Genomic DNA, 72,089 nt, shown 5'->3' with positions numbered 1-72,089 from the left:
CTACTGGCATTTGCTCACAACCTAAGTTTGAATTCCTTGGGATTCATTCTCTATTTCCACCGCCCAAGTCTTACCAGCCACGCTAAGTAAGGACGAATAGCCTGCATAATTTAAAGGTATATTAATTCATCACGAACCTAAAATGCTGTGTACCTCGCTCACAAAAAATAGAGCTGGAATATATACTGTAGCTCATTTCCATTCCCCTTATGTTCATTTGTGGTACATCTTCAATGATATGATTTCACCAAGCCACGCACTAAGGGCTCGATTACAATGTCGGTCTCCGACCCACACTGTGGAGGTCTCAGAACGGAGCGACCTCTGGTGGATTTAGGTCCAGATCACTGTACTGGAGTGTATGTATGACATTGTTCTGCATTCTGTCCATTAACTGTTCTTTTTTCATTTTCACCCGACTGGAAAGGGTATGCCCAGACATGGGGCCTGTGCTCTCCATGCCTCTGGAGGCAAAGTAGCTTGGCTAAAGAGAAGTGTTTCCCTGAAACCGGACCCAGGATGCTTGTTTCCAGTCCAGGGAGGACCTGGCCTGGAAACTCAGGCTGTACTGTTCACATAGGGCGCAGGGTCAAGATTGATTTGCATATGGTTGGGTTCAAACTGGAATGGCATGCAGAGCAAAAAAACAATGGATTTAGGCCCATATCTCTGTACTGGGGTGAATGTATGACACTGTTAACCATTCTGACGGGTATGACCAGACATGGGTCCCGTGATCTCCATGCCACTGGAGTCAAGCTAGCTTGGCTGTTGAGGGGTATTACACCGAAACTGGTCCCAGGATGCCTGGTAGTTCGGGCTGGACTAATTATATAGGGAGCAGGGTCAAGATTGATTTGTATATGGCTGTGTTCAAACTGGAACGGCATATGGGGGCAAAACAAAATGGATTTAGGCCCAGATCTCTGTACTGGGGTGAATGTATGACATTGTTCTGCATTCTGTGCATTAATTGTTCTTTATGCAAACTCTAAATTATGTTATTTGTACTGTTCTACGAAGGTGCTGCAGCTGACCTGCAACTCAGCTGCGCAGGAGCGCAGGAAGATTCTGACCTATACGGTGTTCATGAGTAGCTGCAACAGCTTTGGCCAGAGCCCAAAGTTCCTTCTCTGAGCATACTCTTCGGATAATTTACAAAATCACTTCGCAAACACTTATCCCCTAAATGTCTCAATCGCGACAGCTTACACTTGTGCCCCAAAGCTACCTTTAGTCTTCAACTACTGCTGTTGTAGTACAGTCGGAAAAGACAGACTTCCTGGAAGTGACAGAGCACGTGCAGTAAGTGGAGATTGGAGAGCGGAGCCACGTGCTGTGTGCTGCAGGGATCCCTGCTTCTAACCAATTGGAAGCCGAAAAGCCGTAGCCACAGCCACTGGTGCTACCACAAGAGCGCAAGAATCACACCCTGCCTTGCATCTATCCTGTATTACCTCTAGTCCAGGAGACAGAGAGACGTGAAGAGGATGGTATCATCAGAGGCCAGAGCTGCGGCACTACTTGTTCTTGCGGAGGTGGCCGGCGTTAGGCCAGTGCGGCTTGCAAGTCGGTGTGGGCCGCCCTCAGCCCACCTGCTTTACCTCTTCCTGCCAGTGCACCTTGCCTCATCCTGACAGTGCCCACGCTGCATCATCGCAGTGTTCACATATGCCAAGAGTTGGTCAAGATATATAGACGATGTCTTTTTTATCTGGGAGGGCCAGCCTGATGTTCTCTCTGAATTTGTTTCTTGGCTCAACCTTTGTGACAATAACATTGTGTTTACAGCAAATATTAGCACGGGTGCCATAGAATTCCTGGATATCATGATTAAGGTCAAAGAAAACAAACTGATAGTTGACCTCTATACCAAACCGACGGCATGCAACACATTGTTGCATTTTAACAGCTATCACCCTAGAGCTCAGAAAACTAGCACACCATTTGGGCAGTTCCTGCGACTTGGAACTGCACTGACCTATTTGACTACAATAAACGAGCTGCAGAGATAAAGGCCAAGTTCATCTCCAGGGGCTACCGAAGAAGAATACTGCGTGACTCGTATAAAAGGGCACGTTACTATGACAGACAACATTTGTTGACACCGAAAGAACTGAAAAAGAATGAATGGTTGGTATTTGTCACCCGCCATTCTACCATGAACGACAAAATTCAGTATATCGTCAATTCGAGCTGGCATAACCTGGATGAGACCAGAGACGGATCAGCAATCATACCCAAACCTCTTTTTGCACATTGTAAAAATAGAAATCCTAAGGATTTAATCACACGGTCGCGGTTGACACCACCACTGAAAGAATCTCTACAAAAGACACTGAGTGGGGCGGCTGCCCCAACAGGCAATTACAGATGCCGGTCATGTGTATCATGTCAGTATGCCATTGAAACTAAAGAATATACAGTAAATGGCCCCAAGATAGAACTCAAATCTCTAACGAATTGCAAGACAACAAATCTAGTATACCTGGTTGCATGTTCGTGCCACTTGACATATGTGGGAGAAACCTCAAGATCTATGGCTATGCGCCTTAAGGAACATAGGTTGGCAATCAGGACCAAGAAAATCCAGGCCCCTCTTGTTCAACACTATATGGATGCCAACCACACAGAAAATGACATCCAGTGGCTCATTTTAAAGAATACACAAAAATGGTTCTGTCGGAACTGCGATCCCCAAACGTAGAGAGGTCTTTTGGATCTTTACTTTGGACACTTACAAAAAGGGATTGAACAATGAAATTTCTTGGGCGCAAGCAATAGTGTACAACAATCATTAATTGATGCACCGTACTTTCGGTCACTTTGATCTGTAAGATCCGATCTAAAGGCCTCGAGTCATCCAACTACATATTTTTTTTTATCGAAAAGGCACGCATACCTATGCGAACCCCGCAATTTTTCCCAAAAAAATGTTGGGGGGTCTTGAGGGTCCTTGTGGGACCCCCTGAGCATGCCTAGGGGGTCAGGGTGTTTCTACCCTGCCCCCTTTGCGTGTTTTCCACCTTTGTTTCCCTGCTTTCTTTTGCCTCAGTCTACCGAGGCACAAGATGGCTGCCAACACTTTCTGGTTTAGAGTGTTGACAGACAGTTGCCAGCCAATTAGCATTCAGCTCGTGCTCAGGAAGGTACAGAGTATAGTATGCTTACAGTAAGCTTACCGTAACACCTCCAATATATATCTAAGATTTTACTTTCGTTTTACTCAGGAACTACTGAACGGATTTACACCATTTAACAAAAAGGCCCATCTGCGAACAGAACTCTACCTTTTTGCCAAGTTTGGTGTAATTCCTTTCAGCCGTTCGGGCTGTAGTCCCGGCTAAAGGTCCTATGGGAAATTGCATGGGGAAACACGTTTTGGGACCCCCTTTTTTCTCGGCCCCCGCTTCACAAATCACCCCCAAACTTTCAGGGAAGAAGCGGAGCAGAGCAGGCCATCTTCTTGGAGAAATTCGCGAAGATTCGTCCACCGTCGTCAAAGTTATTCCAAATAGAATGTTGCGGATTTCCTATGGAAACTAGGTTTTAACTATAACTACCTACTGGCAACCGCCAGGAGGTAATATATATGGTTTCACTGTTTTACACTTCTAAACCTATAAAAATAAAAGGGAAGAAAATAAGTTTTTGTATTACCTAATCAATTATTTGGGCTTGCACTTTTTTTTCTGATGTATTTTTGGTCCACATGTTGAACTGTTTCCTATAGATTAATTTACATGCATTGTGCGGTTGAGGCCAGAGGATTTCTCAAGCTTTGCAAAAAGCTATGCATGTCCAGAGAAGCAAGCTTGGAAGCTATTCTGTGGCAGGAAATATCAACCAGTCAGCAGGGACGAAAACATTGCTGTCACGTAGAAGACACCTTGCTACTTTTGGAAGCAAGAAAAATCTAGTGTACCACTCCATCTCAACAGGTCTTTAAAATGAATATAAAAAGAGTGTTTGTTCTCAGTCTTTTCACTCAGATAGAGTAGAACTGACAAAACATAAACATGCCTGGTCAATCATATCGCGGTTTAAGCCAGAGATTGTGGTGCCACACCTGTCATATACCTAAACAGTTGATTGGAAAAAAAGATTTCCGACCCTCAGGATGGGGGAATGGCCTTTATTGCATCATCCACTTGGTTGGAGCCACATAAATGATAATACCATGTATATGGGGTGCGGGTGCAGTAAGGAATTGATTGAGCATGTGGTGTGTCTCTGCCCTGCACTACTTAATGAATGAAGGACGCTGTTACAAGGCGAATGGAACAAACTTGGTGTTCGCTCCTGCCGAAAAAAACATCCTTGCATCCATGAAGCCAGAGTATCCGATACTCAACACCTGGTTCACTAGGTTTGTCATAAGAGTGGCAAAAAGGCTTACCCAGTGGGAGAGCCTGTAAGTTAATAACTCCAATCCTGCATTGGGGTGCTTTAAATGGGAGACATCCTTTACAACAGAACCGTTACAACGCTGTAACGTTACACCACAGGATTTACAACGAAAGTCATTACAACAACTTTCGCTAGAGGGCGCTCTAGCATAAGGGATAGTTTAATTTACTATCCAACACCTTCCGTACTATCCACGGGGACTGGAGTTGGAATAGTAAATTAAACTATTCACTATCCAGCGCCCCCCAACGCAAGTCGTTGTAACAACTTGCGTTGTTAAACCTACGTCGGAAAGGTACGCGTTGTAACGGTACGCGTTGTACCGTCATATATCCGCTTTAAATCCAATAAGATGTTAATCTGCATGTTTTACTGCGCTAACTGATAGTGACCCTCTCCGGTAAGCTGTCTGCCCTTTCCAAGGCTTCGTGCTTTTTGTGATTTTACCGTTTTTACCATCTCCCTAGGGGTTCATTCTTCTATAAATGCATCCACAAAGCCAGTTGAATTGCTAGTAGGATTTTAATGATTAGAGCTCTGTCCCCTTCTCTTATTATGAAATTAAAACTTAATAATGCATTACTGCTTCTAATTGTGATCTAATGGAAAAGAGGTTTAGCTAAGATTAGAATGAATCCTGTGACTTTTTCTAAATGCAGTCTTAACCCAAAGTAGCATGAAATCAGAAAAACTATGAAATTTTAAGGGTTGCCAATTTGTTTTTATGTAATTATCGATAGTTAAATATTTCAATCTGTTATCATTTGCTCTTTAAATGTGACGTTACTAATGGATTAAAGGCTATATTAGGATTCCCACAGAATGCGAAGAAAACATGCAGTATGGAATGAGAAACTAATCAATTCTGGTTTTTAAATATTACTGTTTGTACGTTTACTATTGTAATGATTTTTAATAATCAAAAAATAAAGGGGCAGATTTATGAGGCCCTTGCGCCACGTTTACGCCGCTGTTGCGTCACGCAAGGCGGCGTAAACGTGGCACATCCCTACAAACGATTTACAACATGACGCATCAAGGCAGATGCGTCACGTTGTAAAGCCCTGCGCCGCTTGTGGGCGTTCCGGCGCAGGGTGGGCGTTCCGGGGCAGGTGCGCCTCGCAAAAGTGGCTGAGTGAAATCTATGAGATTTCACTCAGTCACTTTTAAGCCAATGCTGCGTCAAAAGCCTGCGCCTGCTTGAAGCAGGCGTAGGTCTTGACGCAGCATTGTCAAAATGGGGCACCCCCGAGCCTTGCTGGAGCTGCGTCGAGCTTGAGACGCAACTCCAGCAATGCGACACATTTCCGGCACAGATGCGTCACGCATCTGTGCCGTTTTTGCACCATGGTGCGCGGCATTATAAATGCGGCGCACCATGGCTGGCGGAGCTGTGGCGCACTGTGGCGCATGTTAACTGGCGCATCCCTGGGGATGCGCCAGTTAAGATAAATCTGCCCCAAGGTGTATGCTTGAGATACTGCCTTTGCTCCTCCATCAAATCATGTGCTCACCAATTCATCTAGTTATTAATCCTTACACTTAGATTGCCTTTTGCTTGTAAAGAGTGGACTATCTAGACAAAGTTTCACAGAATTTATGAACGTTTAAGTTTCACAGAATGTATGGACGTTTCGACTTATGGTGGTTGTCTAAGAGGCTGGAAAAGATGGCATAATGTACATGGACCGGTTGCTAGACACCGAAATTCATTTTAAAGCTATCAGCCTCCACACTGGAAGATAGTGAGAATCAATCTCTTTCCTTGAATGAAGTTCTGTCACATCCAAAAACTTCTCTCCGGGGTGAGAAAAAGTGGCGAAGACGCAGGGGCTGGAAATAAGATTCTCAGTAACTAATCTTAAATTTCACTTTAGAATCTTCAAAAGGTTGTGTCTGAGAAGCAGTTTGAAAAACAGTACACGTTTGAGAACATTTTTTGTAAGTGAGAAAAGAAAAGAAATGAGCCAGTGATTTACCTTAATGACATATTTTACTATATTTGTAAAATGCATTTAGATATGGCGAGGAAAATCGGCATAAGTATGTTGTTTAAAACAATCTTAACATTCACCAGTTTAGGAAGGAATGTAAACAACCCACACAAGAGTCAGTGATGGATAAATGTTAACGGAATGCATGCCGATCTTTTATTTAAAATAACTAAGTGAAAATCTCTTTTTTTACCCCGAGTTCAAAAATATCATTGGGTCTTATTACAGATGTTTTCCTGACTTAAATCAGTTTATAAACTGTTTCATGCTAGAATATACAATGTTAAGGCTCTTGTAAACTACCTAGGACAGACTTAAGGCTGTCATAAGACTATTCTAATCCAGTTAAAACCGTTTTTAATCAGGTCCTCCACTCAGAAGATTCTTGTCTCACCTAGATTTCGTCGGTCTAGGTGGGGTGGCCGCTCATTCCCTGTGGCGGCCGCCAAACCCTGGAACATTTTGCCTCTCTCTATCACTACGGCAAACTCACTTGCATCCTTTAAGAAGATCTTAAAGACCTGGCTTTTCACCTTGTAGTCGGCCAATGCTTGCTTCCCCTTCGTCCCGCTTAGCGCCTTGACACTGTTTTGGTTTAGCGCGCTTTATAAATTCCTATCCTATCCTAGGGCCGACTGTCTAAGTTCTTAGTGATTACACATAATTGAGGTGCACATTACATGTATTTATGAACATAAGTGTAATGGTTGGTTTAAGTATTTGAAATACAATGGCATATGTTACACTACATTGTGTACGCACTGCGATAAAAAAAATATGAGCTCTGTACTGTTTCAGTGCTCAGTGCACTCCTTCTGTGTGTGCTCACTCTGCAAACTATTAGGTGAATAGTAAAAACCAGGCAGGTATCTGCTCTGCTCTACTTTCACAACAGAAGTACGTCCTCTATAAGCAGACAATTATACTGGTGCCTGCTTTATGAGTAAGATGATGTATTAGGATATATGCTCAGTGTGTTTTCATTGCCCTCGTACTTTTGGTAGCATGTTTGGGTTCTGAATAATACTGCCTAAAACGCAATATGGTGTTTCAAGGTGTACTATTCCTTCATGGCCCATGCTCCATTTTATGCTGTTCCTCGACTACCCAGTAAAGCCAATGGTGTGTGCTGTCCCGGGATATTTACTTCTTGGAGTGCTTTTGTAGATATAGTGTATGAGGCATCTATGTAGTTTATTTACTGGGGAAATACTCAGTGTTGGAGGATCAGGGCAGTGACAAAGTAGTTAAGGGACTAGTTTTAGAGGCTGAAATTATTACTCCAAAATGAAGTTCTGTATATTACATTGACTTGAGAACATTTCAACAGACGGGTAATACAGAGTTCTATTTTTTTTCATGACCTTTGCAAGATGCAAAGGTTGTAAAGTTCTTCCATATAGACCTTTGCCTGAGAATATGGATTTTTTATCATATTGCATAATGTCATTCTCATAAAAAATAGCTGTCTTGTACCTGGAACAGACTGTACAAAGTTGTAGTAAGGTGACTTTATATACATGCTTGGTTTTTATTTTTATCAAAAAGAGTAATTTGGCATACATTTGCTTTGCAAGACAGAGTCCCTTTTGAGGAACAGCTAGGCAAAGTATGCACTATCCAAGAAATATTTTGCCTAATACTCAAGCTACAAGTGATGAAAATGTTGAAGTAGTATGGCATGAATAAACAGGGTTTGCCATTTTTCCAACAGCTGGTTAGAGTGCCAGTCCCTCTCTGCCTGAGCTCTAGTCCTAAACAGTAGTAGCTTGCACAGGTGAGAGCGGTGAGGCGGGGCAGGGTGGGGGTGATGGAAGTTGACAGACAATGGTATAAGTCATATGAAATAAATAAAACCACTTACCTTGCATTCGCTGCATCGTCGACTCTGAATTTTTGAAGAAATTATCACTGGGCTTCACAAGTATCTATCATAAGCAGAATTCCTAGGAGAATGAAAGCAGAAAATTCAAGGACAATACACACACAAAACACAGACACACACACACTTGTCCAAACCCAAACACACGTAAAAAAGACATAGAATAAATACAGGTTAAAAATATGTTTGCTTGATCTGGGGTATCTAGTCATATAGATGGCAGAAAATGATTGCACAAAACAAATCTCTGCAGTTGGAAATAAAATATAGGAGCATTGCCAGACCCTTACCACATCCAAGGCAATGACACCAGTAGAAAAACCGAAAAATGGAAGACAATTCAAAAGAAAAACAAGCATTAGAAAAGCCAATAAGTCTCACCTGTGAGAGCTATTGGCCTTGGCAATGTTTTTAATCCATGCTGTACAGCAGCGCGGGTGCTTTGCAGTGTGGCTAAAATATATTTTTAAAAGCACTAAGATGCTGCCAGCGCTAATGCGCTTTTTCTTAAAATAGTGCATTAGCGGTGGATACATCTTAGTGCATTATTAATATTATTATGATTATTCTCATTAATATCATTATTATTAACACTAGCCATGCTGCAGAGCAGCCACATTTCTCCTATACAGCATTTCTACAAATCATTACCATCTGCAGCATTGCCCATGTTGTACAGCAAGAACAAAAGGCAATGGCAGAGCCCACAGTTGCAAAGGTGAGATCTATTGGCTTTGTCAATGTTTGTTATATCTTGGCCATAACCCCTGTGATTCTGAGAAAATCAGTTGAATGCATATTTAAGAGCCCCTTGCACAACTGTTGTATCACGTTTTGTAACACAACGGTGGGACAAACTACCAAATCATCTTTATGAGGCCAAGAAAAGCCACTTTCCGTGGATTTAAATGGCCTCATAACTATGACGTAAGGCAAGGAAGAGCAAATCACTGCGTTGCCTTGCTCTGCACTAAGGAAGCGTTCCATGGGCATTGCAGTGGGAGTTCACAAGCATCACACATGGATTTTAATGCATCCCCAGATTTACAAGACCATACAGACCTGGGGTTGCACCAAAACCTAACTTTATTTCTCCTTGCTTTTACCTCTTTCTATGTGTTCTGCATTCTGGTAAACACAAAGATCGAGAAATATGCCTTCCACAATTGTTTTTGTAAGGTGCCACTTCCTGCTCTAAAACAGTCCTGCATGTCACACAATCTCCTGCATTGGTGCGTTGGTGGCATTCCTGCCTGTTCACTTTGACACAGGGCAGCGCAGCAAGGAGATACTGCATTGCACTGCGCTAAATGCCCATAAATATGCCTCGTAGTCTGCTCATGAGAGAAAATGAAAACAAATATGACGTTTGGCAAACAATGCTATCACATAAAGCAAGCAATAGCACCCATTTCCATGTAAGTGAACATGCGTTTGGAAGCAGATAGCGTTTGTTTTCACAATAAAAGCAGATTATGTGTTGTCTCAAAAACATCAATTTCAAAGGAGAAAGGGCTTCTTTGAAGTGTATGTCACAGAGTAAAAGATAGCAACAAATGGCAAGAGGTTTAACATGGAAGACCGGGAAAAAGAAAAGTAGTTTCTGAATCACAGCGGAAGGACAGCATCAGTAGGAAGAAATCAGTACTTGGTCCATGCACTAGCCAAAAGAATAAGAAGTGAAGTCTGCAAGTGCTGGCCAATTAGAGGACAGCGGATTAGAGTGACAATAAAGCCAACAAACGTTAAACAATGGGCAGGCTGCTAGCTCCTTGTTATATATGATACCTTTTGCAAGCGAAAGCGCATGCAAGGCATGCGCTGTTTGAAGTGCCATCTAATGATGACGCACACACACTAAGCTTCAAAATAGGCAAGCAAAATGTCAGCAAACTCATTGAGAAAGGAGTGGTCAACAAAACTGATGCAATAAAATGCCCAAATAATATTTCTCAGCATGCATAATGGAACCACCAACATTTGCCAAAAGCAATATGAGAAAAATTAACCCAGCCTGCTAAAAAATGCATGATACAGTTACATCAGGCTGTAAGGATTGTCCATAAGCGTCCACAAGTGCTGCCTTGGCATAAATTCAAAATAATCCATATGCAGAAAAACATAACTGGTGGTTTCCTTCATGCTTTAACTATCGCTCAACAAATATAAAAAATGAACAAGAGCTCATTTGATTTTCCAAATGATTGCAGGGACTACTGCAGGCAAAGCTCTGTGTATGATGCTTCTCTGTCAGTATCCACACACACAGGCCCGATTCACCGAATGAATTTAAGACTAAATCCTAAACTTACTACCATTTGGTATTCACTGAATGCACTTACTACTTCTGGTATTCACAGAATGAACTTACTACTTTCGGTATTCACAAAATGAACTTACTTCTTTCGGTATACACAGAACAGACTTATGACTACTAACTTTATGTCCGCACCCGGGCCGTAATTTCCACCACCGGGCTGGAATTTACGGCTCTGCGGCGGAATTTATGATTCTGGGCGGTAATTTCTGGCAAAGTGCCGTAATTTACGATTCCGGGCCGGAAGATACAATTCCTGGCCGGAAAATACAATTCCGGGCCAGAAGATACGAATTTTGGCAGCTGGTCATGTTAGCCAAGGGTAAACACCTGTCCAAGGGCCAGATGTAGGTAGCCTAATACCGGTCGGTAACAGCCGAAAATCGGTAATTTTGGCCGTTACCGACCAGTATTTGGAAATTGAGATGTAGGTTGCCCAAAATATACAGAATCGGTAAAAATTCCGAATCGGTAGATTACCGGCTCGGAAATATTACCGAACTGGTAAAATTACCGATTCGGAAATTTTACCGAATCGGAAAATATACCGAGTCGGTAAATATTCCGATTCGGTAAAATTTCCGATTCGGAAAGTATACCGAGACGGAAAATGGACCGAATCCGTAAAATTACCGAATCGGAAATTAAGAAATGGAAAAAACAGCACCATTGAGATGTAGGTCACCCATAAATTACCGAATTTACTGGAAATTCGGTATTTATGAATCGGTCTTTAACATGGTATGAAAGCATGTGGTAACCAGGTGCAGCCTATAAAAAAGGGCCCCAAAATGCAACACTGGAACCACTATGGCTGCTTTCTATGTCATAGCAAGACGTCTACAGCTACAGGCAGCAGGTGAGAGGGAATGGGGAAGGGAGGAGCAGGTGTTCCGGCAGAGGAAAACACTCTTCCAATTAACAGAGCCAGAGATACTGCAAAGATACAGACTGCACCCCCAGACCATCATGGACCTGATCAGGGGCCTGCACCCACTCCAGGACCACCCAAGACCAAGGGCCCACGCCATCCCACCCCATATTCAAGGACTCTGTAGCATACACCTCCTTGCATCTGGAAGCTACCAGAGTGTTGTGGCAGCGGTAGGTGGGGTGTCCCAGAGCTGCCTGTCGCGTTTTTTCCGAAAGTTCCTGGACGCCATGATGCAAAGAATGGAGCATTACATCCACTTTCCAGACACTGATGCGGACTTGCTCAGGACCAAGACTGACTTTTACCTCATGGCAAATTTCCCACACGTGATTGGCTGCATTGATGGGACCCACATCCCCATTTGCCCCCCAGCTGCCACTGAGCACATATACAGGAACAGGAAGTCATCACACACAATTAATGTACAAGCAATCTGTGATGCCAAGTACAAAATCACAGATATAGTGGCCAGGTACCCAGGAAGCACCCACGACTCCTACATATTCCAAAACAGTGGGATCTATACCCGCCTAACAACGGGTGAATTCGGGGAAGGATACCTGCTAGGTAAATTACTGGGTGACACTCCCTTGATAGATGAAGCAGACGTATGTCAAAGTGTGCCTGTGAGTAATGTATTTTTTTCTTTCACATTAGGGGATAGTGCATCGTCCTGACACCCTACCTCAACCCCACAACCTCCAGCCAGAGACGATACAATGTGGCACATAAATCCACCCGGAACATCGTGGAGCACGCCTTTACTCACCTGTAACATGCTGTAAGATCATTGCAACCTGTGCAATGTTGCACAACCTCGCAACTAAGAAGAAAACAGAGGTAGAATTGGAGGACTATGTAGACCATGACGATGAGCAGGCACTACCAGCAGCCAACACATTAGGGGTACCAACACCCACTGACGGAAGACAGAGACGGGCAGAAATCACACTCAACTACTTTTGAGTAAGTATAGAGACAAAGCATGTGTTGTACTGCAATGCACGTAGTTTATTTGGCACTACGTTTGAATGTCAGAAGACACAATTGAAACATACTAGTGTGCCTAGCACTACTGGGTGGGCGGGGGTTACCTCACCCTCACATGTCCAACTGAATATGGCTGTTGCTGATCACTGGATTGCTGGTTGGGAGCTCTCAGCTCTCATTGGGAAATCGGCACAATTCGGGGACTTTGCTCATGAAATTTTTGACTGTCATCATTTGGGGCGTTTATGGCTTGAATAAGAGCCCCAGGATTTTGCCTCTTGAACCGCTGGCATTTCGAGTCGGTTCTTTGCAGTATTTGGTCCGTTTTACCGGCTGGTAAAAGACGAATCCTGTGCTTCTTCCTGCATTTTGTTAGCCACTCCACATCGTTATGTGGAGTTTGGGTCAAAACGCGAGTAGCTTCGTTTTTTTAGCGTTTTCCCTGGATTTCTTATGATTTTGTTATAGTGGCCACTATACAAGAAGAAAGGAGGCTTAAATATATTGAGTATCCGTTTTGAGAGGGGTTTTTCTCTGTTTTTAAAGAGTTTTTCTGTTTCGCCACACTTGCCCCGCAGTGACTCTGACCTGCGCAACGCTACGAGAGAGGAAAATTCTGCCACATCACCGGGTCCCTGTGCTGTTGAGACCTCCCACCGCCCCCCTCCCGCCGTCCTGCTGTCTGCTTCCACCTGACAGCGGGGCCGCCGAGTGGAGCGAGGCGAGGGGCTGCCTACAACTCCCGGCAGCCCTCGAGGTCTCCAGACACACCCCCTTCACGACGCGCCAGGAGGCGCATAAAGGGCGTCCCCGTTACAGGAGGTAGTGTAACGCTGTTTCGCCACACTTGCCCCGCAGTGACTCTGACCTGCGCAACGCTACGAGAGAGGAAGATTCTGCCACATCACCGGGTCCCTGTGCTGTTGAGACCTCCCACCGCCCCCCTCCCGCCGTCCTGCTGTCTGCTTCCACCTGACAGCGGGGCCGCCGAGTGGAGCAAGGCGAGGGGCTGCCTACAACTCCCGGCAGCCCTCGAGGTCTCCAGACACACCCCCTTCACGACGCGCCAGGAGGCGCATAAAGGGCGTCCCCGTTACAGGAGGTAGTGTAACGCTGTTTCGCCACACTTGCCCCGCAGTGACTCTGACCTGCGCAACGCTACGAGAGAGGAAGATTCTGCCACATCACCGGGTCCCTGTGCTGTTGAGACCTCCCACCGCCCCCCTCCCGCCGTCCTGCTGTCTGCTTCCACCTGACAGCGGGCCGCTGAGTGGAGCGAGGCGAGGGGCTGCCTACAACTCCCGGCAGCCCTCGAGGTCTCCAGACACACCCCCTTCACGACGCGCCAGGAGGCGCATAAAGGGTGTCACCGTTCCCTCTCGCGGGACGCGAGCGGGAAGACCGGAGGAGACTGGGCTGGGCCCACCCCCCTAAGATCCTCTATAAAACAAGAACCGGTTCAGTAAGTAAATCTGTGTTCACAAAGTCATCTAAGTGTTGACTAGAAATCAAACTTCACTACTGTAATCTCTGTCCATCAGCATACAAATGTCTACCAGAGGTTCTAGGAGTAAAACCCTGAAAAACATGACATCTACTGTTGGTCCTATTGATCTTTTTATAACTAAAGTGAATAAAACCATCGACCAAACGGTAATGCTGATCGACCGACGAGTATCCTATGAACTAGATCAAGCTAGACGCTCGTCAATGGGAATGCTAGCACAAGCACAAACTCCAAATGTCCCATTGCAAAAATCTATAAATCTGGAAACAAACGCGGACATTCACGTAATCCCAAACATCGTTGATCTTTCCGTATCATTACAATTTTCAGATTCACAACTGAGTCAAGGTCTTGAACAGACCCCTGACATTTTTGCTAGCCCGCAGCGAAAATCTATCGAACCCACACAAAGTGAATCGAGAGGGATTAGGGAAGGAGCAATTTCCAAAGTGCAACATCATAAAGAAAAACACCATAAAAAATCAATAAATAAAGACACTGCAAACTTAAACTCAGATTCACTTACTAAAATGTGTGACTCAAACAACGCTTTAAATTCAAACAATGACAAAACTGCTTTCTCGTCGGAATCCAATAGTTACATCAATTCCGATGTATTACTAGTTGAAGCTCACAACGACAGATCCAATTCCAAGCAAACTCACAAGAAGCCGGCGGCTTGTACCATAACAAAAAATGTGATTAACACCAAAACACAAGCTTCTCTACTAAAAGAAATCTCTGAAATAGTCAAACATCAGCTCCAACCGCTTCAAAAAAGTATACAAATCATAGAAAAGCAATTAGCAATATTGGTTGCTATCTCAAAAACAACTTCTAATCCGAGAAATAAAGAACATCTAAACTTGCCTGGACTTAAGGTCTCATCAAGTATTGTAAAACCCACAGATAAACCAAAACAACCAGTTAGTAGTATGGCTACTACAAATAATACAAATGCAAATCCAGTAGAGATAACAAAAAAAACTACTATTAATCAGATATCTTCACCAAAGAACAAGATTTCTCAAGGAACTTCTAAAACAGTTATAAGCACACAAAACAAATCACCAGGAAAACTCCCTAGTGCAGATGGCACGGACAAAAGAGCTCCCCCAGCAAAAACTCCTTCTACAGTTCCTACATCAAATACCCTTGGTTATGATCAGACACAGAGACAATTTAATAAATCAGAAAGGTCAAATAAAAAACGGTCAAAATTGGTAAACCTTCCACCGGAAGCAGCACCCTTTGTTGTCATCTTAACAGGTGTTCCGGAATTGAGTAACAACACAGAAGAACCAACCTGGTCATTATTAAATAAAACTCGATATTGGTTAAATATAAACAGACCAAACCATCCAAAAAATATTACCAGAATCTCCACTGCAAAAAGGGTTTCATGGATAGGTCACCAACCAAAAACAATATCTGGAGACTGCATAATTGTCAATCTCGAAAATCCCCGTGCTGTGGAATACATATGCTCCTGGGACTCATTAGGTAATACAGGAGGAATAAAGGTCAAACGTCTATCTTTCTTTTACCCCCAACAAAATCGCCCCCCTGATGACTTCAACTGCCCCCCAGAATGGTCCTGGAACCATCATGATCACGAACAGAGAAACTGGTACCAGGGACATTGGGGTCAAGAAAACAATCAGAGAAACTGGAATCAGGGAGATTGGGATCAAGGAAATAATCACTCGAGCTGGCACCAGGGAGATTGGGGTCACGACTACAACGACCGGGGTGATTGGAACAACTATGGTAGGAGGCCACGACAACCACCTCATAGAGATACATGGGCTGGAATACCAACATCAAACAGTTATAGCTGCCTGGATATGGTCGACTGACCATCATCCATCATCAGAGCCCTGTATTATGACGAACTCACATAATAATAGAACATGCTTTGAAAGACCAGCTAAACATCTTGTGACCACGATCTCAAACAATATCCAAGGTACACCAAAAGCAAGACAACTGGAATTAAAAGTAATGACAAAATCCCAACCCATGGTAAAACAGGCTGAAGTACCTCAGAGTATAACTAATGTCAGCAATAGAACAACAACTACGCTACAAATCTCCCCAAGGTCACCTGCTATTTCTAGTAAATACCATGACAGGAACCTGTTATCCTGGAATGTGGCGGGACTAGCAACCAAACACATGGAAGGCAGTTTTTTAGACTTGGTTCACTCAAGCGATATAGTCTGTCTACAAGAGACATGGCTAAATAACCCAATCCATCTTGTGGGATATAGAACAGTGAAGTAGTGTGGCTCACTGGTTAGAGGCGGCAGACCCGAGAGCAGAGGACGGCCCGGGACCAGGGTTCGATTCCCGGCGCGGCAGGTTTCTGGACCAGGGTCAGCGGACCCGATAATTCTCTCGCCTCGGTGCCCACTCTGATCAGCGATCACACTCGGCAACTCTGGGCATTAGCTTGCCTTATCTTCACTAACGGCCCCACCAGACCGCTGGGGATGCCTGGTCTCACCCTGGAGATACCCATTAAGGGACCATCTCTCAGGGAAGCCAGGAAGGGTTTCGCAGCGGTCGAAGCGCCTTGGGACCCTACGGGTAAGTAGTGCGCTATATAAATGCCAATACATTTACATCACATAACATACTTCTCCCAGGCTACAAAATCAACATCAGGGAGAAGTAAAGGAGGTTTAACAACATATATCTCCAATCTTTGGCCATGTCGTGAAGTAACTCCTGTTACACTCCACCAGAATTACCAGATTATTAGCATTAAAGGATCTAATCAAGAGGTTTATATTCTGATAAACTTCTATAACAACATGACTATAATCGAGCAGTCCAAAGCTTTAAAAGAAATTATAGAGGAGATTAATGAATTAAAGATAAAATATGCCAGAACTCCACATACAATAATTTGGGGAGGCGATTTCAATCTTCACTTATGTAAAAATAGTGACGCCCACATTTGTGGGATTACAGACGAATATGAAAACCCGACACCTCACTTCTCTCACACCCCCGAAGGCACCAATATGCAGGCCATAATGGCTGAACTAGACATAGGGTTTGCAAATATGTTAAAAACGCCCATTTCTTGGTTTTCTCCTACCTTTCATGGCAGAGGCTGTGAATCGGTAATTGACTATATTCTGATATCTAGCAGTAAAGCTAATCGCATAAAATCATTTGAAGTGGAGAGTAATGCACTTAGCGACCATTTTCCACTCAGAATAATATTTCAAGAACTAGATTCTCAAAAGAACTCAGGAAAGACTCAGCCCGGCTTGCTACACCAAGAAGTACTAACACTGAACAGAAAAAACGGGTATACCCTCAGATGGGGCAATTTAGATCAAGAACTTACTAAGGTGAAAATAATTAAAACATGTAAGAATGAAATTGACAAATGTCTAGACCCTTCCTCAAACTCAGCAGAGATCATGAGTAGCTACTATGCAATAGCAAACACAATAAGTCAAGAATTAACCAGACCCATCAAAAAAAATAATACTTCGAAAAATGGGTGGTTTAACACAAAATGCACAAAAGCATACTCAAATTTAAAGAAAGCCTTAACAAAACAACCAAGAAACAGAGCAGAGGTAACCGAATTAAGGAAAACTTACGCACAGGCAATTAAACAAAGGAAAAAGGAGTTACAAGTAAACCTCTGGAAACAACTCCTAAAAAGCAGTACCCTAAAAGACAGCACATCCTTCTGGGAAACAGTTAAAACTCCTTTTTTAACTGATAATAATGCTGGCCCCTCTTTGGATGTTGCTATAACTGCAGAAGACTGGGTACAGCACTTCTCAGGGGTTTTTGGGGAGATTGGGCCCGAAGACTTAACTTCTCAAGATCCTCTCCCGTTGGTGCAATACCCGATAGAGATACAATTCACACTCAAAGAAACAACTAATGCTATAAAATCTGCAAAAAATGGCAAAGCACCGGGACCAGACTCTATTCCTATGGACCTCTACAAAATTCTACCTGAACTATGGGCTCCCCTTCTGACTAAAGTGTTAAACGCAGCAAAAGACACTGGCCTTCCTGACTCTTGGTCAACCTCGATCCTGGTCCCCATTTTTAAAAAAGGCAACAGAGACAGTCCAACCTGCTACCGCCCCATATCCCTCTTGGATTCAACTGGAAAGATGCTAGGGCGTATACTTCTAAATCGACTTCAGGAGTGGTCAAAAGAGCAAGGGGTACTCTCAGACCTCCAATACGGCTTCAGAGCCGGGCTAAGCACCGTGGATCAAGTCCTAAATTTAACATTACTTGTAGGAAAATATGTAACAGCGAAGAAATCGTGCCTACACATGGTGTATGTCGATCTTACAGCAGCCTTCGACTGTGTGGGACACTCGAAGCTCTGGACAATAATGCTACAAATGGGGATAGAACCACCTATAGTAGATATCCTCCGTGAGCTATACTCTGGCGCTACGGGAAAGGTCAGATATGGAATAGCAGGACAACTAACTAACAGCTTTCCAATTCAGAAAGGGGTCAGACAAGGGTGCGTGCTGGCCCCTTTCCTATTTACACTTTATACGAATGGTTTAGAGGCTGCACTGCTTAAGGGCGTTAAAGATCTGCCGGAAGCCGGTCGTCGACAGATTCCAGCGTTACTATACGCCGACGACGCGGTAATACTGGCAAGAACACCTGTCCAGCTTCAGAGGGCCCTAAATAATTACTGTACCTTTATGACCAGTCTCGATCTAAAAGTGAACATAAGGAAAACTTATGTAATGCACATCGGCAACAGAGGGAACAAAGAGAAAAAAATCTTTGTGGACAACCTGCCTCTTGAAAGAACTAACATCTATCCTTATCTTGGTATAACTATTGATGAGGCGTTTAATTGGAGAGAGGCAATTAACTCCAGAAAGTTAGCCCTCATAAGAACAGTCGGCGCTTTAAAAGCATTTTCACTTCGTTTGGGAAAAAGACCACCCAACGAAATGATTAAGATATACAATGCAAAATCTATCAGCACAGCCACTTTTGGAGCAGGAGTCTGGGGTACAACTAATGTAGAGCAACTCCAAAAAATCGAAAACTCCTTCCTAAAGTTTTTATTGGCTGTTCCCAAAAGCACCACCACATTTGGTTGTCACCTTGAACTCGGAGTACACTATATATCGGACATCATTAAGATTCAGCCTATCATGCTATGGCGTAGAATTTGGGCCAGAGAAGAATGCCACCTTACAAGAACAATAATAGAGGACTGCATGAAACTAGACCATATGAATAAGATAAAATGGTTGGCATATGTAAAATCTTTTTTCACTGACATCGGCCGTCCGAGCTTCTTTGAAGACCCACCATCTGTAACAGACATTTCAAAAAAAGATCTAAAAACACTTTGTCTGTCACATTTATCTGAACTCCGAATGCTGTGTGAAATAGGTAAACCCTCAGTACAACAATGCTTAATGATACAGCTGGTCCCAACTATCCAACCTTATTTACAGTACCATTTGTCGCAATATGAAAAGTTACTCCTCACTCGTTTCAGGCTTAACATATATCATTTTTTGGTTCTATTTCCCATTCAGAATGTATGGACTCATAACACCGCAGTGTGTCCGTGTGACTCTATGTCCCCACAGTCTACAATACATGTCACATTTTTTTGTAAATTTTATATGGAACTACGCAGGAGGTGGATATTACCACTACTAAAAGTTATGAACATCCGTAGATGTCGCCCTGCCTATTTAGCCCTGCAACTTCTGGAAAATTCTTTGATGACAAAATCTGTGGCACAATATCTAAAATTATGCATTAGGCACCGTACGAACCTGTAATGATGTGTAATAGTTTTAATACTTTTTCTACAATGAATGAATAATGATTTTTAATATTTATTGTGTTTTTATGTACTTTTATGGTTTTCATATATGGAACCCGAATAAAGATATTTTGATTTGATTTGAATATGGCATACTCACTGCTTGCGGCCATGAACAGCACTGCGTGATGCGTGAGATTGGCTTAGTTCCAAGTCTGCTGTGCCAGCGCTGACACTCTGGTGTCTGCTGCTCCTCCTTATTTCAGGGACAGGGGTGCTGCTCCTGCTACTAGTGGTATCTGTGTCCCCTAGACCTTCTGCTGCTGTGGTGGCTGACTGATTTGTCAGCAGCACTTCCATTGCTGTAGTGACTCTCCCCATCCCCCTTGTGAGATCAGTACAGCAGTGCACCAGTCCCTCCTGCATCGCAACTGAACGGCGACACAGCAGTGAAGTCGCAGTTGCAAGACGGTGCGTGCCCCTTGTCTGCTGTTGCATGCGATGGCTCTCCCTGCGCCTTTGTGCACGGTCCTCATGTAGTTCCTCACAGAGTGACATCACACAGTGTGACATGTCCCTGACTCCATCGGCCATGTCCCTCATGCTGTCTGCATTGATGTGATTCCCTTGTTCATGTTATTAAAATTTGTGTTCAAATGGCGCATTTGTCTGTGAACTGCACTAACAGCTTTTCCCTGCAGGCGCTGCACCTTGACCATTGTGGTCTCAAGGCCACGGAAGACACCCTCATCACGGCCACTCACACTTGCCTCCCGGACCCTACGATGTCTTGTTCCTCCGGATCGGCTGACAGGAGTTGTTGTAAGACCTGGTGCATTTCCTGCCATTGAATCTATTGACTCCTCACACTCCCTTTCCTCACCGGAGGATGTTTGTAGGATCCTTTGTGGGGGAACGTCATGCCTCCTGGGCCTGCAGATGTCTGACACTTCTGTGTCTGCTGGTGTGTCAGGTCATTGTGACTCATGTTGTGGTGAGTCAAGGAGCACTGGAGATGCTTCAAGTTGCATGGTGTCATCTGCCTCTGGTGTGGCAGCTACTTGTGTGCAGGGTGCTGTAGGTGTCGCAGTGCTGGGCCCTGCTTCCCTGCCTTCTTGCTCACTCCTATCCCTTTGGTGATGTGTCTTCTCCCTCTCCTGCAGTGACTTGCGTGATGTCTCCCCTGTGGACAGATATGGACAGTGTCTTAGTGGTGCTTTCACTGTGTAATTCACTATGAAATCATATTATAATACCACTATTTCCTGCTCCTCCCATGTATCTGATTGTATTGTGTGGCATGCCTGACATTATTTCATGTTGACAGCTCTGATGGGTATTCTTATGACTACCACTCCCATAATGCATTGCAGGTGAGTACTGACATCTGTACTGGATTTCCTCAACACATTGGGGGAGGGGCACAGGCAGGGGGTGAGGGATGATGGACATGTCCCTTACCTTTCTTAGCTGCAGCTCGGGCTGAGCTGTCTGCATCACCAATCCCCACAACGCACTCTGGCTCCAGTGTGGACTCCACAAGCTCCTCCAGGTCCGTGAGAGCAGGTGCCCTGTTCTTCCCTCCACCTGTAGCATTGGTCTCCTTACTTCTTGCTGCCAATTTCTTCTTAGTAATGATCCTTAGATCATACCATCTCTTCTTGAGATCGTACACTTCCCTGGTGGTCACTCCTATTGCATTTCTTTTGGTCTGGATCCCCAGCCAGGTGTTCCTCTTGACAGCCTCTGGTACCTGCAGGGACTGCTTTCCAAAGGTTTTTGGGTAGTGCTTGAGGATCTCCTCCACCAGCACCTGAAGTTCACCAGTGCTGAACTTCATCTTCCTCTTCCTCTCTGCACCTTCCCTCTGAGAGTCTTGGGGATCCATTTGTTTGTCCTGCAGGGCTCCGCTTCACAACAGCCTGTCTCTGTGTAACTGCTCTCCTGTGTGATCAGGTACTCTGCACCTGCATGGGTGTGGCCACTTCCTGGTCTTGGGGTGGGGTGGATGCACAGGATTGGTGGATTGCTCTGTTGGTTGGCTGAGGGGCGGGGTGGAGGCACGTGATTGGTTGATACTTCAACTGCCTGATATTTTGCATTCCCGACTCGGTATTTACCGATTCGGAAAATACTGAATCGGAAAATACCGAATCAGTAAATTCTATTCGTTCCTATGGGCATCCGGGCCCATAGGATTGCATGTGAATTTCCGATTCGGTATTTGCCGTATCGGTAAATTCCGGTTCGGTAAATACCGGCTCGGGGTTTCCGAATTTTACTGATTCGGTATTTTTGACCTACATCTCATTTCCCTTTTCTAAAATACCGATTCGGTAAAAATCAGTATTTTAGAATCGGTAAAAATTAGTTACCTACATCTGGCCCCAAGTGCCTACTATCCCCCACCATGGATCAGCTGACACACTGCAGCCAATCCCAGCCCTGCAGCATGTATGTATGCAGAGCAGACACAAACAAACCCTTTCAGGATGTCACTGAATGTGTTTGTAGCACTGCCCCATGCCATGTGGCAAAACTACTTGAGGAGGAAGAGGAGAGCAGAGAGGATCTTCAGGCAGAGGATCAACGTATTTGGAATGTCCAGCCAGGATGTAAGGGCCAGGTACCGTTTCCCTCCAGAAGTCATCTTGGATATGGTATGTGAGTGGGAGCAGGAACTTGACTCTGTAACCTGCTGATCACATGCAATACCAGCATATCTCAAGATCCTTTCTGCTCTCCACTTCTTTGCCACTGGGTCTTTCAAAAGGGTCTCCATTGACCATGTGGGCATTTCCCAGGCGAGCCAGTCGCGGTGCCTGCATCAGGTACTGAGATGCATCACTGCTAGAGCCCCCAACTACATACAAATGCCACATACACTGGCCATGAGACAAACGGCAGCAAGAGATTGGTATCTCCTTGCACAATTCCCACGTGTGCTGGGCGCAATTGATTGCACCCATGTGGCCCTTCAGCCACCCCGCCACATTGCACACATCTTCTGCAACAGACACAGATGGTATTCCATCAATGTGCAAGCTGTCTGTGATGCCAGTGGGAGGTTCATCAATGTGCATGCAGTGTTCCCAGGCAGAACCCATGACAGCTTCATATTCCACATGTCACCTCTTGCCCGGCGTATGGCTGCTGGAGAATTTGGTAACATGTGGCTACTGGGTAAGTACCAAGCACTAAAAGTGAGTGATATGTGTCATTGAAATGTCTGAATGCCCCCAATATTAACCATTGTACAATAAGAATCATGGCCCAACAGACACTGCATGTACGAATGTGTAGATCATGTCCTGTGCGAGTCAAAGAGGGAAATGTTAACAACTGCCCTTTCTTCCCTCCTCAGGCGACGCTTGGTATGCATTCTCCCCACATCTCCTCACCCCTTACAGGCGTTCCAACACTGTACCTCAGCGTTGGTACAATAGGGCACACATACGTACTCGAGCCATCATAGTGCACACTTTTGCTCTGTTGAAGCCGCGATTCAGATGTCTTGACCGCACAGGGGGTGTGCTTCTGTACTCCCCAGAAGTCGTGTGCAAGGTCATATTAGCCTGTTGTGTTTTGCACAACATTGCTTTAACGCATGGCTTACAGATGCATCTGGAACCTCGGCTAGCTCTGAATGTGGGAAACCGGGCCATTGCACATGACCGACATCAGGGCATGCAAGTTCTTGATCAGCTCGTTCCCACGTTTTTCATATGAGCAACCTGTAGTGTCACGGACAACATGTGGTTTGCTGTCTGTTGTCAATGAAGAAACTTGGATAGACACGACAGTGTCAATAAATCCCACCCTGAGACGACTTTGCAAGCAACACTAACTGCATGCAATACACAGCTGCTGACAGTAGTCAAAAGGTAGAGTGTGCCTCAGGTAATGTGCTCATGTCAGCGATCAGTGTAGTGGACATCCTTAAAAACAACTATTCACGCTGATAACAAACAATACATGTCCTGAGAGACATACCTGACCTCATAAGGATGGGTCACCAAATCACAAAAGATTGCATACTCAGGTCTGTGACCTCAACAGATTGGACTCCCCCACAATTGATGGGCCCATAATGTGAGTGATGATGTCATGGGACAATCATGCACTATGGGGTAGATTTACAACAATTGGTGCATCCCTGCATATCAGCAGGGATGCCCCAGTTAATCTGCCTCACAGCAGACACCCCTAGCGCCATCATGGATGCACCGCATTTACAAAGCGGCGCGCCATGGGGCAAGTATAGACAGAAGCGTGACGCATTTGCTGCCATAAAGGTGAAGCACTGCTGGAGTTGCTTCGCAAGAGCAATGCAGCTCCAGCAAGGCTAGCGGTGACCCTATGCCTAACATGCTGCGTCAATCCTTACGCCTTCTACAAGCAGGCGCAGGGTTCTGACTCAGTGGCCATTAAAGTGACTAAGTGAAACCTTGTAGATTTCACTCTGCAGCTTTTAGGGGGCGTTCCTGTGCTGGAACCCCCCCCCTGTGCAGGAACGCCCAACTGTGGCGCAGGGCCTTACAACATGACACATTTCCCCGATGCGTCACGTTGAAAATACCCCACAGCATGGCGTTGGCTTTGCGCAGCAGCTGCGTCACAAAAGTGACGCAACTGTGGCGCAAATGTGGCATACAGGGCTTGTAAATCTGCCCCCATGTGTAACACATCACACAACTCTGATACTGAGCACTCAATATGGACTACATGTCCCATAATGCAAAGTATGAGAAAATTAAACTGGGGTTTGATGTTGTGTCATCCCCCCACCCCTGTCCGTGCAGAAATGTCATGAAACGGTCTGTTCTCCTTTTTGTTACATATTCATGATTCACACCTGCACTGTCATTTCACTTTTTCCTACAACAGAACAACAGGATGGCAGTGGATTTGATTACTGATTGTGGATGGACCAGGGTGAATACAAAATGGCTGCCAACTACTTCCTGTGATGTATTTCCTGTCTACCACTGCCTGTATAACATCTCCTGCATGATATAATGTGTTCCGGGTCATTTTCGGAGGTTATGGCCCAAAATCATAAGTTCCGGTTGTAGGAAGGTGGATATCTGACTATGGTTACCCCCAAACTTTTTGCCTGGTGTTTAGCTGGTTTTTGACTTAGTTGGCCTGGGATCCTGCTATTCAGGGCCCCAGGCTGATTGCTCTCTCCTTAAAATGGACTCCATGTACCTTAGGTGCATAACACAATTGGAATTGGTTCACCTTATAGGCCCCTGTAACAGTGTACCATAGGTACCCAGGGCATAGGTGTAGCCAAGGCCTGCCAGGGGCTGCAGCATGTATTGTGCCACCCCTGGCCTGGCCTCCATATTTGACACAACTGGCTGATCACTCAGCTGGGGTAAGTTGGTGTAATCACCTCTTACTTAGGTACAGTATGTCTGTGCCTAACCCTAAACTGGACACATATGTTCCTATCAGCCACTCCTATGGAAGGCCTCATCAATCCTGGAGGCAGAGTGCTTGGAAATATGTGAGATGGTGCTCTAGCATGAGCTGAGCCTGTCTGCAGCTGTCGGGAACCACTCCCTAAGCTGTTCCGGGATATTGCCATACCATATACTCTTAAGTGCATTATAATCCTCGCGGTTAAATGCTATCTTTGGTTTGGCTTTATCAAAACATGTCGAGTAAGGTGTCATACGAATTGGAATACTATCCCCTCGCCAGTTCTGGCGACGGGGATAGCATTCCACCCTTCTAGAGGGACACGACATGTGTGTAGCCTTAACCCTGGTTAAAGTTAAACAGAGCCTCAGCATCACAAAATGGATGCTGCCACCACAGACACATGTCTGACCTCCTGCTGCTGGGAGTCCTTCCAGCGAGGAGGGCCTGGACAAAGGGTTTCCTGCCTGGGGAGGTGCGAGCACCACCCCAGACAGGGTTTTGTGTATTGGGTAGGACAGGGCTGAATAGATTGAGACATGCCTGGGGCACACAAGGTGTCCCTGTGCATAAGCCAGCCCAAACCGGTTCTGGGGCTTTCCAGCCCCAGTCCTGGTGAGGAGCTGGACAAAGGAGAGGGGGTGTAACCACCCCCCTTCCTGGTCCCACCCATAGGGGAGGGACCTAGCAGGAGATCCACCCCTCAGATTGGGAATAAGAGCCGGGGCAGTGCCATTGCACAGCAGATCATCCTGAAATCAACTTTAAACTAAGAAGACGACTGGACTTCGACTTTCTGATGAATAGAAGACTGAAGAGCATCTCCCTTGTGGCTTAGGAAGGGCCACCCTGTGAACACAGGCACCACCCAGCACCTCGACGTCTGCTTTGCCGCCGCCTCCCGCCGGAGCCCGAGCCCAGAGCCTGACAAGACCCAGCTTTTCAGACTTCTCACAGCCCGATCCACAGTCCCTGCAAAGAAGGGACCCGTGGAGGCACCGAGAGACGTGGGAGCGGCCATCTTGAAAGACCCCCGAGACGCTGACTGCGCAGCACCCAAGGCACCCTCGACTCTGTGCTTTGGGGTTTGAGAAGCCCTACAACCGAGCAGCATTTGCATCAAAGATCAGCCCTCCAGCATCTCCACGATCTGCGTGGGGCCCTTTTGCTTTGTGCCACTTGACTCGCCATCCCAGCCGCTTGTCACGTGGTCAGCGGCCATCTTGGCAACGAAACCTACGATTTACACTGTGGGTCTGGTTGCTTCAGACCTGCCCTCGCTCCTGTAGAAAAGAGTACCCGCTTTGACCTTGCTGGTCCGAGTAATGAGCCTTTTTCACTTTCCCCGTGGCTTGCATTAGCCAAGGCTTGTTTGCTTCAATCGAGTTGCCGACACCGCCATCAGCTAGAACCTTTGAGGGACAGCTCGTGATCGACTCCTGGACATCCTTGACCTCTTCGTGTCCACGTGGCTGCAGAGAGAAGCAACACCTCATCACCTGTTTGCACCCGACTTTGCCTGGTTCCAATCTGGTTCCACGGTGGTCACTGGTCAGTGACTTTGAACATTGTCCCCTCTGCTTTAAGGTCCTCACCACTTCAGATCCACCCTTGGATCCACCGGACACTTCTCCTTCACATCGCCTGCAGCATCTTCAGCTTCAAGCGCCAAGAACCTGCGTGTCAAAACCCAACGCCACTTCGACCCTGTGCACCCACTTCCTGTGGGTGAGGTAACATTGCAAAGCCGGTGTCCCTACACTGGTACACACCTCTAGGGTCTGTGTCTTAAGTTTTGTTCCTCTAGGTTCAGCGGAAGTGCCCTTAAACTAACTTTGTACTTTTTACGCACCATAGACTTTGCATTGGAAAGTGCGTGCACTTTGAACACTGCACCCGAGTCCCGTGGGCCTTTCCCGACTTAATCACTGCTAGTCTCGAATAGCTCCAGCGATTCCCAAGGCCCTAGGCCTGTTCCCTTTCCTCTTGGTATCTCTTATACCACTTTCTTAGTATATGGTTTAGGTGGCCCCTAGGGCTCATCCATATTGTGCAACTTTTGTGTATTTTAAACTGTCTTGTGATTTAACGCTTGTGCTTCTGTGCTCATAAAGAGTCCAGGGGATTTTAATAGTTAATAAATCAATATATATTTTCAATATATATCTGTGTGGTGTCCCTTTCATTTGGTATTCAAGGGGGTTGTGTATGGTATAACAGCTGGCTTCACATGCCTTTCAGAGTTTAGCCTAAGACTGCTTTGTCCACGTTACCACTAGGATAACTGGTCTACAAGGTTGAATTACAACCATCATCATAAGGGTTGCTTGGCATGGTACAAAGTGATCACTAGAATTAGTGAGCATTATATACCAGGCCAACTTCTCACATTGGTGAGCAGCGGATTGGGATCTGAGCTTGCTGTTGTTTTACCATTACAATCTTTGAGATTATCATTTGAAAGATCATACAGGTACCTGCTAGGTACATATAAAACAAGACTAGTATACTTAAGTTCTACTGAACTTAGTTGTTGTAGAGCAAAGGGAGTAGCACACCCTAGCTACAACTACTAGATGGTTTAGTAGGTAAACACCAGTGTAGGTAGATTGCAACACATCCACCCACACTAGAGCAATGTCTGGAGCAGAGGGGTCCAGTGGACTTACTCCTGTTGAGAGTGACCCTCCAAGGGCACCATCCAAATTTGCTATTTTTTCCTTTAAGGAATTAAGACAGCTTTGTGTCTTAAGGGGTCTGAAGACAGGGCCTTCCCCTACTACAGACCACCTAAGAGAGCTCTTAGACCAGTCTGAGACTCTAAAGCCCTCTAAGGCAAACCCCACAGGGAATGCTGAAGGAGGCCATCCTTCAGAGGATGACACTGTAGACACCCCTGCCCCTATCATCCTGGTAGATGAGGAAGCCTCCACCACTGGAGCTCCTCAGGTAGATGAGGAGGAAGAGGAAGAGGAAGAAGAGGAGGAGGTGGAAAGCAGTGAGTCAGATGATGACAGAAATAGTCAGGTGCTGGTCAGTAGACTGAACCAGGCTAACTTAAGCCAACTTGGGAATGAATCAGGTAACAACCCATTCAGACCCCCAGGTGGACTTAACCAGGAGCCTAGGAGGAGAAGGACTCACTCAGGTGACTCTGACAACTCCCATGCTTCTAGAGGTTCTCATGGTTACTCCAGAAGGAGGATGACTAGCCCTCAGAGAAGGGAACATGAGACCAAATTGAGAGAATCTCAAATTAGAGAGGCTGAATTGAGAGTCCAGAGACAAGAGTTAGAAATTGCCCTGGCCCAAGAGAAACTTGCTAGAGCAAGACAGCCTAGAGAGAGTGGATTAGGATCCACTGGTGGCAGCAATATCCAGAAGGATAAAGACAGGTCCTTTGATACAAGAAACCTGAGTAAGATTGTGCCCCCCTACAAAGCTGGGGATGATATCCACAAATGGATGACTGCACTTGAGAGAGCCTGCTTGGTACAGCAGATCCCTCAGGAGCAGTGGGCAGCAATCTTGTGGCTCTCCTTTGAAGGTAGAGGCAGAGACAGACTCCTCACAGTTAGTGATGAGGATTCTAGAAACTACATGGTCCTGAAAAGTGCTCTGATTGATGGGTTAGGCTTAACCACTGAACAGTACAGGTTAATGTTCAGAGATACCCAGAAGACACAGACTCAGGACTGGTCTGAATTTGTTGAGTGTGCCACTAAGGCTCTGGAGGGCTGGTTGCTGGGAAGTAAGGTTACTGACTATACAGGATTGTATAATTTAATTATGAGAGAGCAAATCTTAAGTAATTGTCAAAATCAGCTTCTACATCAGCACCTGGTTGACTCTGATCTGACCTCCCCACAAGAATTGGGTAGGAGGGCAGACAAATGGGTCAGAACCAGGATCAGGCCTAAGAACCAGGGTGGTGACCAAAAGAAAGAGACTACCAAGCCTCAAGAGAAGGGTGGGGATAAAAGTAAGGAAAAGACTTCCCCAGGGCCCCAAAACTCCAAGAATGGGGGTGGGTCCCAAGACACTTCTACATCCCAGAAAAAGCCTTATTGTCATACCTGTAAACATGTGGGGCATTACAAAACAGATAGCTGTTGTCCCAAGAATGGCAATAAGGAGAATATACCTCCAGGTAAGGCTCCAACACCTCCTGTCACTGTTAGCAGTGGTCCCCCAGGTGGTGGGAGCACCCCCAAGAATTTGGGTGGGTTTACTTTTGGAGGACAGGTGGACTCTGGCCTATCCAGGTCCCCTAACTCAGATACTCTTGTCTATGAGACTGGCATGGGGTTTGCCAATTTCACAGCTTGTCCAAACACTTTGAGCAAGTATAGACAGGAGCCCCTCATCAATGGCTTGAAAGTTGAGGCCTTCAGAGACACAGGGGCTAGCATCACCATGGTGGCTGAATGTCTAGTCCCCTCAAGGCAACTTTTACCTGATGCCAAATATCAGGTGACAAACATTGATGGCATAGAATCCAATCATCCCATGGCAGTAGTCAATCTTAGCTGGGGAGGTGTCACTGGCCCAAAGAGAGTGGCAGTGTCAGCAAACTTGCCTGTAGATTGCCTACTGGGTAATGATTTGGAAATCTCAGCCTGGGCTGAGGTTGAACAGCAAACCCATTCTAGAATGGTAAATCTCCATGGAAAGGTTAGTGGGGCTGTAATGGCTACAGCCCCAATTCAAGATGTCCTTCCTGAAAAGGTTGGGAGGGCTGAGCAAACCTCAGCCCCATCTTTAGATAACTTCCCTCCTGGAAAGAGTAGCAGGGCTGTACTAGTAACAGCCCATACCCAAACTGAGTCTCCTCCTGAAAAGGTTGGTGGGGCTGTGATGGCCACAGCCCAAACTCAAACTGATACCTGGGTAGTGAAGCCTGAAATGATGGATCACTCCACCCAAACAGAGAGCATTGAGGAGGAAGAGAAATCTCCCTCCCACCAGACTTTAGGAAAGGATCAGCCTCCTCAGGGAACTGATCTCACCCCTGATGAAGGAACTGTCCCAGAGGTTGTTAGGCCTGGCCTGACAGAGCCTCTGATGGCAGTGGACCCTTCTCAGGAGGGACCCAGTCTGGAGCAGGTAACCTGCCCCTCTCTACCTTGCCTTACTCAGCCCAGGGCTGCAGAGGACAAGAAGGACAGTGAGACCCAAAGGGCCCCCTGTCAAATAAAGCACCTCCATCAGCAGATTAGGGGCACCGAAACTAGTAGCCCTAGTGAGGTGCAAGCTTTACAAAACTCCTGAGGGATCCCCCTTAAAAGTAGTTAGGGACCTCCCCCAGATGGATATTGTTGGGCACAGCCAAACCTGGGACCCTAAGGGTCCAAACCTGACCTGTCCCTCCAGTAAGCCAAACAGAGGGACCCAGCCTCCAGCTTTAGGTAGCCAGAGGTTGACCCTGAGAGCACAGTGCAACTCAGTCAGAGAAAGAAAGGCACACATGGTGGAGAGTGATTGGAGGAAGCTGAGCCCTACAGAGGAAACTCACTTCAGTACTCCATCTCAACACCAGCCTTTGACTTTGCAAAGACACACCACAGGTAGAGATTCCCTATGGTGGAGACCCTCAGATACCCTTAGGGTGAGGGATTGCTTAGTGGACCATGAGACAGGGGGTTACCAAGCCAGAGGTGGTACTTGCTTATATGGCCACTTAGGCAATATAGGCTTACCTGGTCAAGGATAGCCTTATCTCCTTTCGTTTGGGGGGGGGGGGTTATGTAGGAAGGTGGATATCTGACTATGGTTACCCCCAAACTTTTTGCCTGGTGTTTAGCTGGTTTTTGACTTAGTTGGCCTGGGATCCTGCTATTCAGGGCCCCAGGCTGATTGCTCTCTCCTTAAAATGGACTCCATGTACCTTAGGTGCATAACACAATTGGAATTGGTTCACCTTATAGGCCCCTGTAACAGTGTACCATAGGTACCCAGGGCATAGGTGTAGCCAAGGCCTGCCAGGGGCTGCAGCATGTATTGTGCCACCCCTGGCCTGGCCTCCATATTTGACACAACTGGCTGATCACTCAGCTGGGGTAAGTTGGTGTAATCACCTCTTACTTAGGTACAGTATGTCTGTGCCTAACCCTAAACTGGACACATATGTTCCTATCAGCCACTCCTATGGAAGGCCTCATCAATCCTGGAGGCAGAGTGCTTGGAAATATGTGAGATGGTGCTCTAGCATGAGCTGAGCCTGTCTGCAGCTGTCGGGAACCACTCCCTAAGCTGTTCCGGGATATTGCCATACCATATACTCTTAAGTGCATTATAATCCTCGCGGTTAAATGCTATCTTTGGTTTGGCTTTATCAAAACATGTCGAGTAAGGTGTCATACGAATTGGAATACTATCCCCTCGCCAGTTCTGGCGACGGGGATAGCATTCCACCCTTGTAGAGGGACACGACATGTGTGTAGCCTTAACCCTGGTTAAAGTTAAACAGAGCCTCAGCATCACAAAATGGATGCTGCCACCACAGACACATGTCCGACCTCCTGCTGCTGGGAGTCCTTCCAGCGAGGAGGGCCTGGACAAAGGGTTTCCTGCCTGGGGAGGTGCGAGCACCACCCCAGACAGGGTTTTGTGTATTGGGTAGGACAGGGCTGAATAGATTGAGACATGCCTGGGGCACACAAGGTGTCCCTGTGCATAAGCCAGCCCAAACCGGTTCTGGGGCTTTCCAGCCCCAGTCCTGGCGAGGAGCTGGACAAAGGAGAGGGGGTGTAACCACCCCCCTTCCTGGTCCCACCCATAGGGGAGGGACCTAGCAGGAGATCCACCCCTCAGATTGGGAATAAGAGCGGGGGCAGTGCCATTGCACAGCAGATCATCCTGAAATCAACTTTAAACTAAGAAGACGACTGGACTTCGACTTTCTGATGAATAGAAGACTGAAGAGCATCTCCCTTGTGGCTTAGGAAGGGCCACCCTGTGAACACAGGCACCACCCAGCACCTCGACGTCTGCTTTGCCGCCGCCTCCCGCCGGAGCCCGAGCCCAGAGCCTGACGAGACCCAGCTTCCCAGACTTTTCACAGCTCGATCCACAGTCCCTGCAAAGAAGGGACCCGTGGAGGCACCGAGAGACGTGGGAGCGGCCATCTTGAAAGACCCCCGAGACGCTGACTGCGCAGCACCCAAAGCACCCTCGACTCTGTGCTTTGAGGTTTGAGAAGCCCTACGACAAAGCAGCATTTGCATCAAAGATCAGCCCTCCAGCATCTCCACGATCTGCGTGGGGCCCTTTTGCTTTGTGCCACTCGACTCGCCATCCTGGCCGCTTGTCACGTGGTCAGCGGCCATCTTGGCGACGAAACCTACAATTTACACTGTGGGTCTGGTTGCTCCAGACCTGCCCTCGCTCCTGTAGAAAGGAGTACCCGCTTTGACCTTGCTGGTCCGAGTAATGAGCCTTTTTTACTTTCCCCGTGGCTTGCATTAGCCAAGGCTTGTTTGCTTCAATCGAGTTGCCAACACCGCCATCAGCTAGAGCCTTCGAGGGACAGCTCGTGATCGACTCCTGGACATCCTTGACCTCTTCGTGTCCACGTGGCTGCAGAGAGAAGCAACACCTCATCACCTGTTTGCACCCGACTTTGCCTGGTTCCAATCTGGTTCCACGGTGGTCACTGGTCAGTGACTTTGAACATTGTCCCCTCTGCTTTCAGGTCCTCACCACTTCAGATCCACCCTTGGATCCACCGGACACTTCTCCTTCACATCGCCTGCAGCATCTTCAGCTTCAAGCGCCAAGAACCTGCGTGTCAAAACCCAACGCCACTTCGACCCTGTGCACCCACTTCCTGTGGGTGAGGTAACATTGCAAAGCCGGTGTCCCTACACTGGTACACACCTCTAGGGTCTGTGTCTTAAGTTTTGTTCCTCTAGGTTCAGCGGAAGTGCCCTTAAACTAACTTTGTACTTTTTACGCACCATAGACTTTGCATTGGAAAGTGCGTGCACTTTGAACACTGCACCCGAGTCCCGTGGACCTTTCCCGACTTAATCACTGCTAGTCTCGAATAGCTCCAGCGATTCCCAAGGCCCTAGGCCTGTTCCCTTTCCTCTTGGTATCTCTTATACCACTTTCTTAGTATATGGTTTAGGTGGCCCCTAGGGCTCATCCATATTGTGCAACTTTTGTGTATTTTAAACTGTCTTGTGATTTAACGCTTGTGCTTCTGTGCTCATAAAGAGTCCAGGGGATTTTAATAGTTAATAAATCAATATATATTTTCAATATATATCTGTGTGGTGTCCCTTTCATTTGGTATTCAAGGGGGTTGTGTATGGTATAACAGCTGGCTTCACATGCCTTTCAGAGTTTAGCCTAAGACTGCTTTGTCCACGTTACCACTAGGATAACTGGTCTACAAGGTTGAATTACAACCATCATCATAAGGGTTGCTTGGCATGGTACAAAGTGATCACTAGAATTAGTGAGCATTATATACCAGGCCAACTTCTCACACCGGTGTCACGGCGTAATGCGCGTGCCCGTCAATGACGCTCCGGATCCGGAAACTACGTTTTCGGGACGCAAATTCCAAAAATAAACTGGAACACATCATTTCATACAGGCAATGTTATACAGGAAGTGGGAAACAGGAAATATATCAGAGGTAGTAGTTGGTAGCCATTTTGTGTTCATTCTGAGTCATCCTCTATCACTGATCAGATCCTCAGGCATCCTGCTGCTCTCATCAAACTTAATTCCCCATAATGGCTGAGAAGTATAAGGAGAGAGCACCCCCTTTCTCAGAAAGGGAATTGGACATCTTGTTGGAGGGGGTGCTGGAGAAATTTCCTCAGCTATATGGGGACCCTGAGCACCAGCTGAGCACTGTAGCCCGGGCCAGGCTGTGGGCCAACATCGCTGAGCGCTGCAGTACAGTGGGAGTGTCCACCAGGAGTGGAAGGGCGTGCCGCAAGCGCTGGGAGGACCTAATGCGCTGGGCCCGTCACAAGGCTACAGAGCAGGCTGGCCTGTCTTCCCAGCACCATGTGCATCGTCCTCGCCTCTCCCCACTGTACAGGAGGGTCCTGCAAGCAGCTTGGCCGACCCTCCACGCTCAGCTGGAGGAGCATGAGCAGCAGGGACCTAGTAAGTGCATCATATGCAATATGTGTCTAGGAGTAAGATGTGAGTGAAACAGTGCTGTACCATTATGTGTCCAATGCCTCCTTTCACCAATTCCGTGTCCAAGCAGCAGTCACCAAGATTAAAAAAGCACACTGTGGCATATGGACTGTACAGGGCAGAGTGCATTTTGGGAGTTGTAGTTTCTTCATGACAACTGCCTAAATGAGCCACACTCATGCATTCATATTGAATTCTGCTCTGCCAGCACCACTACCATTGAGCCAAGTAAATCATAACTGATGTGTGCATTGGATGAGCGATGGTACAGAGGCTGTCCAGTGTGCGCATGGCAGGCCATAGGGTATTGGATGTTTTGACTTGCATTGCACTTGTAGAGTTGGGTTCCAATTGAGAAAGATCATCATGTGCCATGGAGTCAAGACAGACGTTGAGATCCTTGCATCCCTCTTAAGTTTTCCTAAATTTGCAGGACGTCTCACCCTCAGTGGCCTGTATGACATTTTACATGTACAGGTAGCTGTCACAACCACCCACCACTGTTCACCGGTGTACTGCACTACTTTTTAAGTCAATAAAGCCAATATGTGGCACAGGATTGTCCGATGATGTGTGGGGAGGGTAAAAGGCTAGACACAATAATGTAGCTAGAGGAGTAGTCCAGAACCTATGTGGATGTATGACCCACATTCGGCTTGTCCCATACAATGCTACAAAGCAGATGGCACTTGTTCAGACATTAAATAGCTGCAAATCCATATCAATGGCCAAAATCTATTAAATCTGTACTATTCATGTTCTCCTTTGGTGGACTGGTTTTTGAACTGGCACATGTAGCAGTGACAGGAAACACAGATCACAAGAATGCCAAGGTTGAGGTTTGGCCAATACAGTTGCGTAAGCCACAATAATACACATGAGATGTCCATGTCAAACTCAATTCAGTATATGACAGTGAACATACATGTAATGTAAGTTCATAAACAGAATGAGGGTTGGGAGCACACTGCCTTCCGGTCCCAGCACAGTTCGCCCCTTTGCATCCTGGACAATGCAGTACACAGTTCAAACTTACTTCAAAATTATCTGTGAGGCAGTGTTCTCCCAACCCCCATTAAGTTCATAAAGACTGAGGGGCAGATTTACAAGGCACTTGCGCCTCTTTTACACCGCCATTGGGTCACTTTTGTGATGCAGCGGCAGAGCAAACAAAGCACCATGCTGCTGGGTTATTGCAACATGACGCATCCGGTGCAGGAAGGCCTCCTAAAAGTGGCTGAGTGAAAACTACAAGATTTAACTCAGTCACTTTTAGGGCCATGCTGCGTCAAAACTCTGCGCCTACTTGAAGCAGGTGTAAGGATTGACACTGCATGTTAGCGATCGTTCACCCTCAAGCCTTGCAGGAGTTGGGTCGCACTTGCCACGCCACTCTAGCAAAGCGCTGCTATTCCACCAGGGATGCATCACGCATCTGCCACCCATGCGTCACGGTGTGCCGCATTGTAAATGCGGCACATCAGGGGTGGCACACGGGTGGGCAGATGCGTCACAACTCATCTGGCACACCTCTGCTGATTAGCGGAGATGCGCCAGGAGTTGTAAATTGGCCACTGACAACTGTAGAGTGTGATCAGAGGAAAACAAAATCTGACCTTGGCTCATCTATGTATGTGTATCGTCATTCATGAGACAACCACCACATCAGGATTTTGCTTGCACTCCTGCAGGCACAGCTGGTGAGACAGAAGACACGCAGGAACAAGTCCAGAGCAGGAGGACATCAGTTCGCCGTCAGCTACACCCTCTTTCCACCAGTGAGGAAGAAGAGGAGGGGACCTCAAAATCTGAAGGCCAGGGGGTTGTGCCCACCTGGGATGAGGAAGAACACAACTCTGGTACTTTGATCCGGGTGGAGGCTGAAGACATTGTAGGGGGGGACCGGACACCTCGGACCATGATGTGTTGGAGAGCCACTTACCCAAACACTCATCACCAGTGGGTCACGTAGAGGTGTCCCCAGGGCAGGCATACATTCTATCAGGGCCTGCAATCTGCCCCTCCCTACCTCTACAGTCCCCCATGGCATCGGGGGCTCCAGCTCGATCCCCTGAAACCTGTCCCCCTCCTCGTAGCCACCAAGCCGAATACATCAGCTCCGGACCAGAGGCACCACATCCCTTCTGTCCCCCCCGTCCCCTCCCGGTGTTGTTCCTCCTGTGGCTGTTCCAGGGGGCTTGAGTTGGATGGTCGAGGGTCAACCTGACATGTCCGCTTGCATCTTGCTACAAGTGTGTCTCGAGATACGCCTGATGCGAGCGGACTTTGTCCGATCTATGGACAACCTCGGCACCCACATCCAGTCCCTGAGCACAGCCATGTCGTCTTTTGTCTCCTAAATCCTTTCTCATACCACCGTCAATGTGTCCCCCTGTCCGTTGCCCCACACTCTTTCCCCCCGTACTCCTCATATGTCACATACCCATGTGGCGCCTGTTCCTGCACCAGCCAGCTGTGTGGATGTGTCCGACCCTGAGAATCTAAACATTGTGGCCCTGGAGGATGGCCGGAAGGACACTTGACTTTTGGACATTGTTCTGAACGAAGATTTCTTTTTCCCCTTGGTAATAGACTGGTTTCCCTGATGTTCCCTGACGTATTATATTTGTTTCGCGCCACCCCAATCCAAGTTCCCTTCTCCTTCTGCATTAAGATCGTCATTTGTTTTCCTTTCTGCCTTCCAAACGGACGGTTAGTTTTTGTTTCTACATAAATATCTTTGAGGAAATCTACTTAGTTTTACTTGTTTGACTTCATTTTGAATGTCTGTTTCCAAATATGGTCACATATTTTGTGATTCAAATGCTATGCACATAATAACGTATTGCTATGATGTATTACACTTGTGACTGTCTCTCACACACACACATATGCCTACATCGTTAGACAGGACATGAGACACAACAGGATATTACATTTGTAGATCTTTATTTTCACTATACACCTAAGGACCCCAAGACAAATTGGCCATGTGAATGTCACTGGCGATCGTGCTTGTGTCTCCGCAATAGTGGGGGTGATGAACGCGGTGAGGGGTCAGGTTGAACTTGCTGCCTTTGTGTTTGTGGGTGTTGTATAGGGTGATCAAGAGGTGGAGGTGCAGATGGTGTCTGCACATTTGGTGTCTGTGCCTGGACAAGGGCTGGTTGTGCAAGTGGTAGAAGTGACTGTACAGAAGTTGTTGGTGTTTGTGCAGGTGGTGGGGGTGGTTGGAGTGACTGTCCAGAGGTTAGTGGTGTTTGTGCAGGTGGTGGGAGTGGTGGGAGTGACTGTCCAGAGGTTGGTGGTGTTTCTGCAGATGGTGGGGGTAGTGGGAGCGACTGTCCAGAAGTTGGTGGTGTTTGTGCAGGTGGTGGGGGTGGTGGGAGTGACTGTCCAGAGGTTGGTGGTGTTTGTGCAGGTGGTGGGGGTAGTGGTGGTGCCTGCGTGTTTGTGTACCTTTGCTGTGGTGATGTACAGTTGGTGTTACAGGTGTGTGGATTTGCTGTCCTGCAGGCCGATATGATTGTTCCCCTCCCTGCGTTGGCCGTGAAGGGAGACTTTGGATCACTCTCACCATGCCCTCCATCATCTTCATGGCCAAGGCATCTGTGTCTTGCACTCTCTCTCCTTTGGATGGCTATCAGGTCTGTCATATTCCTGGACATTTCTTGCCAAGTGCTATCCATCCTATCCAAAGCTTGGCACACCCTGTCCACCACCTGAGGGAATTGGACCATGTCCTGCAGGGACACAGACATGTCTGACAGGGTAGGCCCTATGGCACGAATGTCCTGCCTCACATCTGCCTGCTGTTGATAGAAGTCCTGCTCCCACTGGCCACCATCGCCACGTGCAGGCCCCCTCTGCAGGTGTCTGCCAGGGATGAGATGAGCAGGTTCAACAACAGGGGAAGTGGCAGGTGGAAGACTGTGGGCAGGAAAAGGGTGCCCAGGGGATACCTGCACCACAACAGGGCTGGTACTTCCCACAGATGGTGGAGTGAATGGCAGGGATACACTGCGTAGGCAAGAGCGGGTAGGGGAACCAAAATGTTGGTCCCAGACGTGAGGGCTGTGAGTGAGTGATGTCTGTGAGTGGATGTGTGGGAGACATGGCTGGTTTGATCTATGCTGAGGACATGGTATTGTTTGATTGAAAGGAGGCAGACAAGCGTTGCTTGTCAGAGGATGTGATACCATGACATCAGTATCGTCATCCACGGAGTCTATGGATATGTGGTCATCATCCTCCTCAAAGTCAACGTCTTCATGATCTTGATCCTCCTCTTGAGCCTGACTTTCTGCCGACATTACTGCCTGGAGGATCAGGGGATTCTCCCCTCTGATTCCCTGGCGGCCAGCACTGGTCGTCGGTCTGTCATCCTCTCCCTCAGCATCATCCGAAACACATAGGTTGCAACCATATTAGTGATTGACCAGGTATTACATGTGCTGCAACACCAGGTTTGTATTAACTGTACTTTGTATCAGCAGATGAGGATCATGTGATCTGTTTTAGGGTACCACCACAAATGAACATTCACACCATAGCACTGAGGTGTGACAGGGAGATGTACATAATACTAGCAAACTCACCACCTCCAGCCACAACTCTCTGTCCCTTCGCGTTCCCCCCTAGTGTATTCTGCTGCATCTCTCTCCTCATAATTGTTGTAGACATAGCTGTAGAGGGAGGAAACACAATTCTCAATGATCTGCATCCCCAATTGACAGACAGGCATATGTGACACTCCTGGTTTGGATTTCACTTTGTAAACAACAACTGTTGATTCCATGCAGAAGGGGATCTCGATCTCTGTCATGGCTTAGTAATCTAAGCTGGTGACACACCTAATGCCTAATTTACCTGAAGGACAGGTGCGAGAGGGTTTCACAGCTGCAGACAGGATGTCATGCATTCCCCAGGATGGTGTCCGCTGCAGTGGTCTCATCCTGTCAGCACCTGTGATGAGAAAAACATGTCCATATTTTAATACAACAGATTGTAGCTATGAGCCAACATGTCATTCTCATTAACCATTTGCTGATATTCAAGGACAATGTGCAGCATGTTTACCTCATTGACTTTACATGTGGGCACCTGCTCACAAGCAGCATTTGCCAGCTGTTACATCCATGCAGCACAGACATCAATGAGATGACACATCAACTGACAAACTTGTATGAGAAGGTTACTTATATTTCAAGGAAGGGGATAAATGATCCAGACTCATCTGCATCACACTGATTTCACCTTTACCTTTGAGACTAACTTTTTTCATCGGTGTAATGTTGCCTGTGAACAGGAGTTCATGTGTGAGATGTGCAGTTGTCACGGACATGATGTTGCCCATTTGTGCTTCCCTACCCATGAGGTGACACAGCTCATTTTTGAATGAGAGAACACTTATTACTAATGTCCATCCTTTGAGTGTTCTCTGTTCCCATACTCCATTTCCAACATGACAACGGATGGTGTCTTGTGCAGCAGACATCCAAACCTCATATGTCAAACACTCACCTATACATGTGAATATGATAGAAGGGAGGCAAGCAGAAACCAACATTTGGTTAGGATCACACATTGCAGATGAGGTGAGAAGCTTTTAGGCTTCCCGCCTGCACTGGATTATCGTGTTGCTCTTCAGCCAAAAACATTTTGCAAGTGTAACAGCATGATGAGTCACCATAGCAGCTCCTACACTCATCTCAAAGATAAACAACTGGCACCAGAGTGTGCCTCAGCCATACCAATTTCATTTTGATTTAACCATGTACATTTTGCTTGGGATTTATCCTATCATTGAATTGCAAGCCTGTTGTGTTTTGGTCAGTTCACATGACACATTGTTCTATTGTATGTCCATTCAGCACACACTGGCATACATTTTCTGTCCGCCTCTCATTTGTCACCAGGGTCTGTTCAGCCATGTGTTCAAATGCCCTATGTGAGCATATTGTGATGTAGTACGACAGTGTTGCACAACACATATGGTGGAGGTGAAAGGCACAATTAATGAGCATTCAGCCAGGTTGACTTACCTTGGCCCAGCACTGGACCAGTGTGTGGTCCCTGGACAGATGTCAAGTCTAACCTAGTAGCAGAAGTCAGTGTGCGTCTTTGAATCTGGGAGGACCGCATTGTACCTACAATAATAAGTGTGTTTTGCAACTTTAAATTTCTGCTGCCACATGTGATGCACTCAATTTCTGGCACAGAGGACGAGCACAAGCAGTTGTGGGCACCACTGTTGCAGAAGTGTGTCATACATAATGTAATGAGTGATTCCACATATACCTTAGAATGGGCCCACTACCTTGATGCTACCTATATCACAATTACATGCCTAAGAATCCAGAGGTAAGGTCCACTATCGTGTTTTGTTGATGCCCAGAAAATAGTCCATCCAATGTACGCAGTACATGATCAGCTGTGTGGACTGTGCAATTTAATGTATATTGAAAAGATTTGAAGTTGGACAGTGTATGCATCGTCAATACTACAGAGACTGGTATCTCACTGTTTGTCTATCATTTCCATATCTGTGCAAATACAATTTCTTGATAAGGTCTACAGACACTATTACAATATAGTGGGCACACCCTTTTGACTAGTTGTGGCCCTCGATTACAGGATTGGTTTCCCCGGTCTGGGACTGTTGGTGAAATACATGCTGTGTACCCCAATTACAAAGGTATGATGAGCCAAGACATTTTATATTTTGTCTTTCGCTGTTCACAATTGTCATATGGTAAAGGTGAATGTTCATTGACAACTCCAATTGTAATGAAGCAAATGTAGCATCACTGGTTGACTTACATGGGTAGGCACTAATTGTCCCTCTGTCGTCTCCCGACAATGTATGCATTTTGCCCATCTCCTGACCAGTTTGCTTTACTAGTTAGTGTGGTTGTCATGCTTTCCTCTGTACGTTATCGATTCCTCCAATTAGAAGTGCTGACCTCTGCTACTGCCGTTGTCTGTGCTCTGGCTGGATGTGTCAATTGGTGAGAAGAGAGAAAAGTAAACAAATGGGAAATGTTCTTGTGATACTTTTCGGGGACTTGCCCATATCTTCTGCGTGCTAACAGTGTTGTGAAGTACTGCCGCAGACGGGGCAGGTAGGAGCAGTGGTGTGTTGGAGATGTAATGGCGTGGCAGAGTGGAAAATGGACAACAGAATATGTGTATGACATATTTAGATCTGATGATAATCTCACCTTCTGCTTTGTGATTTAGGCTGGCACAGGGTGATGTACTTCTTGGAGAATTCGTGGCAGGTTTACAAACCCCTTGAATACGATTTACACTGCTGTTGCATCACTTCTGTGACACAACAGTGGTGTACAACCGACAACACATTTAGAATTATTCGCAACGTGACGCTTCCATGGTGAAGCGTCACGTTGTGTGGCCCTGCGCAACATTGAAACTGCGTCAGCTTCGATGTAGGCAGGGTGGGCATTCCTTTGGGATATGCCGCATACAAGTGATTCAGTGACATCTACAAGATTTCACACAGTCACTTTTCAGGGGCCGCTGCGACCCAACCTTACGTCTGCTTGAAGCAGACGTAAGGAGTGGCGCAGCAGGTTAGGTATGGGCAGTGCATGGACAATTTTGGAGTTGTATCGCTCTTGCGACATGACTCCAGCAAAGCCCCCCCTTCACACCATCAGATTCAACAAACATCTGTCTATCCCTGCGCCACAGTGCACCACCATGTAAACACGAGGCATCCTTGTTTGTGCAAGGGTTGAATTGCATGTCACTTTGGTACTGGTGCTTCCCTGCTAATATTTCTCAATTACTACTTTTTTTTTTAACTTTATTTAGCATTTCCATATATCAGTGCACATTTTCAGTCAATATGAACGGTTATTGAATTAGCAGGGTTGTGTATGTATGGCAGCAGTACTGTGCCCATGTTTTTAATAGGGGGGAGGGATTAGCCTTTTCTGATGCAAAGGATTCTGGGACTTGTGGTGCTACGTAGAGGGTGACACATGAGTCTCTGACTGACTATATTTTTATATACACTTTGGACAAGTTCCATAATCACAATGACAGTTTAACACAGACAATCTTTTCATGCACTTTTTCTTTTCATTCCATTTATCTGGTACTACGTAGTGGACATCACTGACAGACAGCCCATGGACCAAGTGGGGTTGTATTGTTGTGAGGCTATCCTCCTCCAGTGGGGTGAGACGGATGCGGGGTCCAGGGCATGCAGTAGGGTGGATCCTGCTTAATTCAATCCTGGAGTATTTCTCCTTCACCCTCTGCCTTTCGTCCTGACACTTTTTCTTGATGTCCTGTACTGTGCGCCTATCCTCCCCCAATGCTGAGGCAGCAGTGGCCAACTGCTGCCGTAGGTCTGCCTTCTGTGTCCCACTGGTGCAGTAGGGTGGGAGTCCATATAGGCGCTTGTGGTGCCTGACTGTGATCTCCACAAGCATGGTGATCTCCTCTGCTGTAAAGTTCCTTTTTCTCCTCATTTCCATTTTCTGTGGCACTGTGAGCATTGTAGACATGTACTCTCTGTGGACAAACCTGTTCCTTCAATGTGTGCTGCTTTTATGTGTTTTGTGGTGCTGGTCAATTAGTGTTAATTGGCTTCAGCTGGAGCGTGGTGGGGGACGGTAGGTACTGGCAACATTCACCATGGCAAAATGGAGCTGTTGGCTGGGATTGGCTGTAGTGTGTCAGCTGATCCATGGTGGGGGATGGTAGGCACTTCGGACAGGCATTTACCATTGACTAACATGACTAACTGCCAAAAAATCGTATCCTCCGGCCCGGAATCGTATTTACCGGCCCGGAATCGTAAATTACGGCACAATGCCGGAAATTGCAGCCCAGAATCGTAAATTCCGCTGCAGAGCCAAAAATTACGGCCCAGTGGCAGAAATTACGGCCCGGGTGCGGACGTGAAGTTAGTAGTCGTAAGTCTGTTCTGTGAATACCGAAAGTAGTAAGTTCATTCTGTGAATACCGAAAGTAGTAAGTTCATTCTGTGAATGCCAGAAGTAGTAAGTGCATTGTGTGAATAGCGAATGGTAGTAACTTTAGGATTTAGTCTTAAGTTCATTCTGTGAATCGGGCCCAAAATGACCAGTTGCTAAAGAAACACCAGGAAGGTGGCTGAGGAGCAGGAAGCTGAGGTCTGTATTGTATGACCAAGATGTACAGTGCCTTTTCTTCCCTAATTACCCTTCGTGAAAATCCCTTAAAATTAAAGTTCACTAGAATAAATGGACTTGTGTTGAGAGATTGAGTAAATGAATTGAGTTTTGAGGGCATTCTCTTTCAAAGTACTCGTGAAATGGTTCAGAGTTAAGAAAAACACTCCTGAGGAAAAATAACACCCAGCAATAGCAAGGGAAAGAGGAAAACTCCCCAAATACATTAAATGCTAATAAGCAGAACTATACAAACCTACACTGAAATAACAAAAAATATTAACACATCAATGCCAGATACACTTGTGAATTGGTAATTTTCCCTTGTGACCGGCAGACAGATTTGTGTCTAATTGGCAAAAGAGTGGAATCGTAGAAACGGATGAGGTCAATTATAATTTGAAACTAAATGTTCATGAAGCGGTTGGAAAGGAGGGTCCCTTGTGGGACTTTGGATGGAATTTGGCTAGTTGGATGTCGTGCCCTCAAGTGTTACTTTTTGGCGGCTTTCATGGATGAAGGATTTAAACCATTCTCTAGGAAGTATTTTGAGACATCTATTATCATTTGAAGACAGTATTGAAGATTGTTGTAGTCCACTAGATTGAAGGTGACACAGTGTTCCTTTGTTAACCTTTTTCAAGTCAATTACTAAGGACTTTCTGGCCCTGTTTATGGTGGAAGACAGATTATTTTGTATTTCTATGTATTTGAAGCTGGCTAATGCCTACTTGTTCCATTTAACAACTGAAGATTGACTCAAGAGATCATGTAAAGCAGCACCAATGTATTGCACATTTATGAATAACAAACACCCAAAGCCTCTCTATAAACATTCTACCCTTTAAAGAAACAGAAACGAACAGCCCAAATCACACCTTCCACCTTTCAACACCTAAAACACATACACATTCACAAAAATTCAAATTCAACTAAATATTGGTCTATATGCAATGAACATCCTACAAATATAATTTCAAAAGAAACACCACTAACACATAACCCCATGCCCCACAAAATATAGCTGTAGAAAATATACACCAACAAGATAACACAGTCTTCCAAATATTTCGGAACTGTGATTAGTCTCCTTGTCTTGTTGCCTCCTCAAAGCTCTCCATAGCAGTCAACAAGGGAGAACCCCCAAACCACCAACACCAAGATTGTTTCTTACTGGAGAATTACTAACCTGCCTGTCCATCTGCCGGACCACATCTAATCACCACTCACCAGAATCTGATGAAGGCACACTTCCACCATACAGCTAGATTTTGGAGCTTGGCTGCAGCCTCAGGTCATATTATCTCTCCTTTGCTTTCTACATCATCCACTCTTTGACATACTTCCTCCAAATCCGGCAACAAATCTTCTCCAACACCCAAGCCAGAGAAAAGTCATCAGATTAATGCCCTTCCTTCAGTAATGCAAAAGGAGATACACCTGTATTGGACTGAGGAGAGGCAGGGCTGGACTGGGAACAGAAACAGGCCCTGGCAAACTGTTCAGCAGGCCTCCCCCTGGGTTGAGGTGGAGTGCGGCCGAGCAGTTTGCGTGGGCCGGTTTCTGATGATTTTTTTAAAGGGGGCCGATATTGCCGTCCCGGGTAACAAAAACAGCCCCCCAGGAGCCTAAAACCGGCCCCTCCCTAGCGGCCTACAGGTAAACGCCTGGTGCACACTATGGCCAGTCCGGCCCTGAGGAGCGGTATATAACTTCAAATTCTTTTTGTCACCATGTCAACGACTTTAGTTCCAGAAATGATTACAAACTGTATGCTGTCTTTCAACATTCTATTAACTCTTTCCGCCATACCATTACCTTGGGGTGTATACAAGGTCACAGTCAAATGTTTAATGCCATTACTAGCTGGAAAATTTTGGAGAACATGAGATTTGAACTGCCCACCATTATCAGTCATCCGACATCTGGAAAAACTGTCTATCCTGAAAAACGAGCGCAAAAATCAATGACAGCAACAGTATCAGATTCCTTAACAAACTTACCTGACACCCATTTGGAATAATAATCAACTAAGACAAATGCATACTTACAGTTTTCCTGCAAATTGTGCAATGGACTGATCAAATCAAGATTCAGTTTCTTCCAACATTTTCTGGGAAAATCCACAGATGTTAACCGAATATTACTAGGATGCAAAGACTTATCAGCCTGGGTAAACACAAAACAACTAGCAACAAGCATGTCAAACTTCACGTCCAAGCCATCAATAACTAACCGGCCTTTTTCTTATCATGCCAACCTGGCCTACATGTCCATCATGGCAAATTTCATCAACCAAGCCCTCCAAATTCCTGAAAGTACTAATAAACTCCCCATCATTATAAGCTTGCCCTCAATAAAAAGATAGAAAGCTCTTCCTTGAACTTAGTGAATAGCACCACTTCCTTATCTACACAATTTTCTCTAAACCACTCTTCAACATTAAATTGTCTCTCTCAGCAGGAGAAGAAGGCTCACATAATAAAGGCAAATAGTTAACTACATTTTAAACATTTGTCTCACACACAATCAGGCACACATAATGGCTATGGCTCCAAAACGGCTCTGTTTTCCCACAAGGGAAATCCAGTAATACCAAATGATCCGGTGATGGGTGATTGACAATGAAGTGATGCAGTGTATCAGTGCCAGTTTGGACATTGGTAAGAGACACTCCTCTCCATTTTATGTTCCATTGAAAAACTAAAGATTGACTATGGGGATAATATACAGCAGCACACGTTTGCTGTAGTGTTTACTGGCCCTTTACTTTACCTTTCCTTCAAGTCAATAAATTAGTTATTTGGTGGATCTTGCTCTGTTCTGAGAGGAGATAGATATTCAGGGGAATTTGGCCGTTACCCAATGAGGACCAGGAATAGGATAACTGTTTCTACAAACTCGAAATCAAGTTCATATAGATAATTCTCATAAAAATACCATAGATATAAAATATGATCACTGCATTCCCATAGTTCCTTAAGAAACGTTGGGTGGTAAGGATCATACATACCAAAAGTTAAGTTATAGAAATAAAGAATATTAGCATCAGGATTTGATGTTCAAAAATGTTCCCTTTGCAGTTGTATTCAGGCATAGGGTAACCCAATTATGAATGCACAATCACAAAAATCGATAAATCAGAATAGCAAAGTTAATTTAGTTTACCCAGTTTAAATGGAAGAAATTTACCTTAAGAAAATTAGCATTCAGATTGAATCAAGATTAAATTGATTTAATGCATATCAAAGCTCATGATTCAGGATAAGATAAGAAATCAATGGTGGCAGTCTTTCAGCCGAGGAAGACCCACTGGCGCACACAGATAATGTGTCAGTCTGGATAGGTGGCCAGGTAGGCCTTTTATCAAAGACTTTCAGGAAAGTTCAGCAGAGTTCCAAGTAGTCAGTCCAGTCCGATAAAACAGAAGACTGTCTCAGATACCACCGTAACAGCAAGGGTCACTAGAGCACGAAAAAAGCTCTCCTTCTGAAAGATCAGTTAGGAAAGGGAATTATACTCTGTCAGTTCCGGGGTGACACCTCCTGGCATCACTTCAGTTTATCAGACCACTACTTCCATTGGTCAGTTCATATAGGATGAGTGTGATGCGGCAGTGAAGAAGACACGGATTCCGGAAAAATAGATAGATCAATTACGCAGTTCCTTAGGATACTCAATTCACGACACATTGAACAATGGCACATTGAGGAAAAGACATAGAAAGTTAAGAAGTGCACTTTCCTAGGCAGCTGTTCTGAATGGTAGCCATGATTGTAGCAAGTGCTCTGCTCAGTACAGGAGTAGTCAAAGGAAATAATTATTAATTCAATACTACAGGCAATGGTATGGAATGTTCCCATAAACTGTGATTATAACGGTACAAGATTTCACTTTAAGAATGCGGTTTACATTAATTTAAGCTAATATACAGCAAAGTCATATTCATAATGTATCACACAAATAAGGAAAAACTAAAGCATATAAGTTCAAATGCATCATCGATATACTAATTATCATTTCAATATGGTGAAAATTAGTATATGTAAGTATAAGGCACTCATAAATTTTGAAGTCTTAACATGTACATATAACTGATATTCTGTCTAAACATTTCCATTTGTGATCTCAATTATTAATAGATATATGAAATACATTAGAGAGAGATTTCATCAAAGCACAATTATTTTTTTATAGTGGAACACCAACTTTTCTATTGCCATTTTCAGTGTACGTCATTAGATGAAATGTTGTTTTAATTCACATTAATTTCAATTTAGTCTTATTAATTTTCACACTCATACATGAATATCAAATTGATTAGCGATAAGATCCACAACATGAGAGTTTACCAATTCACACTTTTCTAACAATATTTGAATGAATATTATGTGTCTTATCTACCTTTCTTCTGCATGCTTTTACAATGCAGTAACTAATATCACATGTTTTGTTTAATTTCTCATGCTGTGTTATTTGCACATATTTGCTATTTTCTGTCGAAATGTTGTTATATATAATTTCTTTGTCATAAAATCTTTTAGACGTAATCTCTGCTCCATCACATTTATTCTAATATATACCCACCAAATGCTTCTTCGCTCTAGGTCCCTTGAGCTTTAACTGCCAACCCCCATTAAATCTTCCCACAGCACAAGTTTCCCCACCCCCAATATTCTACTCCTTAAAGAAACAGTAAAGAACAGCCCATAGTACTAATTTATCCAGAATATTAGAACTCCATGGTTGTCTAGCCTTTAGAGCAGATGTTGTTGTAGACTAGGTCATGGATAGTTTTTTGGGAGATGGGGTGAAGAGTTAGTGTTTCAGTGCTACAATATTACACTTTTGGGCAGATTACGATGTTGGTCGGAAACTCTTCTGACTGACTCGGTTTCGGAATCGGTTCCGACCAACTCGGGTTAGGCGAGTCCGACTGACCGATTATGATGTTTCCAAACATTGACTTAAATGGTAGCCTGTGTTCCAAACGAGAGCACAGGCTCCAATTGAAAAAAGGGGTGGTTGTGGAAAACCCTGCACCTAGTGGCAGGCACCCCATGGGGCCTGGCACACAGTGCATGGTTGTAAAGGGGGTCTCATGGGTACCCCTACAGGCCCCAACTGGGGCATCTGGGTGCAGGGGGGCCTGCTACGGGCCCCCAAAGTCAGTCTCCGACAGCCTTTTTGTGTCAGACAGACCGTTTCGGAAAGGCTGTCAGAATCTAACATCATAATCGGGCGGTTGGAAACGGTGTCCATAGAGCTGTAAGATTCAGCTCCAAACCACTCAAGGACTCCGAGTGCCATTTGGGACTGAGTCGGACATCCTGAATGGTTTTCCTGCACTGTAATCGGTCGGTCGGAAACTCCTATGTTTCAGTCAGAAACATAGGTTCTGAAACGGTTTAGGAAATCCGATGGTCAAAATCGTAATCGGCCTCTTAATGTTTGTGTAGACTATCACTTGTACTGTTAGGGCCACCTCTGAGTCTGGCTTTGACAGTTGGTACTTTTGATTTCAGCACCTCCAATCCCCATCTTTAAATGTGGGCAGGCCAGGCTGCATGGTCGCAAGGTAAGCTTTCTTTCATCCTTCACCTTTTAGTTTTTTTGGGTCATCCCTGACCCGCTATATAATTTTACCCATTCCTTGGTTACCCACCCCTCCTCACTGTACGTCATCTTGCTTACCCACACATGTCACAGTGACATAGCAAGGGAGCTGCAGACAAAGATGTAAAAAAAGAAAAACAGGCCGCCTCTCATAGTTTAAGGAAATACCAACTACAATTGAGGATCAGAGTGCTCCTCAGACCCCTCGGCCCCGGTGCCACTGCATTTGCTGTACTATTCATGTATATGTGTCTGCATGTCTGATCAGCGGTTTCCATACATAGCTCGCAGTGGCTGCAGTGCACCTACCATCATGTGGCTTCCTGGCATTATCACTTTAAATCAAGTACCTTTGCCTATCCTTGTGTTTGAGAGAGAGAGAGGGAGGGAGGAAGACATACTTATTAAGTGATGAAGCACCTTCATGAAATTGGACGAATCTTAGATTGCTGTTTACTGCTCTGTCCGGTTACATAGAAATTGAGCTTTGCCCCTCATCTTCCAATCGTGACCCTTGAGGCTCTGCTAGCTTCTGTTTTTCTAACTCTGCTTCAACTCTGGGAAGAGGTAGTTTATATAACAAACTTATAGGGCATTTACTAGTGAAATGGCAGATTGCAAAACAACGTATATTATATTGGTTTTCCCTATCTTTATGATAGGAACTCTTAAATGTTATATGCCAAACAAGAAGGAATTTCACAATAGTTGAAATTACAGCCCTAGTGCCAAGGGTGCTGAATATGTTATGTTATGTTATGTGGTTTTTATTAGGCGCACAGATGCTCCAGCTAAGGAGCGTCCTGGCGCCAGACAAGGCAGCTACACAACACAACTAAATAAAACAGCACAAGCAAAATGACTAAGGGAATAAAAATGTTTTCACGGCACGACGAAAAGAAAGCAAATCGCTCATAGCGCGAATTGCCGGGGGTAAGGAATTCCACAAAGCAGCGGCCCGCACTCGAAATGAGCGTCCACCGGCCCTGCTTCGCTTAAAGCGCGGTACCACGGCCAATTCGAGGTCTGCCGATCTTAAGGGTCGTGCTGGGATGTGGTTGGCCATGAGGGTCGTAAGGATCATTGCCGGGGACCCCTTCAAGATCTTATATGCGACGCAGAGGACCTTAAACTGAATCCGCTGCGCGACCGGGAGCCAATGCAGCGCTCGTATGGTGCTGGAGGTAGGACAGAATCTTGGAAGGCCTACCACCGCTCTCGCTGCTGCATTCTGGATCCGTTGCAGGCGCCCAATCTCAGCTACGTTCAATCCGGCCAGCAAAGAACTAGCATAATCCAGCCTGGAGATGACGGTAGCTTGGATCATGAGTTGCCGAGTGGGGGCATCGAAGAACTTTAGCACAGGACGGAGCCCACGCAAGATGCCGAAGCAACAAGCAGCCGTGCGTTTAGTGTGGCATGCAAACGTAAGGGAAGGGTCCAACCAGACCCCGAGGTTTTTAAGCTCGGCGACTGGGATGGGAGCAGAACCCAACTCCTCCGGCCACCATCTCTCTCCCCACAGTTCCGGTTGCCTACCAAATACCATCACCTCGGTCTTACTAGCGTTTAGCTGGAGACAATTGAGCGTCATCCAGCTAGCGACCGCCCTCAGTCCTTGTTGAAACCTAGGAGCGTCGACTTCCGCATCCCCGCTGATCGTGACCGCTAGCTGGGTGTCATCGGCATATGACACCATGGTCATACCCCATTGTTTGACAACCTCAGCTAGCGGCCTTACGTACAGATTTACCAGCGTAGGACTCAGCGAGGAGCCTTGGGGGACGCCCAGGTTCAACGGATGGAATTTTGACTGATAAGGTGGGACGGTCACGCTAAAGGCCCGGTTGGTTAAGAACGACCGGAACCAGTCGAGAGCAGTGCCGGTAACACCAGCCTCCTCTAAACGCTGCAGAAGGATAGGGTGCGAGACGGTGTCAAAGGCAGCGCTTAGATCTAATAGCACCAGCGCTGCCGTTTGTCCCGCGTCAAGCACGGAGCGAAGGTGCTCCACCATATAAAGCAGAGCCGTCTCCGTGCTGTGACCTGCCCTAAACCCATTCTGCGTGGCGTCGAGTATATCAGCTCGACGGAGATGTTCCGAGAGAGCGGCATTTACGTGTGCCTCCATCACCTTAGCCGGCCACGGCAAGAGTGAAATAGGCCGATAGCTCTCCGGCTTGCTCCCATCCAGGCTAGGTTTCTTCAGGATCGGACGAACCATGGCTCGCTTCCACTTCAGTGGAACTACGCCAGATGTAAGTGACGCATTGACCAAGGAACAAAGCGGAGAGATGTCGTGTGCCGCCAGGTCCTTGAACACTTCAGGGCAAAGTGGATCCTCAGGGGACCCAGACTTCACTTTGCGAGCCAAAGTGCCTAGGCTATCAGAGTTTAGCAAAGGTAGAGAACATAGTCCCTCAGATGGTGGTGGCTTAGAAGATGTAATCGCCGAGGGAACGACCACAGGAAAGGCTCGATAGATGGCATTCACCTTTTCCAGGAAAAACTCTGCCAACTTTTCACAGTGCTCCAAAGAGCTCTGGTGTGATGTTGTAACTTTTTTGGCAGTGAGGTCTTTCAATACCTTAAAGATAGCCTTTGCCGGGTTCGAACTGTTCCTGAATTGTGTCGCATAAAAAGCGGCACGGGTTCTACACACCGCCCGATGGTACACCTTCACAGTTGCCTGATATAAGACTTTCTTAGAGCTGGAATAAGCTTTGCGCCATGCCCGCTCTGCGCGCCTGCAAGACACCTTCAGAGCCCGCAGAGAGTCGTCGTACCAGGGGCTGGCCTTGCCAGATCCAGTTTTACAGGTCACCAAGGGGATGAGGGTGTCCAAGGCCTTGGAGACCCAATCACTAAACCTGTCGTACATCTGATCCGGTGGACCTGAGACGTCAAGCGGGTCAGCTGATAAGAGATGAAAGAACTCATCCAGCTTAAGTTTGTTCCAGCGTCTTCTTGGAACAGAACACACCATTGGCTTAGATGGACTAGCCACGATAGGGCAGTGGAACTGTATCAAATAGTGATCAGTCCATGCCAGAGGTGTGTAGCTGGTGACACAGACTTCCGTCAGGTTGGTAAAAAACGGGTCGAGGGTGTGACCCCCTGAGTGTGTAGGTTGCGTCACCAACTGATTCAGCTGTAACGCCTCAAGGTCTGCCAGGAAACTGGATACTGAGGGACTACTGGAGTTGTTAAAATGCAGATTTAAATCTCCAATGATGAATATATAGTTAAACCGTCATTAACTGTAATTCAAAGGTGGCGAAACCTCATTTTTCACACATACTAAAGCTAGCAAATGAAATACATGTGAAAAAGAGCCTTGCCTTTGATCTTGCATTTCACTTTGGGAATTTAGTACTGAAGCCCTTACCAGTCTGCAGCAAAGTAGAACATAACATTTCAAACAATAATAAAATAGGCCTGAAGAACGAATAAAATGGTAAGTTAAATGGAATGTGGAAATATTCTCAGGCACAATTACTTGTAATGTCCTGTCTTAAAAATGGAGCTTCCAGATCATTAAAAGAAATGGGACAGGAAAATGGGATACTATTTTTCTACGATGAAAAGAAAAAAATCACATTATGCTCATTTTTTTAAAAGTTCATGTCTTCTACAGTGCAAGATAGCAAGCAGTTTAAACATTTCCAATTATAGTTTGCGTTTTCTGTATTTAAACGCAATTTGAGTTCATTACTCTAAAGTAATCCTCATAATCACTTCACCTTCCATTCACATTCGTCAATATTTACTTTAAGTGTATGTCGTTGTGGCTGCAAAATCCTTCGATCATTAATCGTTATTATGAATTTCAAGTCCTATTAGAATATCTAGTATGAAATCTAACCTTTGAGGAGATTATAGATAGTTTGGCAACTTCTTATTGATCTCTTCTTTAACAAAGGAAGCAAGGTTTCTTTCGTTACAGGTGTGCACAGTTTATAATTACGCATGAGCAGAAGGACAGCGTAAGCAAATTCTGGCATATAAGTGCCAGGTGGAGTTTCTCGATTTTGCGATGACTACGCTGTATTGTATACTTCTCAATTTTTCACTTCTGCTCTACATGTTATTTTGTCTTATCACTACTTTTGTCTCTTCCATAGTTTTCCCTCACTTGTTTTCTTTTTATTCCAGCACCGCCACAGTCTTCTTTGGAATTTCTTTACTAATTTTCTTTTCTTTACTCACTTTTACTTCTATATGCCCCTTCTACTTTCTTCACCTCTTCTTCTATTTTCTGGTATTTTCTTTTTTTCTGGTCCCTTTCTTCCTTATTTAAAACGAATTTCCATTAGTTTGAGCATTGTGTATGTAAAACATACATCTAAAAAATGTGACATTGAAGGATAATTTTTTCAAATTTTGAAGTTAATACAATTCTTTGAATTGGGAACGTAAGGTCCGGGTGTGGGATGGAATGCTAGCGGGACGCCGTGAGGTGCAATACCAATACATCATTGCGATGAGCTCTGAGACGGTCTGTTCCATTGAAATAGGTGGCATCCAGCAAGTCAGAAATTACCTATCTAGTTTATAAGTTTCTATGTTTTAATTGGCAAGTTTGGGTTAGCCAAGGTTATATCAGTTGTAGCAGGAAGGGAACTGTGAAATGATTGTATCCGTCAACTAACAAGGTGCCTTCTGCATGGAGGAAATAATCTTTCAAAATGATAAGGTACAGAGGGGATCCTATTACATGAGTAGCTGTAGATAGAGCAATGTTGCATTATTTCATTATCTCTGATAAAGCAAGTAAACAAGGAGACATTTTATTCTGAACCATCATTCCAGCATATATTAGGTCCATTCAGGAAAGCATGCTTGTATGCTGTGTTATGTGGATTTGCAAAGCGATGCTAATCACTTGTGACCGTATCCAGGCACTGAGTAGGGCGACAGCCCAAGAAACGAGGACGGGTGGAATCAAGCTGTTTTTCTGGAAGAGCCAGGACTTGAGTTATTTTCAAAAGACGTGACTTACTAGCTAACATTCGGTCACTGCACAAAACTCTCTGCACATACATGATGCATTGGTGGAGAACAAGGGCAACGTATTTTTTCCTGACAGAAACATGGATGTCCGACAATTCTGTGTCAGATGTTGCATTGACAATTCCTGTTGGCTACTCTATGTTACACCTGGTTAGAGCGGGGAAGACGAGGGAATTGCTTTCATTTATAAAAACAACTCAACTTCAATACCGAGGAGCTTTTTGGTGGCAGAATTTATAGGCTTCTGCCTAACACTCTCCACCAATTTAACTTGTCGGGTGTGCTGATGTATTCCCCCCTGGGCACGCACGGTCATTCTTGTCTTCCCTCGATAAGACCCTTTCGAGGCACATTTTAAAATATGCCAATTTTAGGGTACTCGTGGACCTCAATACACATGTGGACTCCACCTCCAATCCACATGGCATTCATCACCTCAACCAAACGCTTGTCTGCCCATTTGTTTAACGAGGATCGCAAGATGCTTCGAAAGGCGTGTACAAAATGTGAAAGATGCTGGAGGCATCAGTACGTCCCTGGACAGAAATCTGTCTACAAGAAGGCCTTACATACTTACCACCTGGCAATCAAGAAAGCTCAATCGGACCTTTTTACAGCTCAGATCAACATTTCCCACAATAAACCTGGTGAAATATGCAAAATCGGTTGCCCTGCTTCACCCCCTAACACCCTCTCCCAAGCTCTGCTCCCAAATCTCTCTTTTTTTTTTATATAAAAATCAAAAACATAATCGAACTCCTGCATTCCACGAACTCTTGATCTCATGGGCAGTAGTGTCCCCAGGGTTGTGAGGGATACTGTTTCTTCCCCTTGCTGCCACTCATTGCAGGAATGTGCCCCTATCTCTCTACAGGAGTCTGCACATGCCCTTAGAACATGTAAATCGGGGTCCCCTGTTGACAACAGCTTGTGGTCACAGGAGGTCCTGCCGCCACCAATCCTGGCCACGGTGGCTAGCAATCTGGGATGAACCTTGATAACACTGCATCCTTCACCTCCAGGTCGCCAGTGTAATAGAATCGTGGTTTGGGCCGATATGGATGTTAAAAAAGTGTTTAAACCAACTCCCCCTTCCACAGGAAAAAAACTGTCATTTAGGCCCTGATCAACTCAAGGTTGGACTATGCCAACTCTTTATACTGGGGCTTACCGGCCTACCTCCTGAAAAGACTACAGCTGGTGCAGAACGTTGCTGCCAGGCATTTGATCCTTCTCCCCAGAACAGGTCACATCCAACACTTCCTGAAGGCTACATATAAAAGAAGAGATATGGCTCAGGGGTCTTGTGCTGGCTCACAGAACCTTCTACCACTGTGGAACCTGTCAACCAGATCCCCTTCCCAACTGGCCAGGTAGTTTCAGTCCTCCAATTTCCTGCTCGTGGCGAATCCCCATTTTAGAAGGAAAAAGTGTAGCAGCAGCTTCAACTTTTACCTGGTTTCTACAAAAAGGAATACCCTTCCACATGAGCTTCACACCACTGAGGACATCCTGGCCTTTAAATGACTCCTCAACGCTTGGTTCTTGGATCTGTTTGCTAGAGCCTCTTGTCAGTTCTTACTGACAGCAAGGGACACTCATTGAGTATCTGCTGCACTTTATAGAACCCAATAAGAATTCCATTAATAACAATAGGCCCTTCAGGGAGCCGGCAGTTATGAGGTGTTTCAGGAGGCCGTTCTATGCTTTGGCAGTGATGTGTGAGAAGGATTGTCACCTGCATCTGGTCTTTTTGATGCAAGAGGTATGTGCAGAAGCTTGGGAGGCCGACAGAAGGCGCCTAGTGGGTTGTTAAAAGTGGTTGAGAAATGGTGGTCCGGTTTTGTGGAGGGCTTTTTAGAGGTGTGTGAGCAGCTTGACCAAGCATCTTATCCGGAATGGAAGCCTGTGGAGTGTGTTGAGGTGCAGTGAAATGTCAGTGTTTCATTGGGTGTTGGAGATGAGTCTGGCAGCTACTTTCTGGGTGGCTTGGTGTCAGCGTAGAATGCAAACAGGGATTCCGGCATAAAGGGCATTTCCGTGGTCGACTCAGCTTGTGATTAGAGCCTGAGTGACCATTTGTTTTGTGTTTATCAGGATCCATTTGAAAATTTTGCATAGCATTCGCAGGATGAGTAAGCATGAGGACATGGCATTGATCTGCAAATTCATGATGAGGTTGGTGTCTAGTATGATCCATAGGTTCTTGGAATGATCAATAGGAGTAAGTGGGGCCCCGTTTGGAGGGCCAAAAGGCATCCAAGGGGGAGTAGTTATTTCTAGAAATCAGGAGTTCGTTTTTGTATAAGTTGAGCTGCAGCAAGTTATTTCATATCCATGATGCAATATTGCTCATGCAGTTGACGACGTTAGTTTTGGCAGCTCTAAATCTGTCCATTAGGGAGAGAATGAGCAGTGTGCCATCAGCATATGAGACTATGCTTATGCTGTGTCACCTGACGCTGTCTGAGAGGGGTGCAATGTATAGGTTGAAGAGTATTGGGCAAAGGGCTGAGCCTCGATGGACCCCACAGATGGGACTTTTGGGTTCTGAGGTGTACGGTGGCAGTATCACGTGTTGTGTTAATCCTGTGAAGAAGGAGGATATCCACTGTAGACCTTGCCTGTGGATGCCCAGGAGGTGAAGCTTCTTGATAAGTATGCTGTGGGTGAAGGTGTCAAAGTCTGTGGAGAGGTGAAGGAGGATGAGTGTGGATGTTTCTCCTCAGTCAAGGATGCATCTGATGTCACCATTGGCCATGATGAGGTCTGTTTCAGTGCAGTGGTTGGGGAGGAAGCCTGATTGAGATCTGTTAAGGAATTAGTGGCACTCTAGGTGGTCAGAGAGTTGAATGTTGATGGCTTTCTCCATGACTTTGACTGGGTGTGTAGTTGTTGTGGATGTTGGGGTCTGCCAATGACTTCTTCAGCAGGGTGGTGGCTTCTTAATTTTTAAGGTTTTCTGGGAAGGTGACACTGTCGTGTAGATCCTATATTCCCAATAGGCTCTGCGCATTGGAATAATATATCCAATAGATATGATATAGGACTTAGGTCTACTATGGCGCTATAGAATATATTAGACTTAATTGTGAGTGCCAGCTAGCTCAGAGGTCACTAGAAACTTTCTTGAATTCACAAGAAGAGATTTAGTTTCTGACAACCGCATAAACATGACAGCTTTGTTTCCCCAAGATAAAACTGATCTTCAGATTTGGTGAAATAATAGATAGATATTTTACTTAGTCATTCGTGCATGCTTCGTTTCACCAGAGGTGTAGAGAAATAGAGAGACAGGCATTTTCAATAAAAGTATTTATTGAACAGTCTTCTTTCTCATGCAGAAGAAATGAACTGCTACAATCGTAAGACTTGTTGCAAAGTATAATGTGTACAGTAAGAAGAGTAGAATAAAATAATACTGTAAAAGCATTGTATGGTTCCTAGCCCACACATAAATACATACATAAATAACAAAAGCTAAAAAGTACTAAACTGGTGCTTCTAAAATACGCCTACCCCGATGTATCTAACCTAAGTCTAGTACGAGGGAAGAAGTAAGTGAGGTGTAGAATAAATTTAGTATTCTTTTTGCCAAGAATCGATCCAAGATTTTTCTTATGATCTAATCAGCTCCGTACCTTGGTTTAGAATGAAGGAGGTCAGTTTCATGACTCGATTTCCCAACAACCCGCAAAGCTAGCTTGGAAACACTGGAGCTGGATTTCTCAGCCAGAAAAAAGACAGCGTCTCTCTCAGTGCGTCTACTGGAGGCTCGGCTACCTTCCACACTCGCTGTAGCAGGATGCGTTGGGCAAGTAGATAGTCGAACTGCTCCAAACCCCTTTGTGTTTGGTTGGGCAAGTGTGGGCATATTTATACCTTGAAGGTGCTGAGTTTGACGTAAAGGTGGACATAATAACGTCATCAAAGAGTCTCAGTTCTTTAAAAACTCCATTAGGTCTTGGATAAATCAATATTCAAGCAAGGGGAAGTCCCTATCTGCTGAAGCCGAGTTTTCCAAGAAATCGTTGTGGATTTTCAGAACTAGTGGAAGTAGCCATGCCGTATTTGGACTGCATGAACTATGTCTAAATATGGTTATGATTTCTATGCCTATATAAGGATATGGTGATTTATACCTATATAAGGGCATGAATCGGGAAAATTACACTAAGGTCCTAAAATGCTATACAACAACACTGGTTAGGGAGAAAATGACAATTGGGGTAAGAACAGGGGCAATGATGGTACTTCCTAGGTTGTAGATGAAGTGGCGCAATGGTCTGAGGAGGATCCAGAGTGGGTGGTTTTCATAAGGGCGTGGTGTCTTTGTTCAAGAGGGGCTCGCAGTTGTTGATCTTCTGTTTGGCAGTTGTGGCAGAGTCCCGCTGGTCAAGGACATTCTGGTCGGTAGGGTGAGGGTTGAATTGATCCTGAAAATCTTCTGGTCAAAAACCTTTGAGAGATCATCACAAAGTGATTGGGATGGGGTGATGTCGATCTTGGCTGCCATGGGATTGTCAAATTCCTTGACAATGGTAAATAGTTCCTTGCAGTTGTCTGAGCTGGCTTTGAATCTCAGCGTTAGGGCTCTCTTCTTTTACGATATTTGCTTGTGATCGAGGTTGAGGGTGGCTTTGTACATGAGTCTTGTGGTGGTATTTTTTCTGAGTCTCCATGTTCTTTCAAGATGTTTGCAGCTGCATTTTAAATTTCTGTCTTTGTTCGTGTACCAGTTGGAACATTTGTCGTTGTTCTTTTTAGTGTTGCTACAGGGGTTACGATATGGTTAGCACAGTCAGAGATTCAGTCATTGAAGATTTTACTGTTGACATTGGGGTTTCCGGTGTGGCTGGTGGGGGTGTTTCTATAGGGTCTTGATCCATTTGTCGTCGAGTACTCTGCCCCATTGCCGTGAAGGTGTGCAGTCATTTTTGGAGGGGTCACTCAGTGGGCAGGTATGCTGAAATGGACGATGTAGTGCTCTGACCATGTGAGTGGTGTTATGTGGATAGTGGTGATCCTGTTGTTGTAGAAGATTGGGTTGAGGATATGGCCTACTCTGGGGAGTGGTCCATGGACTATCTGGGTGAGTCAGAGGCTGCTGAGGCTTTCAAGGAGGGCTGTGGAGTTGAGTGGGGTGTTGGCTTTCAGGTGGAAGTTGAGGTCTCCAAGGAGGATGTAGTTGCTTGATCTGACAGAGATATGAAGACCGCAGTGTAGTTGCAGAATTCCGCTCCAAGACCCAATTGACAGTGGGTGAGGGTTACCTTTTGAGCAGTGTTGTTGTCTGTTCATATTTTGAAGTATAAGTGTTCCATGAGATAGGTGTCTGAGTTCGTGGAGATGGTGCAGTCAATCGTGATTTGTGGCTGAAGGTGAGTCCTCCACTGGATTTGTGGGTATGGTCTTGGTGTATGATTTTGTAGGCAGGCAGGATGGATGCAGTGATGTCCAGGTTGGATGCTGGGTTTAGCCAAGTTTTGGCCAGAAAGAATTGGTCATTTGAGTTCCTAATGAGGAGGTCTTAGATTTCTGTCAAGTGTTTAGAAGGTGAGCGCATGTTAAGGAGCATAGTGGACAGATAGTTGGGGTGCTGGTGCTGTCGTGTGTTAGCTGTTTGGTGGCATGCATTGGTTGCTTGATGGTGGCTCTGTTGGCACTTGCGGTGTCGCAGTTGAGATTGCAATGGGCACAGGTGAAAGGTCCTACCATAGTGCAGTGAGATGAATGGTAGCAGAGTGAAGGTTGGTGTGTAGTGTTGAGGCCATGGAGGATGGCGGCAGAAGAGAGGCGGCAGTGATAGGGGTCTTGTGACAGATGGTGTGGGGGCAGGATCTCTGGTACTGGGTGTGCTCCATGAGCAGACAGACGTAGACGGGATTACCTTTAGGAAGTCAGCATTGAGCACCCTGCAGCGGCCTGCATTAAGGAGGTCCTGGGGTGGGCAGAGCTTTGGCAGAGGCAGGAATGGGAGAGAGGAAAACCTGGCGGCTGCTGTAAAATTCGGCAGCAGTGAGCTGCAATGAGCAAGAGAACTGAATAAAGAAGCTGGTGCTGGCAACAGGCAGCCAGGTTCCCTAGTGCCTTCATTGGGAGGTCATGTGCTTCATGCATTGCTTTATAAATTCTTTATAGTTATCTACATGGTGATAGGTGGTATTAGGTTATGAGGAATGTTAGAAAAAACATTATTTTGCCAGGTATTGTCAAGATTCAAGATTCAAAATTAGCTTTATTCGGTATTTTGACAAAAAACCATAAAAGCATACAAAATACAAACGTAGGCAGACTAAATAACTTTTCTCATTAAAAAACTTCTTACAAAAATACATATCATAAAGACAGAACAGATGCCGGGTAACTGGTAGAGACGGGGGTTGAGCCGGATTATTCGTGTCTTTCGCGATCCCCAGGCCCTTGGCAGGTGTACCCAGTGATTTTTGCTTGAAAGCAGGGGTATTTAATTTAGCTAATTGCTTCTCAATAATCATGATGCTCTTTTCCAGTGGTTGCAGATGGTGTTTTAGCAACAGCCCCATGCTTTTTGTGATGAAATCATGTAGTGTTACACATGCGGTGCATGGTTTCTGTGTGCCACCCCCGAGGGCTTGGTTCTCTGTCAGCTCTCGGAGACCAGCGTCATGTGAGGTCAATATACAATCGGCGCCACTATTGGTAGGGATCCGTTGATCTGACAGGATTGTGTCAGTAGTTGGGTTAGGGGAGGTCGTGGTGTTATGCAGAGCTGATGTGGTCTCGTGTGGGGTCATCTCTGTGTTTTGCCTCTTAGCTATGGCACCCTCCCGCTTGCCCGTAGAATTAAGGTCTACGATGTCCGTCTGATTATGGGAAAATTGTAGATCTGGTGTTTTTTCCAAGTCCTCACTGGAGTTAGACCCCAGTGAGAGTTGGGTGGCAGATAGATCGACAATATTTGGAACCGTATGTATTAATGCATTTGTGTTATCAGCTTGCTTAAGCAATGGAATAATTGGACCTTGTTGAGTAGGGGTTTGTGCAGAAGCCAAGGGCCCCATGGACGATCTTCTTGCAACCTCCAGTTCATGGGATACCCTGCGTTCTAAAATGAGTATGCTTTTGTCTATGACTTCGTGGGTCTTAGTAATGAATAAGTCTATAGGGCCAGTGATATCGGTTAGGCTAGAGGTCTTATTACTTCTAGTACGCTTATTCATAGTTGCTTCGAGTACGACAAAATTAATACTAAGTGTGGGTCAAATACAATGTCAACATCCAACAGGGGGTCGCAGATAGAGGAAGCGGACTGAAAATGTAAATGTAAATACCGTGGCCCAGTCCAGTCCTGCTCAGTCTTGAACGGGCTGAAATGGGCCCGCCCTTGGCCCGGGCTTCGCCCGGCGTCCCGCGAGGCGGGGCAGACGCTGGATTTAAGCGCCTCCTGGCGCGGCTTGGTACGTTGCAGCCCGCTTGGGCTGATGGGGCTTGTAGTCTCCTGTCCCGCGCTCCACTCGGCGGCTCAGCTTGACCAGCGAGCGGCGGGAGGCGGGCAGGGTATGCAGAAGCTGGTGTGTCTTTACCCCAAACGGCGTCTGTGGTAAGCAAGGCTCTCTTTTCCCGTGGCAATTCCGCGCTTGTCAGGGCGGACGCTGGATTTAAGCGCCTCCTGGCGCGGCTTGGTACGTTGCAGCCCGCTTGGGCTGATGGGGCTTGTAGTCTCCTGCCCCGCGCTCCACTCGGCGGCTCAGCTTGACCAGCGAGCGGAGGGAGGCGGGCAGGGTATGCAGAAGCTGGTGTGTCTTTACCCCAAACGGCGTCTGTGGTAAGCAAGGCTCTCTTTTCCCGTGGCAATTCCGCGCTTGTCAGGGCGGACGCTGGATTTAAGCGCCTCCTGGCACGGCTTGGTACGTTGCAGCCCGCTTGGGCTGATGGGGCTTGTAGTCTCCTGCCCCGCGCTACACTCGGCGGCTCAGCTTGACCAGCGAGCGGCGGGAGGCGGGGAGGGTATGCAGAAGCTGGTGTGTCTTTACCCCAAACGGCGTCTGTGGTAAGATAGGTGGTATTAGGTTATGAGGAATGTTAGAAAAAACATTATTTTGCCAGGTATTGTCAAGATTCAAGATTCAAAATTAGCTTTATTCGGTATTTTGACAAAAAACCATAAAAGCATACAAAATACAAACGTAGGCAGACTAAATAACTTTTCTCATTAAAAAACTTCTTACAAAAATACATATCATAAAGACAGAACAGATGCCGGGTAACTGGTAGAGACGGGGGTTGAGCCGGATTATTCGTGTCTTTCACGATCCCCAGGCCCTTGGCAGGTGTACCCAGTGATTTTTGCTTGAAAGCAGGGGTATTTAATTGAGCTAATTGCTTCTCAATAATCATGATGCTCTTTTCCAGTGGTTGCAGATGGTGTTTTAGCAACAGCCCCATGCTTTTTGTGATGAAATCATGTAGTGTTACACATGCGGTGCATGGTTTCTGTGTGCCACCCCCGAGGGCTTGGTTCTCTGTCAGCTCCCGGAGACCAGCGTCATGTGAGGTCAATATACAATCGGCGCCACTATTGGTAGGGATCCGTTGATCTGACAGGATTGTGTCAGTAGTTGGGTTAGGGGAGGTCGTGGTGTTATGCAGAGCTGATGTGGTCTCGTGTGGGGTCATCTCTGTGTTTTGCCTCTTAGCTATGGCACCCTCCCGCTTGCCCGTAGAATTAAGGTCTACGATGTCCGTCTGATTATGGGAAAATTGTAGATCTGGTGTTTTTTCCAAGTCCTCACTGGAGTTAGACCCCAGTGAGAGTTGGGTGGCAGATAGATCGACAATATTTGGAACCGTATGTATTAATGCATTTGTGTTATCAGCTTGCTTAAGCAATTGAATAATTGGACCTTGTTGAGTAGGGGTTTGTGCAGAAGCCAAGGGCCCCATGGACGATCTTCTTGCAACCTCCAGTTCATGGGATACCCTGCGTTCTAAAATGAGTATGCTTTTGTCTATGACTTCGTGGGTCTTAGTAATGAATAAGTCTATAGGGCCAGTGATATCGGTTAGGCTAGAGGTCTTATTACTTCTAGTACGCTTATTCATAGTTGCTTCGAGTACGACAAAATTAATACTAAGTGTGGGTCAAATACAATGTCAACATCCAACAGGGGGTCGCAGATAGAGGAAGCGGACTGAAAATGTAAATGTAAATACCGTGGCCCAGTCCAGTCCTGCTCAGTCTTGAACGGGCTGAAACGGGCCCGCCCTTGGCCCGGGCTTCGCCCGGCATCCCGCGAGGCGGGGCAGACGCTGGATTTAAGCGCCTCCTGGAGCGGCTTGGTACGTTGCAGCCCGCTTGGGCTGATGGGGCTTGTAGTCTCCTGTCCCGCGCTCCACTCGGCGGCTCAGCTTGACCAGCGAGCGGCGGGAGGCGGGCAGGGTATGCAGAAGCTGGTGTGTCTTTACCCCAAACGGCGTCTGTGGTAAGCAAGGCTCTCTTTTCCCGTGGCAATTCCGCGCTTGTCAGGGCGGACGCTGGATTTAAGCGCCTCCTGGCGCGGCTTGGTACGTTGCAGCCCGCTTGGGCTGATGGGGCTTGTAGTCTCCTGCCCCGCGCTCCACTCGGCGGCTCAGCTTGACCAGCGAGCGGCGGGAGGCGGGCAGGGTATGCAGAAGCTGGTGTGTCTTTACCCCAAACGGCGTCTGTGGTAAGCAAGGCTCTCTTTTCCCGTGGCAATTCCGCGCTTGTCAGGGCGGACGCTGGATTTAAGCGCCTCCTGGCGTGGCTTGGTACGTTGCAGCCCGCTTGGGCTGATGGGGCTTGTAGTCTCCTGCCCCGCGCTCCACTCGGCGGCTCAGCTTGACCAGCGAGCGGCGGGAGGCGGGCAGGGTATGCAGAAGCTGGTGTGTCTTTACCCCAAACGGCGTCTGTGGTAAGCAAGGCTCTCTTTTCCCGTGGCAATTCCGCGCTTGTCAGGGCGGACGCTGGATTTAAGCGCCTCCTGGCGCGGCTTGGTACGTTGCAGCCCGCTTGGGCTGATGGGGCTTGTAGTCTCCTGCCCCGCGCTACACTCGGCGGCTCAGCTTGACCAGCGAGCGGCGGGAGGCGGGCAGGGTATGCAGAAGCTGGTGTGTCTTTACCCCAAACGGCGTCTGTGGTAAGCAAGGCTCTCTTTTCCCGTGGCAATTCCAGGTATTGAATGGTTGTGCAACCTTCTAAGAAGACTGTTTTATGGGATACCATTTCCCGACCTACCTTGTCTACCTAGGCAATTGAGGGGTGTAGCTCTTGAGTAGGAGGAGGTTCATGATTGGCATATAATTAATTGCTCAATTGAGCAATTGAAGCAGGTGCCAATGAGTATTAATATATTTCAAAATAGTGCAAACATGGAGTTGGACGATTCAATCTGAAGATCCATAATAGAATTACAATTATGGAGCAGAAAGCATTCTGTAGAGGATATATTGTGGAGTAATAAGTGAAAGATTGTTAAATTGAGCCACTTCTCTGCTCCCTGATTCAGTCTAGAGAAAATAGAAAAATACAATACTTCCATAAATAATTATTTAAATTGAAATCTATTTCAGAAAAAATAATAGTCAAAATGGTAACCATGAACACGATGACAATAAAATGGAACAATGTTGCTGCTATGAAACATCCCTTCTCATTGCCTCCTTATATATGACCTTGACATGACCTAAACAGGAAAATGTATAATAGGAAAAATAATTTGTTCCAGTTTTGGAGATGTCAAGCAACAATTTATGGAAAAACCACCATCTTGGAAAGAGCCCTACATAAGACTGGCCATGCTTACCTCTTCAGGAGTTTTGGCATGAGAAACAGAAACCAAAGTTTGACATTTCCATTTAATTGCAATCTTGAACGTTTTGACTCATTATAATATACGAAGAAGGATGATAAATAAACATATTTAACACATTTGTGTTTTTGAATGTGGTAATAGACTGAATGTGAAATAAGTTGGGATTAGTATAGATGCTGCTGGTGAAATTGTATATATACTTACTGGCACAGCAGTAAACAATAGAAAAGCATTTTTGGGGTCTTCTCTCCTATTTTGTTTACATTTTTCTCTGTCACTGGTCTTCAATGTAGGCATTCTATACAGGTCAGGTGAAATCCTTATGGGAGGCAGGGACCCTGGAAATACAGATGGGATCTAAGAGACATAGATGTCTAGCAGTGTGCAGATGCATGGCCTTACCACATGGTGAACACAAAACCCAGGGATGTACTGCCCTTATCCAGGTGCACACCACTGAGTAGGTAGCTGGCAAATATATAGCAGTATGACCCCCAACTAAAGCTCTGAGTTTGTCAGAATACTTCAGGATAAATCAGCAGTAGGTGAGCATGAACAGAAGAATATTCTTCTGAAGAGAACTTTCTGATTGGATAGTTTTTTCGATGAATGAACATTTAAAATGACCTTAAAGAATTTGAGAATATCTAATCTCTTGAACCTGATATTCTGGCTGCCTACCATCTTTGGTAGAGCTGTATATGATAGCCAGTGTTAAGGATCTGGCATTTGATGGTACTTCTTGGACAGCTACGGCAAAATCAGTCAATATGATGCATTTGTACTAAGAAAATCACAAGCTGACATTTGGAAACCATGCTTTGTTTCAGAAAAACACAAGACTTTCTTTGCGTGTGTTAACCCAATAAGGAAAATGCATATCTGATAGAATAATATGTATCTGAGCAACGGATATGCTGATTAATGAAAACTTTTTCTGTGGTTGTTATTTCTTTAGTCATGTGCTGGCATTTTAGATTTACAAAACTGTTCCTGACATTGGTGTTAGTAGCCCTGTCTTATGCAGTGGGGTATTTAGTGTGCTATTGCAATTTAATTTGTTGGGCTTTTGTTTTATATTGCGCAAACTCGAAGGTGTCAGAGAGCTTTACATGAGCACCAGTTGCATTACAGACAGATACATTCATTTTTTAAGAGGCACTGCTAGATTAAGTGATTTACCAAGAATCACTGGAAGTTGTGCATCCCTGCTGAGACTCAAACCCGGTTCACCAGCTTCCAGGTCAACAGCCCTTGCCATTAGGCCACATCTTCTTCCGATGTTCTTAAAAATCGTCCATCTAAATTATTGTATTCAGAATATCAACTACCACAATATCAAACATTTACAGGTAGGTTTCATTTTATTTACATTTTCTTTATATTCTTAACTCCTCCTCTATTTATCTTGAATCTTCATTGTACATAGCTGTGGAGTTAGGAATAATAATATTCATTAGTCAATATTCTGCATATTATAATTTGAGCATGAATGTGTTAATGATTGCTAGACAAGAGAACCTTGGGAGGTTGTACCCAAAGCCCTTTTCCTTCGCCCCTCACCCGTTCTGTTTAATTTTGTTTGCTTTTGTAATCTGTGAACTTTTCCAATTCCAATCAGTGCCAAAGTGCTTGTGCACTCTCCCTAAACATGGTAAAATTGGCTTATACCTTATTAAGCCAGGTTAACATTAACCATTATGGCTGAAACTAGTCGACCCTGATCCTATTGCCTTGAGATAGTTATTATTTCAAACTATCTGGTTTTTTCACTTCTTTTTAATCTTCGCACTTGGCAAACACTAAATAAAAGATGGTGGTGTTTTCCGGTAGCTATTTTTAACCCCGCTTTTTCATGCACTGCACTTTTCAACACTTTTCAGCACCACTCTACTGAGAACTTGGACAGTTTAGTGTCCTCTAGATGCAGTGTGAGCAAAGTCCCCCTCATTGAGGAGTGCACTTCACTGTATCTATATATCTCAGTCCCAAATGACGATGCTCCGCCAGTGAGGTGGGCTGATGGGACGTGTCTCAGTATAGTGGAACTGAGTCCATTGGGGTTTTTCTAGCTTAACAGTCTCACCATTTTGTTGACCAGTGTTCTCCTAGTTTTGTTAATTTTACACCTTATTGGAACATTTAATTTGCTTCTGAATCCCTAGTAAGATGATACTACTTGTACCCAGGGCCTGTAAGTAAAATGCTACTAGTGGGCCCGCAGCATCCACTGTGCCATCCAATACAGTATCCTTTTAAAACATGTCTCATGCCTGCCATTACAGCATGTTGTGCAGTTAGAAACTGCAATTTTGACTGGCAAAATAACCCTTTTTCCAGTCTTAAACCTTTCTTTTTAATGCACGTCCCCCTAGGGTAGGCCCTATATAGCTGACAGGTGAGGGTGTATTATATATAAAGAGTTGAACATGTGCTTTTATGTTTTACCTGTCCCGGCAGTGAAAAATACTTAAATGTGTATTCACTAGTGCAAAGGGTAACATTGGGTTACTTTATTGCTTTTAATACATGATTCATTTTGTTTGGCAAGAAGTAGAATATCATGTTTGGGGTCTCATGAAATGTAATTTAAAACACTATTTAATGAAAAAGTCGGATTTTAAATCACAATTCAGAAAATGCCACTTTCTTGTACTGACCATTTGGTGCCTGTAGCTTGTATCCTGGGTCGATGACAAGGTGTAGTTTGCAGTTGGACTTTGTGTATTGCTGCACGACACTATCACAAAGGGGGACTGGATGTTGGCAGGATGAGCACTCATGACCTGATGGGAGGTACCGAACTGTCACCTACCACACTTACACTTCAAACGGGAAGCCTCGACACTCATACAAAGACTCCAGATATCCTAGGACCAGAGCATAAAGGAAGAAAATTTCAGAACCACCTGTGACGGTAAGTCTAGAAGAGTCTCACACTTTAAAGCTGTATCAGTTGTAAATATTGTGCCCAGACACCCACTCTTCAGATTTTTTCTGGGCCTGTGGAAACACCTAGAAGAAGGACTGCTCTGCTATGCTACTGCTGGAAGGACTGCCCTGCGGTCTAAGGACTGCCCTGCTGCCTAAGAAAGAAAAACTGTACCTGCTCTGTGAACCCAGAACCACTGGAGTGACTTCAAGGGTTAGCTGACTGGCCTACTGTTCAGATCAACAGTGATATAACAAGCTTCAGAGACGTGTCCTGCATCTGCCCAGCTGCAAAGTCTCAAATGGACCTGCCTGTGCACTACTGCTGGACTCAGCTTGAGTGAGGCCAGATTCTAAAGAGGTGCCCCCAGGTTCTATACCATTGGCTGGCATCAGAGTGTATGCCCCCTTGCCCAACTATGTCTTCCATCAAAACTGACACAGTACAGCCCATGTCGATTTAGGACCTTCATAGCACCCGCAAGCTCATGATCGGTGGTTTCATTGGAACAGATGCAGCACCTCACATTTTGATACAGTGCCTCACATCGTTGCACCTTGCACCTCCGGATTGGAAGTCGCTTCATGAGGCAACTTGACGCAGCATTTCTTAGCTCCTTATCAAGGTCCCCATCAAAACCTAAGCAACTCAATGCAGCTTGATGCAAGATCCTGCATCTCAGTCCAAGTGCAATCTTGTACATTGCCCAGTGGGTCAAACTGAGTTCTTTATCGAGCCCGCGCTCCATCATTGCCAGCTTGAATTTGTGACTTTTTCCTGGTCCGATGTCACCCTATAACCCTAGTTGGCAATTTGTGCTTCTTGGCGCAACATTTACCTAAGACTTTCAAATTGTTCTACTGACTGGATTTTTGTTGTTCTGGTATCATTTCATTTATGTAAAAGTTACTCTATTTTTCTGGATTGGTGGGGCACTTTTCTTGTGTTGTATTTTTTCGTGTAATTATTTTTTGAGTGCTGCATAAGTACTTTACACATTGCCTCTACGTTAAGCCTGACTTATTTTATGCCATGCTTCCAGAGGTCAACTTAATGACTTTTTGAGCTTCACTCTGCCGAGGATTGTAATTATTGCCTGAGAAAGGCTTCACCCCTTCAACCAATGACTCAAATTTTCACAATCATGTTTTGGTGTGATTAAATTCTTTCATTCAACATTGTTCCATAAATCTGGGTAATGACTATTAGTTAGCCGACAAGTTAAGGATACTGTTGTGCTTGTATTTAATTTGGTCACTACTGCAAAAATTATCAAAACAATTAGTCATTATTCATTGGTCAGAAGTAGCTCTTGTCATAGAACATCATGAGTGACGTAACAGTGAGGTAATTATCTGTGCATAGCAAGGCAGTAAGTTAGAGTTACTTTAGGGCACATGGCATAGTTATCTTATCTAAATATAGCTGGTGAGTTTCAGTGGATTTTTTAATTTAAAATGGTAAGTTTTGACCGATATTTTCACCTAACTATAACATCCCTTCTTTTGGGTGAATTTCTAAGATTTCTTTTAATTTAAAGTAAGATATTATTGCAATTCCTAACTATAATGTCACTTCAAACGTAGTTTTTTCGTTGAGTTTCTATGTTTTTTAAAATGTAAAGTAAGATGTCTATCGCCATGTGGGATTCGGCACATTACCTCCACTGCACATGGTCTTTGGCCATGCATGGCATGGGTTGGGGCACAAGGCCTGGCCTGCGGATAGACCCTGCAACAATTCATCTGCTGGCACCGAACCCCATCTGCGTTCGGCCTTCCGCACCCTCTGCTGAAACCCTACAATATTTGCAAAAAATGGTTGGTGGTGCCATTTCTCTTTTAGAGGCATCACACAGGCCCCAAAAATATTAGTAAAAAACCTCAGAGGGTATTATGGGTGCTTCGGCTTTGGGGCAGTGAATAATGAATGAGAGGCTCCTGTCATTTTTTTGTTTTGAGATTTCCGTGGATGTGCCAATACCCTCCCAGGGCACCCACAGAATTTTCTTATGTTGGGGCAATGTGGTAATCCCCACAGCCCCTGCGTCTCCTCTGGGCTGTATACTAGCCCCAATACGGTAAGACCTGTCATTGTTTCTGGTTTGTTTTCAGTTAAAGTGGATGATCAAGTTCTCACCAGTAGCACCCACACCACACTGGAAACAGTTCGGTGCCATAGTGGTAGCCTCAAGGTCCCCACAGTACCAGCTGCCTCCCCACCGGGACCCATTAAGGGTGCTGGTGGGAGCCAGTAGATTCTTTTAAGCTCACAGAACCCGCAGCCCTGCTAGCTGCCCAGCCAGCACTCATAGTGGTGCTGGTGGAACTCTCTCTTCATCTTTGCTCTTTACCATGCTCCCATCTGGACAAAAGCCAAATTATTTGTATGCCTGGCAGATTGTGGGCAAGGTATGCCTGCACTCTCCCGGGCACCGCTTGAATTGGGGTTTTGGTGATGGGCCCACAGGTGCTAATTTATAGCTCAAGAGTGGGATGGATGCCACTAATTGCAATCAAACAGCCCCATGGATGTGGTCTTTGGAACATCGCTAAGGCACAGTGAGAAGAGTACATGGCACCCACCCTAATCATAAAGAAATGTCTCTAAGGGATGTGGTCCCTGGGGCCTCATAAATGTTTGGGCTGGGAGAGCCTCACAACCCCTCCAATAGTAATTAAGAAACTGCCCCAGGGATGAAGTCCCTAGGGCTTCAGAAGGCTCAGAGAGGAGAGACGTATTTCTCTAAATCATGACCAAGCCTCCCCCAGGTCTTGGCCCACCCTAAGGAATTTTTCAAAAAAGGTGGAATCTACTGCATACTCAGACTAAAATGTTTTTATTTATATGTTAATACTTATTTTGAATACTGTGGACTGAGTCCCAAGGCCTAAGATATCTTCTCCCATATCTTTGTTGATATGCCTGCAGCAAATTTTGCAACGAAAAAATTAATGGAAAACATGTTTTGGGACCCCCTTGTCCTCAGCGCCTGCTTGACGGATCACCTTGAAGCTTTCCGGTAAGGAAAATATGCTTTTCCTATAGAAACATAGTTCCTACTATAGTGCTATATATATATAGATATTACCTACTGGCAGTTGCCAGTAGGTAGTTATAGTTAGGACCTGTCATCCATAGGAAATGCGCAACATTCTATTTGGAATAACTTTGGCGCTGGTTGACAAATCTTCTCCTAATTTGCAAAACTAATGGCCAGCTCTGGACCGCTCCTATCCTGAAAGTCTCTGGGTGATTCGTCAAGCGGGGGCCAAGAAAAATGGGGGTCCCAAAATGTTTTCCCCCATGCAATTTTCCATAGGAACCGTTAATCACAGCCACAGCCCGAACTGCTGAATGAAATTACACCAAATTTGTCAAAGAGGTAGTCCTTGGTTCAGACTTGTGCCTTTTGCTTAGATAGTGTAAATCCGTTCAGTAGTTCCTGAGAAAATTAAAAGTAAAATCATAGATATATCTATGGCCGCGCAGGATTCGCACATCCTGCTGAGCACAAGCTGTATGCTAATTGGCTGTCAACACTCCAAACCAGGAAGTGTTGGCAGCCATCTTGTGCCTCGATAGAACAAAGGCACAAGAAAGCAGAAAAACAAACGCACAGAACGCAAAAATAGGGCATGGTAGAAACACCCTGACCTCCTAGGCCTGCTCAGGGGGTCCCACAAGGACCTCCAGGGCCAAAAAAAGCTTTTTTTTAAAAAAGAAATTGGCGAGATTCGCAAACCCAGCGCAAACTTTGGCCAAAATAAAAAAAATGAAGCACGGTCTCCGGCACTACGTTGTTAATTAGCCCCCGGGGACCAAATCCAGGGGGCAATAATTATTGTGTAAAGGGGGGCCTAGAGGTGCCCCAAGCCCCGGGGGACCGCCAAGCCCCGGGGCTTCTTTTGATTAAGTGGGGGGCTCTCAGACCCCCCAGCCCCGGGGACCGCCACTCCCCGGGGCCTTTATACATTAGGTGGGGGCTCTCAGGCCCCCCAGTCCCGGGGACCTCCACCCCGGGGCTTCTTTCAATTAGTTGGGGGTCATTAAGCCCCCCCAGCCCTGGGGACTGCCACCAATCAGGG

The sequence above is a fragment of the Lissotriton vulgaris genome, chromosome 10 (genome assembly GCF_964263255.1).
Source record: "Lissotriton vulgaris chromosome 10, aLisVul1.2, whole genome shotgun sequence".
Classification (NCBI taxonomy): Eukaryota; Metazoa; Chordata; class Amphibia; order Caudata; family Salamandridae; genus Lissotriton; species Lissotriton vulgaris.
The sequence above is the reverse complement of the archived record's forward strand: the minus strand, read 5'-3'. Positions refer to the sequence as shown.